We start from the raw sequence: 72089 nt of genomic DNA, 5'->3' as shown, positions 1-72089 counted from the left end.
CCAGGTTCTGGGCTTTCCATTTTGCCGGGAACGTCTCTTGAATTAGACATTCGTTGAATAATTCAGCGAACGTACTAGGGTGCAAGGCGAGGGCTAGCTTTAGCGCACGATTTGGGATCCCGTCCGGCCCTGGGCAGTGTTGGTTCTAAGACCCCTGAGAGTTACTATCATTTCTTCCTCTCTAACCCAATTTCAGTGCTCGTTGAGCCCTGATCAGCAGACTCGGATCCAGGGGCGTGAATGGAGCTTAAACTTTCTGGAAAGAGCGTTTCCACAATCGATTTAAGCTCCAGACGATCCGTAGGTTGCACCTGTCTACCTGCCTATAGTCTTTTAACTACTATCTTATATGCCCTGCCCCAAGGGTCATATTCGGCTGAGTCGCACAACTCTAGAAAGCATTCTCTTTTGCTTGCCCGAATGGCCCTCTTCAGCTGTCTTCTAGCTGCCTGGTAAGCTAATTGTTTCTCAAAAAACGTAGACCTACCGCGAGCCCGTTGGTAGCTTCTTCTCGCCTGGATGCATTAGCGACGAATGTCACCTATTTGTGCATTACACCAATACGTAGGCTCTTGTTGTCGCGTGAACTGCTTGCGGCGTAACATGCTGCTATTGCAGGAACTCTGTATTTGGGCTACCATTTGGCATGCTCTGGTCTCAGCATTACCAATTGACGCCCTGGCAGGTGGCTCACCTATTGTGAATAGAAGTGCCGTATGATCGCTGCCCGTATAGCTATCGCAATGGCTCCATGTTGCTCCCCGAAAGAGGGATGAAGTGACAAAGGTAATGTCGATAATAGATCCGTATCCCGCCCGACTGAAGGTGTACTCGTGGCCAGTGTGTATGTGTGTGTGTACGTGTCTGTGTATGTTTGTTAGTATGTGTGTGTTTTTTTTTTTTTTTTTTATTCGTTTATTTACAATCTTATTATTTTACAAGTTGCAAGTCGTGTGGTGGCTCGGATAGCGCGCGATGCTTGCGGGACGGCCGTAAAGCATTGCTTTGCAAGCACTATGCGCTACCTTAGCCTGGTACAGCTCGTCTTCTTATTCGCTCGACTCTGCGGAGCTCCATCATCACTGTGGCCGCGAAGGTGCTTGTTAGTTCCCAAGCTTCCTCCGATTCCGGCGTTGACTATGTTGTGCGCTCTGATGGAGTGGCCCAGTGCCTCTTCTAGACGACCCCTCTCCTCCAGGAACCGTCCACATACGAAAAGGATGAGGTTGGCGTCTTCCACATGCCCTCGCCCGCACCAGGGGCACTCGTCAGATTCCTCGTGACTAAAATGCTTCAAATAGCTCAGAAAGCATCCATGGCCAGAGAGGATCTGCGAAAGGTAGAAGTTCACCTCGCCGTGTTTGCGGTTAACCCATGGTTCGAGCTCCGGGATGAGCTTGTGCGTCCACCGCCCTATAGCTGAGCTATTCCACCTTCTTTGCCATCGTGCAATGCTGTTCGCCCTGATAGCGTTGTGTCGCACAGGCGCGTGCGAATTATGCTCCACGGCTTCGGCGACCAGGTACTCCAGTGGCACCATGCCGGCTATGACAAGCGCCGCATCATCAGAGATAGTCCTGAAAGCGCAGCTGACTCTGATTGCGCTCAGTCTGTAGATCGCGCAAATGCCCCGGCTGTAGCTCGGCGTTGCCATCGCTCTTGACCATATTGGCGCAGCATAGAGGATGACAGACCTAATGACGCTCATTAGAAGAAGACGTCGTTGCTGTTTAGGTCCCCGCGTGTTAAGCATAATTCTTGAGAGAGCTCTACAAGAATCAGCTGCCTTTTTATGCACATATTCTAAGTGCTCGCGGAAAGTTAATCTTGTGTCTAACATGACACCAAGATACTTAATCGCCCTCTTTGACGCGATAGTGACGCTGCCTATCCTTATATTGGTATTGCGATTGCTTACTAGGACGACTTCCGTCTTGTGTGCCGCTTGCTCGAGCCCAGCTCCTGTCAACCAGCTTAGTATGCGATTGATACTTTCGCTGCACATATCCTCTGTATCTTTGAGCTCCTTGCCTATGGCGACGACAGCCACATCATCAGCAAAGCCAATGGTGTGCGCACCTGCCGGTACTTCTAAGCGCAATACGCCGTCGTACATGATATTCCATAGGAGAGGCCCCAACACTGAGACTTGGGGTACTCCAGCTGACACTGTATGAGTTTGGGGACCCTCTCTCGTGTTGTATACCAGTGTTCTTCCTTTGAAGTAGGTCTTTAGATATTTATTTTATATATATATATGTCGGGGCGTTGCGCATCTCATTCTGGTTTTCCATCATAGATGCGCGTAACAACGAATTCCCGGTGTGTCGCTAAACTCATTTTAATGATTGCTCTTTCTCGTTCAATAGTCATTGACCAAGTGTGACTTCTCTTCTACTCTCGAAAGTTCTAATCATGGTCGCATATTCTTGTTCATCGAAAGCACAGCGACCCTGCTGCGAACGACATGACTAGCCGTCTCGCTCTCACCCAGCGACACCCGGGACTACGTTCAGCAACAGCTATTGTTGTTTCTCTCTTAGTGACAGTGCATCCTTTAATTGCACCACAATACTAAATCAATCGATTAACATGATATCAAGATATCTAATTGCAATTTCAACAGGGTAATATCGCACTGACACGACACGGCCATACTGACAGTTACACGTCCCTGTGTAATTCATTTCTCATAATATCATTCCGACACGGCCATACTGACCCTTACACGTCCCTGTGTTATATAGGGCATCATTCTAAATTACCTTCTATGCTTTATTATTTATTCTATTTTATTTATTCATAGCTACTTTTATTTTATTTATTCATTCAGTATTTTTATTTATTTTATTTTATTTATTTATTTTATTTTATTTATTCATTTATTTTTTTTTTTTATTTATTTCTTTATTGTATTTATTATTTATTTTATTGAGTTATTATTATTATTTTTTATTTATTTTTTTTATTTTAGTTAAAGATATTTTTATTATTTTAATTTAATTTAATTTTTATTTATTTATTTTTATTTTTATTCTTTACTATTAATAGTTATTACAGTTCGATTTTACATTCGCACTTTCTTAGATTTCGGTATCTATCAATATTATCATTAACATTACTCTTCTGTTATTCTCGATTCTGCAAACTTTGTCCTGCCAAGACGGATACCACAATTCTTTCTATCATTCCTTATTCATACCAACCATTGGTCTTCACCATTATATCATTTTCGTTGTTATTTCAAGCTCATGGTCTTAACTGACGGATACCACATCGCCTCTCTTAGGTGGATAACACATCATCACACCTGACGGATAGCACATCGTCTCTCTTAGACGGCTACCACATCGTCTCTCTTAGACGCATAACTCATCGTCACACCTGTCGGATACCACATGGTCTCTCTTAGACGCATAACTCATCGTCACACCTGACGGATACCACATGGTCTCTCTTAGACGCATAACTCATCGTCTCTCTTAGACGGATAGCTCATCGTCACACCTGACGGATAACTCATCGTCACACCTGACTGATAACTCATCGTCACACTTGACGGATAACTCATCGCGTCTCATAGACGGATAACTCATTGTCTAACCGTTATTCCTCTTTTGTTATTTGCTTTGCATCTTGCATTGTCTATGTAGCGACACAGTCTCGTCACTATGAAGTTTTACAACATCGCAAAGAAGCATCGCAACATTGTGTCAGACTGACTGACGCAACAGTGCACCAATACATTGCTACATCATCAACATTTCACTTTCATGTTGTTATCATAACACACTCCTGTTATGTCAAATTCTCATGTTAATTACATAAATCTCTAACACGGCCTTCCTGACGATTACACGTCCTCGTGTATACAGTTAAAAACTCATCTCATTTTTAATCGAAATAAGTTAACTTGATTACATACTTTCATCATCCAATATAACATATTCGCACCACTTAAACATTTACATTTGCTCTCATCATTTACATTTGCCTACATAATCATTACTTTATCTCATTACACGTTTCCTAACGTCTTCAAATGTTGGTTACTGTAAATAAACTCAACCATTTGGATTTCACTTTTATTTCACGTCCATTTTACACCATCAAATAGCAGTGTTACGGGATATCTCATCTACATTCTCAAAGTACAACGTACTTTTCCGCAACCACTCGCCCATTTGGCTCTCCATCGAACGTCAGTTTGGCAAGATATCGCTCAAATTCAGTAGCTCTTCTACTCTTCTGCACAAACCCGATCATTTGGCTTTCCATTTACCACAGTTAAACAGGCTCTTGCCGCCACTCTGCGACGATATATACCACATATACCAAGACCTTTCACTAGATTAACTGTCCGCCATGAACAATGTCAACCTTCACCAGCGTGACCATTGACAACTGAACCTAGCCCCTGTGTATGATGTTCTCCACACCTTCTAGGTGGCAGAGGTAACCTCTTAACCAGCGTCTTTTTCACCGTGGTCAATGTCGTCAAATATTTCTGTTTCGATTTGCTTATCTGGTAATGCTCGTAAAAACTCATGCGAATACTTATATTTTCTCTTGTTTGTTAATGATTTCAACATGTAACGGTCACCTTTTAGCAATTCAGTAACTACAAATGGTCCCTTAAATTTGAGATCCAGTTTTGTCTGATGCCGCTCTTCACTTTTTATCAAAACATGAAACCAATTTTGTATTTCTTAATTTTTGCCTTATTTTTATCTACTCTATTTTTGTCATACTCGGCATTCCTGACCATATTTTCTTTAGCTAGAACTCTCCCTTCACTACGATCAATTTTCGTTTCTCCACCGATAGGTAGCATGCCCAGAGTCCTTGCTGCCCTACCAATTAATAACTCTAATGGATTAAAGTTAGTTACACTATTGGTTGTGCAATTCATGGCTAACTGTACTTCTTTTAAAGCTTCTTGCCATAATCGTGAACTTATTTCTACTGCTGTCAACATACTTTTCATAGTATTCATCACGCGCTCAAATCAAATGCAAATCTATTTTATTACTTGAGCAAAAATCTTTAAAGCCACTACTTGCAAAGCTTCTGCCCTGATCTGCAATAATACGATAAGGTGCTCCAAAAAGTGTTACAGTCGACTTTACGGCTTCAATGCAATTATTTGTGTCTAGGTTTAATGTGTGATGTAAATGGATAAACTTAGTAAATGTATCTACCTGAACAATGACATATTCTTTTACATCATTTTTGCCACTCAACTTGCCGCTATTATCTATGTGTATAGTATGCCAAGGTATTTAAACTTTAGGAATGGGATGCATTTCTATTTGTATTTTTCCGGACGAAGGTTTAGCCAATTTGCACGTTATACAATTTTCTACGAATTTCCTTACATATTTCGTCTTATTTATAAACCAGTATTGCTCAAAAACCTTGTCTAGAGTTTTCTGCCAACCCAAGTGCATTATTGCTTCATGCACATGATTAATTACGGACCATCTAAAGGCATTGGGAATCACATGAAGACAACGTGTTTTGCCATTTCGTTGAATAATGCGATACAACAACCCGGCTCTAATTTCATATGTTTTTAAAACATCATTTTGAGTTTCCCCAGCATTTAATTGGTTCATTATTTCCATTATATCCGAATCGCGTTGCTGCTCCGCCATTAGCCAATTATCTTTAATTTCTGCTAAATCAACACGAACTTCTACTTTTTTTTTATCGATAAAAAAAGAACGGGATGAGTTATCGATATCTCGATATCTGCGCTGTTAATACGGACATTTAAAAAAAATTTGAAATCTCTAACTCTTATATCTTCTGAAATCGACGCGTTCAAACATACGGACAGACGGACGGACGGACAGGGCTAAATCGACTCAGCTCGTCGCCCTGATCAAGAATATATATACATTGTGGGGTCTGCCACGCCTCCTTCTGTATGTTACATACATTTCAACAAAACCATTATACCCTGATTTCCCATTAAAAATGGGTTCAGTAAGAACCCATGGGTTCAGTAAGAAAACTCTAGTCGAGAGTGCTCGACTAGATACTACCCTGAACCCAACTAATAAAAATGCCCATTTAGTATGGCTAAAATTTCAATTTCGATGTATTTAAAAATATAAATTAAATAGAAAACTCATTTATGAAAATATAAAAATATTTTGAAACAATTAAAAAAATTAACATTAGTTGCACCGATCGGGATTCGAACCGCGACTTCTCAATCGAGCGTCATGCAGCTAACACACTACGCCACCTCACTTCGAAAAGCTTCGCTGGGAAAACTCAAATAGATTCACTGCTGCAGCGCATTCTAGCAAAGCTAATCCTAACTGCTGATGTGATTCTATGAATCTGCTAGAATAAACGTACATATAGTATGGTTAAAATTTCAATTTCGGTGTATTTAAAAATATAAATTAAATAAAAACTCATTTATGAAAATATAAAAATATTTTGAAACAATTAAAAAAATTAACATCAGTTGCACCGATCGGGATTCGAACCGGGACTTCTCGATCGAGCGTCATGCCGCTAGCACACTACGCCACCTCACTCCTGAAAGCTCCGCTCGCAAAACTCAAATAGATTCACTGCTGCAGCGCCATCTACCAAAACTAAACCAAACTAACACCTGATGTGATTCAAAGAATGTTCCAGAAGTTTGAATGTATGTGTGCACACGTATACGTTGCGTTTGTTAATTAACAGGGCCAAATCGACTCAGCTCGTCGCCCTGATCAAAAATATATATACTCTGTGGGGTCTGCCACGCCTCCTTCTGCCTGTTACATACATTTCAACAAAACCATTATACCCTGATTTCCCATTGAAAATGGGTTCAGGGTATAAAAATTTGTAAAGAAAATAACCAAAAAACCCAAACCTTTCGATTTACATGCAATTGCAGGGATATTTTACCTTTTTTATTAAATTTTGTGCGTTTTTATGCCGATTTCGAGTTAGTTTTTATACCCTGAACCCATTTTCAATGGTAAATCTGGGTATAATGGTTTTGTTGAAATGTATGTAACAGGCAGAAGGAGGCGTGGCAGACCCCACAAAGTATATATAGTGACATAATCATACTGATTACGTCTACAATATTCAGAAGCTGTATGGTCGCGTCATTAAGCTGATTCGTCTTTGCAAGGCGCGCAGCTTCGTTGACCTAGGTCTAGTATTCGGATGATGTGTTGGAATTGTGTGGTGAAATGCCCAACACTGAATACTCATACACTCACACAGCCTCACACAGTGCATAATAGACAATTAGAAGTTGACGCAACATTGTTAATGTGTTGGAATTGTGTGGTGAAATGCCCAACACTGAATACTCATAAATAAATACTGCATAAATACGTGTCAATAGACCTACAATTGTTAGTCTTAAGTTGATATTCAATAAAGCAAGTTGTCATAATCCAACCTTGACTTCGTCTTTTAAATCATATTAGCGTTGCTGTTAGTATATGTCGCAGCATTTATTCGACTCGTAACAGTTTTATCTTAGTGGCGCAGCCGGTAGGATAGTAATAAATTGTGGATCCTGATGCAATAACTAAGTTATTAATTCTTGTGTCCCGTTTACTGCTATCCGCTAAACAACAAACGCGAAGGCAACCCACGCGATGGTCAATATCGCGTCAAGTTTTAAAATAAAACCTCGACAGTGACGTGTATACCGAAATTCGCATATTGCCAAAGCCGCGGATTGTGCAAAAAACTTGAAAATAATTCAAGAAGACGCTATAGAATTCGAAGAGAATATAATTCCAGAAACATTTGGTTTTCTCGCAAACCTTCGAAAGTGCTATCAGTGCATACAAACCCCAACATACGTACTAAATAATCAATAAAAATAAAATAAACCGACAACAAATAATAAATAAAATATAATTATAATAAATTAAATAAATAAACAAAATGGAAGGCGACGCAACAACACCCCTTTCTGATACCAACATGACCCAAGTGATTAATCAACTTAAAAATGTTGAAAAGTTCACCGGAAATAAAAACGCTTTATACACGTTCATCAACCGGATCGATTATATACTGGCCCTGTACACCACCAACGATGCGAGGCAGAGATCAATACTCTTTGGACTTGTTGAAAGCTGCATCAGCAGTGAAGTCATGTTATCTCTTGGCATGACCAACCTAACTACATGGACGGATCTCCGAAAACAGCTAATCCTAAACTTCAAGACGCAGACCAAGAACCATATTCTACTGGAGGAATTCAGGAACACTCCGTTCAAAGGCAACGTACGAGCTTTTCTGGAAGAAGCAGAACACCGTAGGCAGACATTGATGAGTAAGCTAGAATTAGAAAATAATCAAGATGAAAAAATACTATATGATCGATTAATTAAAACAAGTATTGACGACCTAATTCAAAAACTTCCTACCAATATTTGTATTCGAATCATAAATTGCGAAATTCCAGATTTAAGATCACTAATTAACATATTACAAGAAAAAAATCTTTTTGATGAACCCTGTCAAAATTTAAATCAAAACAAAGTAAAGCAAGATAAAAATTTTAAGCCAACTTATCCAAATCCAAATATTCAAAAGTTTCCCACATTTCTTCAACCAAACCATCCTTATGTCCCATATCAACCTTATTTTCAACAACCATATCTTCCACCTAATCATTATTCACCTCGACCGATGCAACCAACGCCTAACCCAGTTAGACCATTTAACCCTACACTTAGACCAATTTTCAGACAAAATCAATTTGACAATAATCGTTTTGGACAACATACACAAACAACTCCACAACAAACTCCTTTCAATAGTTTTGGCGTAGCCAACCAACCAACAAAGCGTGTTAGACAAGCAGAAAGTGAACAAAGTAAAATGAGTATAGATGAAGAAACTAGAAATCAAGAAGAGATAAATTATCACGACTATATGCAGAAAGAATATTATAATCAATTAGCTTCTTATTCCCAATACTATCCTCAATATTACCAAGAACAAAGTTATCCACAAACCTCAGACTATACATACACACAACCAGCCACAACCGAACAGGAAACAGAACAACCAAATGAAATAGAAATCGAGAAAGCCGAAAATTTTCAGCTGCCAGCCTCGGAAACAAACAATACATAATTATCACCTATAAAGGAAAAAATATAAAATGTTTAATAGATACAGGATCTACTGTTAATATGATGACATACAATGTTTTTAATTTACCAATTTACGATACCGATTGTCTTATTCAAACCAGCAATGGACCTTTGACTATCACAAAAAAGGTGAATGTTCTTTCAAACAACTTGTTCAAAAGTAATAATGAATTTCTTTTACATCAATTTTCACCAGATTACGATCTACTAATTGGTAGAAAACTGCTTTCAGACGCACAAGCCGTTATAGATTATAAATCCCAAACTGTTAATTTATACAATAAAAAGTATAAATTAATCAATGATATTCCGATCACAAACCAAAATCATTTCGTAGCTCAACCAATTCTTGAAACTTATCAACACCTCAACAACCCAATCAGAGATAATTCTAAAAATCAAGAATCTATCAACTCAAGTCCTTACCGACTAGACCATTTAAATGAAGAAGAAAAATTTAATTTAATAAGTTTATTGAAACAATATCAACACATTCAGTTCAAAGAAGGCGATCAACTTAGTTTCAGTAATCAAGAAAAACATGTTATTAACACTACTCACAATTCACCTTTGTATACAAAACCATACAGTTATCCACAAGCATACGAACAAGAAGTTGAACACCAAATTCAAGACATGTTAGATCAAGGTATAATACGCCCCAGTAATTCCCCTTATTGTAGTCCTTTATGGATCGTACCGAAAAAACAAGACGCTTCAGGTAAACAAAAATTTAGAATCGTAATTGACTATAGAAAATTAAACGACGTAACTATAAATGACAGACACCCAATACCAAACATGGATGAGATTTTAGGAAAACTAGGCAAATGCAATTATTTCACAACAATCGACCTTGCAAAAGGTTTCCATCAACTTGAAATGCATACAGATTCCATCAAAAAAAACAGCCTTTTCCACAAAAAATGGCCATTATGAATATCTTCGTATGCCATTTGGATTAAAGAATGCACCTGCAACCTTTCAACGTTGCATGAATAATGTTTTGCGACCGTTAATAAATAAACACTGTTTAGTATATCTTGACGATATAATTGTATATTCAACATCTTTAAAAGAACACCTACATTCACTGCAATTAGTTTTCGAGAAGCTTTCTGAAGCAAATCTCAAATTACAACTTGACAAATGTGAGTTTCTAAAACAAGAAACTTCCTTCCTAGGACACGTCATAACTAAGGATGGAATAAAACCCAATCCTGATAAAATCAAGGCAATTCTAAAATATCCTATTCCCACAAAAACTAAAGAAATAAAAGGTTTTCTCGGACTAACCGGTTATTATAGAAAGTTTATTCCAAATTTTGCAGACATAGCCAAACCAATGACAACAGTACTTCGAAAAGACGCAAAAATAGACACTAAAAATCCAGAATACATTAGAGCTTTTGAAAAGCTAAAACAACTTATTTCCAATGACCCAATTTTAAAAATTCCAGATTTCAAAAATAAATTCATTTTAACAACTGACGCAAGTAACGTAGCCCTTGGAGCTGTACTTTCTCAAGACGGACATCCTATCAGTTTTATTAGCAGAACCCTCAATGATCACGAAACCAATTATAGCGCTATAGAAAAAGAACTTTTAGCTATTGTATGGGCAACAAAAACCTTTCGACACTACCTTCTAGGTCGACATTTTGAAATCAATAGTGACCATCAACCATTATGTTGGTTGTATAAAATGAAAGAGCCAAATTCAAAATTAACCCGATGGAGAGTAAAATTATCAGAATACGATTTTGACATAAAATACATAAAAGGAAAAGAAAACCACATAGCTGACGCTCTATCGCGAGTAAAAATAGAACAGACTTATTTCGGAGAAGAAACACAACATAGCGCTGACGAAGATAACAGTAATTTAATTTGCATTACAGAGAAACCAATAAACACATTTAAAAGACAAATTATATTTTCCAAAGGCATTCCAAATATTACAAAACAGAATTACTTCAAAAAAACTTATAATTCACATCACATACGACAACATGACTAAAGACAAAGCCGAAAAATATTTAATTGACTATTTTTGTACAAAAACTAGTGCAATGTTTATAGACAGTGATGCAGATTTCGAAATCATTCAAAACGCACATAAAGAAATTATCAACACTAGCCACACTAAAATTCTACGAAGCCTCATTCAATTAAAAAATATAAACTCATATGCCGAATTTAAAGAACTTATTTTGAAAACCCATGAAAAACTCTTACACCCCGGAATTCAAAAAACAAATAAACTCTTCAGTGAAACTTACTATTTCCCCAACAGCCAATTACTGACACAAAACATAGTAAACGAATGTAACATTTGCAATTTAGCAAAAACCGAACACAGAAACACAAACATGCCAATGAAAATTACTCCCAGACCCGAACATTGTCGCGATAAATTTGTAATAGACATTTATTCCTCTGAAGGCAAACATTATCTTAGTTGCATAGACATTTACTCAAAATTCGCTACTCTTGAAAATATTAAAGCAAAAGACTGGATAGAATGCAAGAATGCATTAATGCGTATATTCAATCAGTTAGGAAAGCCAAAATTATTAAAAGCTGACCGAGACGGCGCATTTACCAGCTTAGCACTCAAAAAATGGCTTGAAAATGAAGGAGTAGAATTACAATTAAATACTACAAAAACAGGAATAGCAGACATAGAACGACTACACAAAACAATAAACGAAAAAATTAGAATAATCAACACTTTAAATGACGAAGAAAATAAACTCAGCAAAATAGAAACCATACTTTACATTTACAATCACAAGACTAAGCATGACACAACTGGACAAACTCCTGCACACATATTTTTATATGCGGGACAACCAAAGTTAAACACTCAAGAAAATAAAGAAAAAGTAATAAATAAAATCAACAGTGACCGACAAGAATACGAAGTCGATACCAGATATCGAAAAGGACCATTACAAAAAGGAAAACTAGAAAACCCCTTTAAAGCCAATAAAAATGTTGAAAAAATAGATCCAGATCATTACCAAATTACTAACAGAAATAGAATTACACGTTACTATAAAACTCAGTTTAAAAAATTAAAGAAAATTAACCAAATTCAAATTCCACAGGTTTCTACTTCATAATCATACTATCATTTCCCATATCCCAATTGACTTTCAATCCATTAATACAATCAAAATTATCCCATATCCTGATCATAATGGCTATCAACTCGATTACATTAGCACAACTTCTTATTATGAGAAAGATAATAAAATCTTTAATTAAGCCAAATACCATTGTAACTTGGAACATAACTTCTACAATTGTAAAACAAAATTGCCAAAAAAAAAAAAAAAAAAAAAAAAAAAAAATAATAATAATAATGTTAGTCTTAATATTCAGGGTAACAAAATTATAAATATCAATCAATGTAAACTGCAAATAAACGACATAATTGTAAGCGATAACTATTTTCAACTAGAAGTTGACCTTACACCATTGTATCCCCCAATAGAAATTATTAAAGTAAAACCTATAAAACATGATGACATTGTAAAAATTGTATCACAAAATAATACTTTAACATATACAATCATTGTAATCACAATAACCATATTCATAATTGTAATCCTATATTTTAAATATGTATCTTGTAACCCCATAAAATTATTTCGAACAAAATTTAAAAAAACAAATTCACGAGCCCAACAAACAAACAACGCCATCAGTCGAAACAGAAGAGCAAAAACAGGAAAACACGATCATCGAGATGACACAATCAACTTTACCAAAACTTTACCCGTCTGTGTCACCTTGACTCGCAGGCTCGCCTCTTAAGGAGAGGGAAGTGACATAATCATACTGATTACGTCTACAATATTCAGAAGCTGTATGGTCGCGTCATTAAGCTGATTCGTCTTTGCAAGGCGCGCAGCTTCGTTGACCTAGGTCTAGTATTCGGATGATGTGTTGGAATTGTGTGGTGAAATGCCCAACACTGAATACTCATAAATAAATACTGCATAAATACGTGTCAATAGACCTACAATTGTTAGTCTTAAGTTGATATTCAATAAAGCAAGTTGTCATAATCCAACCTTGACTTCGTCTTTTAAATCATATTAGCGTTGCTGTTAGTATATGTCGCAGCATTTATTCGACTCGTAACAGTTTTATCTTAGTATATATTCTTGATCAGGGCGACGAGCTGAGTCGATTTGGCCCTGTCCGTCTGTCTGTCTGTCCGTCTGTCCGTATGTTTGAACGCGTCGATTTCCGAAGATTTAAGAGCTGGAGATTTCAATTTTTTTTTTTAAATGACCGTATATACAGCGCGGACGTCGAGTTTGCTTTTCAAATTCGATAAATCATCCCGTTATGTTTTTATCGAGTAAAAACATTCAAGTTCAAGTCAGATGCCACTATAGCTAATTGTGAACGATTTTTCATTTTTTTAAATTTCTCAAATATTCAATATAATATATAGATCATATGCTGAAAGTTTCATTAAATTCCGTTCAGTCAAAAATTAATAAAAAATAATCAAGTATTTGGCCAATTAACAAACGCACGTGCAGCAGCTACAACAGCATCGTATGCGTGTGCACACATACACTCAAACTTCTTCTACAAACATTCGTTGAATCACATCAGCTGTTAGTTTCGTTTAGTTTTGGTAGATGGCGCTGCAGCAGTGAATCTATTTGAGTTTTGCCAACGCAACTTGGTGAAGTGAGGTGGCGTAGTGTGTTAGCTGCATGACGCTTGATCGAGAAGTCGCGGTTTGAATCCCGACCGGTGCAGCTGATGTTAATTTTGTTTAATTGTTTCAAAATATTTTTATATTTTCATAAATGAATTTTCTATTTAATTTATATTTTTAAATACACCGAAATTGAAATTTTAACCATACTTAATGTGCGTTTTTAATAGTTTGGGTATTCTAGCAGATTCTTAGAATCACATCAGCTGTTAGTTTCGTTTAGTTTTGGTAGATGGCGCAGCAGCAGTGAATCTATTTGAGTTTTGCCAGCGAAGCTTTTAGAAGTGAGGTGGCGTAGTGTGTTAGCTGCATGACGCTTGATCGAGAAGTCGCGGTTCGAACCCCGATCGGTGCAACTGATGTTAACTTTTTTAATTGTTTCAAAATATTTTTATATTTTCATAAATGATTTTTCTATTTAATTTATATTTTTAAATACATCGAAATTGAAATTTCAGACATACTAAATGGGCATTTTTATTTGTTGGGTTTAGGGTAGTATCTAGTCGAGCACTCTCGACTAGAGTTTTCTTACTTGTTTATTAATCTTGTAGACTATACATTTCTTAACACATGTGTATAAACAAAAGTGGTGAAATAGCCCGAAATCAGAAGATGCAATCGACTTTACGTAAAAACAAGTAACAAAGCTCCAGTCGAGACTGCTCGACTACGAGATCCCCTGAACCCTTGGAGTAATAGCTATTTCAAAAATTTTTCGCGTCTTTCAGCTTACACAAGAAACACGCACACACACGCACGCACGCGCACACAGGCATACATACACACACACGCATACACACACACATACACAAATACATACACACATAAGCACCCACGCATAAACACGCATGGGCTGCAATGTGCGCTTACTATAAGAACTTAAGTGTTTAATAACTTTTTTTGTGGACATACGATCTTCATGAAACTTTCAGATTATGACTATAACATAGACATGCATGTATGTATGCCAAAGCACAAAAGTGAAGGTGAGGGGGTGGATATGGGGGTGGGGGGTAAATTTTAATAAAAACCGAAATTGCATAAATTGCATATAAGCATACATAAACAAGTAAGAACGTTGCAGTCGGGCGTTACCGACTGCGGAATACTCATTCACATCCCATCAACAATTTAGTAGCTAAGTTTCGCTCTAATACTGTAGAATATACAGGTTTTTCCGATTTGCCACGCCCCAACTGGGCGTAGACACCTCATTTTTGGTCAGTTTTTAGAAAGAGATAACGGTACCCTAACTGCAAATTTTGAATGCTTACCCTCAAAAAATGTGAAAATTACAGGGTATTTTTCGATATGCCACGTCCCTAAAGAGGCGTAAAAATTATTTTTGGGGAATCGATAGAGGAGGCTACCAGTAACTCAACTATCCAAATTTAAAGCTTCTAGCTATTATACTTTAGGAGATATAAACTTTTGCGGTTTGCCACGCCCCCTGTGGGCGGACATATATCCGACAAAACTTTTTGGTCTTGGGTGATCAGTCCGAGTATATATACAAAATTTGAGGTCTCTGCCATCAATAGTGTCCAAAATATAGGAGAATTTAAAAAATCCCTATATCTTCAGGTCCGATTTGCCACGCCCCCAATGGGCGTAGACTTATAATTTTGTCTTTAGTTAGAATCATAACATTAGCTAACGTGCAAAATTTCAGCATTCTAGGCTTACAACTTTAGGAGATACAGTTTTATCCGATTTGCCACGCCCCCAATGGGCGGAGATATATCCGCCATAGCTCGTGATCTTGGGTGGTCAACGCGGACCTACATACCAAATTTCAGCTTTCTAGCTCTTCAACAAACATGATTTCTGGTATATCGGAAAATGCATTTTCCGATTTGCCACGCCCCTAGTGGGCGGATCGGGAAAATTTTAACACTTTATAAATCGGAGATATACACGAGTATGTGTTCCAAATTTCAAATCTCTAGCTTCAATAGCGCCGAAATAGATTGCGTTCATACGGACAGACGGACAGACGGACGGACGGACAGACGGACAGACGGACGGACAGCAAGACGGACATTGCACAAAACCAATATACTGATTCACTTTCGTGAATGAGTATAAAAATTTGGAGACTAGCAATAAAGGTGTAGAAGATATAATTTTATAACTGGTTTTCGATTAGGTTTTTTATCGATAAAAAAAGATCGGGATGAGTTATCGATTTTTAATGATAAGCTTGATATCCGCGCTGTAATTACGGACATTTTAAAAAATATTTGAAGTCTCTAGCTCTTATATCTTCTGAAATCGACGCGTTCATGCATACGGACAGACGGACGGACAGACAGACGGACAGGGCCAAATCAACTCAGCTCGTCGCCCTGATCAAGAATATATATACTTTGTGGGGTCTGCCACGCCTCCTTCTGCCTGTTACATACATTTCAACAAAACCATTATACCCTGATTTCCCATTGAAAATGGGTTCAAGGTATAAAAAAAAAGGGCAAAATTTTGAGGTTACCTAGAATGAATCTTTCTCCTAAACTAATAAACAGAATGGCATCATTTTTTGGTTGGGAATAAACAATTCGTCGCACATTATATTTGCTTCAGTTCGGTCGCAAAGTGCAATATTTTTTACAAAATTACGATGTTTCGGTTCAGTTTGCAAATTTACCCAACTTTGAGGGATCATAACTACCCTTAAAATTCGGTTAGTTTCAAAAATCTTTTAGAATCTGTTCCTATGGTTAATTTCCAATCGAATTGCATAAAAAAATCCGAGATCGGTGTCGTGACTATACTTATTTTTGCCACGCTTTGCCGGCAGAGGCCCTACTGTGTGACGTTTACCAGGTGATAATGCATCCTCAAAAAGTTACTGTTTGGTGTGGATTTTGGGCCGGCGCCTTCATTGGTCCGTAATTTTTTTAAAACGACGTTGGTGGTAAAAAGCCGAAGTGGGCATTTGAAATGAAAAAAAAATTAGTTTGTCAATACCTCACTCACAGCTTGTTTTATTCCATTTCAACATCTACCCGCCCTTATTGAAAAGCCCTATATAATAATTTGGCTAATTTGTATATCACCCCATTTATAGAGGATTCATAAAATTAAGTTAATGCACACTGACTTAATTTTGTTTTGAAACACTATAAACTATAGTTTTTCTATTGCAATATACAAAAAGAAATCGTATAGTTAAGTGATACGATATATTTATTATTAATAAATGTTTTACTTATAAAAGAATTTATGATCCGCAAGATAAACAGGCATCTTTGTTTTCAAGGGAACAAATCATATCTGCCATTCTACGTTCTCTTTCTATATCAGACTCGCTTGGATTATCTACTTCTAAAGAAGTATTTTTTTCAAATGAGCTATGACCATTAGATTCCAGGACAGATATATTTTTATTTACAGTGAATTGTATAGCATTAGCCGCTGGTTTTGTGCGAAGATAATACATGCCGGTCTTAAGACCCGCTTTCCATGAATAAAAATGGATTGATGTTAATTTTCCATAATTGGGTTCAGCTACATGAATATTGAAAGACTGACTTTGATCAATAAACGCTCCTCTATCAGCCGCCATTTTTATAGTTGATTTAACTGAAATTTCCCACACAGTTTTATACAAATCACGAATTTCTTTAGGAATAGATTCAATATTTTGTATTGAACCACGACTTGATATTATTTGATTTTTCATCTCGTCATCCCACAAATCAAGTTCAGTTAAATCACGGAGTAAGTGGTGGTTCACTACTTGAAACTCGCCAGACAATACTCGTCTTGTGTAAATGTTTGAAGTATAAGGCTCGAACGACTCATTATTGCCCAATATTTGCGCTGTAGATGCTGTAGGCATGGGAGCGATGAGTAAAGAATTTCTGACACCGTGTTGCGCTATAGATTTTTTAAGAGCATTCCAGTCCCAAAGATCTGTTGGTGATTTGTTCCACATATCATACTGCAAAATTCCTTTGCTTACTGGACTGCCAACGTAAGTCTCATATGGTCCATCTCTCTGAGCCAATTCACAACTGGCTTCCAAAGCTCCATAGTATATAGTTTCGAAAATCTGCTGATTTAATAGAAATGCTTCACGACTTTCGTAGGAATACCGCATTAATATTAATGCGTCCGCAAACCCTTGGACTCCAATACCAATAGGACGGTGACGTAAATTAGATTTTTTAGCTTCTGGCAAAGGGTAGTAATTTATATCAATTATTTTATTTAAGTTTTTCGTAACGATTTTAGTTACATCTTTAAGCTTTTTAAAGTCATAAGATTTCTCCTGCGTCACAAACATATTAAGTGCGATTGACGCCAAATTACACACAGCTATTTCATCTGGTGCCGAATATTCAACTATTTCTGTGCACAGATTACTGCATTTTATAGTTCCAACATTTTGTTGGTTGCTTTTTCTGTTACAAGAGTCCTTAAATAACATGTAAGGAGTACCAGTCTCTACTTGAGATTCGATGATGGCAAACCAAAGAGATTGAGCTTTAATAACTCGATTCGCTCGTCCCTCTCGTTCATATTTGATATAGAGGTTTTCAAAATCTTCACCCCAAACATCTGGGAGGCCAGGGCATTTATGTGGACACATCAATGACCAGTCTTCATTAGCTTCAACACGTTTCATAAAAAGATCAGGTATCCACAATGCAAAAAAGAGATCGCGTGCACGATGTTCCTCCTTTCCAGTATTTTTTTTAAGGTCCAAAAATTCGAAGACATCTGAGTGCCAAGGCTCCAGATATATAGCAAATGCTCCAGGTCTTTTACCACCGCCCTGATCAACATAGCGCGCGACATTATTAAATACTCTTAACATTGGTACTAATCCATTTGAAGTGCCGTTCGTTCCACAAATTGAGGTGCCTTTAGCTCGAATACAGTGAACATTAAGTCCAATTCCACCTGCCGACTTTGATATCATTGCGCATTGTTCAACTGATTTAAAAATCCCTTCAATTGAATCAGACACTATAGTTAAAAGAAAACATGAAGACAATTGTGGACGATTTGTGGCTGCAGCAAAAAGAGTTGGTGATGCATGAGTAAAAAAACGCTCAGATAGCAAATTGTAGGTTTCAACTGCAGAATCAATATCTTCGCCATGTATACCTATGGCGACACGCATTAGCAAATGCTGTGGTCTTTCTGCTATTTTTCCATTTATTTTTAGCAAATACGACCGCTCAAGTGTCTTGAATCCAAAGTAGTTATATCCGAAATCGCGATCATATATAATAGCAGAGTTCAAGCGATCTGAATTATTTTTAACAATATTGTAGTGATATTCAGAAACCAAAGGGGAAGGCAAATTTGTTTCTTTATTCACGTGCTTAAAAAGATCTTCAAAAACATCTGAAATAAAGTTAAAAATGTGGAATATTTGTATGAGTTTTAATCAAATTTTTTTGGATTCCTTAAAATTACATTAAAGGTTCTGTCATCACTTTCAATTGAATAATATCTAACATCGCCCAAACATACAAGAGCAAATTCTTACAAATGAATCTATATATATAAAAGAGAGTTGTGTAAAAGTGTATTAGCACTTAAAACTCGAGATCTGCTGGACCAATTTTCATGGTTTTTGATTTGTTGGATTTGTCTCCGCCACGAGGCGGATCAGTAGATCTTTAAAATACTGAAAAAATTTGACGAATACTTGAAAAACGCGGTTTTTTCCCTAAAGATTCAAATTTCCATTTATACTCAGTAGCCTTGACAACAGTGACAGTTTCGGTCCTGTATAGAAGTAAATAAACAAATGTCAGTCAGTCTACGGCACAGCCTCAAGCAGACCTGACTATTCAAAAAAAAAAAAAAAAAAAAAAAAGACTATTCAACAAAAAAAAAAAAAAAAGACTATTCAACAAAAAAAAAATAAACAAAAAAAAATTTTTTTTCCAAATCAAAAAGAAAAATATTTCAAATCAAAAATCTGCAAAAATTCAAAAAAATCAAAAGATTAAAACCTGACTGTTCAAAAAATAAATAAAAAATTCAAAATTCGAAATTAAAAAAAAAAGTTAATTATTAAAAAGTGTATTTTTGGCTTTTTATATTTTTGGACTTTTAAACTTTATAAATATTTCAAATCAAAAATCTGCAAAAATTAAAAAAAAATCAAAAGATTAAAACCTGACTAATCAAAAATAAATAAAAAATTCAAAATTCGTAATTCAAAAAAAAAAAAAGTTAATTATTAAAAAGTGTATTTTTGGCTTTTTATATTTTTGGACTTTTACAAAAGCTAAATATCTCGAAAGTTCAGGTATTTGTTTGTCTCAAACATAAATTTGTGTAAATTATTTATATTTATATTTCTCGATTGTTTTATATGGTTTTGTGCGAGGGCAGTGTTACTATTAATTAAAATGCCGCGTCCTAAAAGATCTAATCTTTCCCGGCGGACCCATAATGCAATTAGGCAACGGAATATCGCGAGTCAATTATCTGACGAAGAGCGAGAAATCGCCCGAGAAAGGCTCCGCGTTAGTACCCAGCAAAGAAGGGCCTTAATTCGTGCTTCTCAAAGAGAGGCAGCCCGTGAAATGGCAATAAGAAATGGTTCAAGGATTGATTTGAATCGAGAAGCGTTTCGATATGATTGCACCATTGACTATAGCTTGAATCGTTTAGTTTGCATTGGTCCAATGGACGTTGTTTGCCAGCATTGTGGCGCATTGAAGTTTGCTGGTGAAACGCCCGGTTTGTGCTGCCTTAGTGGTAAAGTGACATTGCCATTAGTGGTCCCGCCACCAGAGCCATTGCGTTCCCTACTTTTCTAGCGAACACTCAAAAATACAATGCCTGTTTCCAATTCGGGGCAGAGACAAATCCAACAAATCAAAAACCATGAAAATTGGTGCAGCAGATCTCGAATTATAAGTTTTGTAACAAAATCTACTTTGTTTTATATATATAGAGACTGTTAGGCGGTACGAAGTTCGCCGGGACAACTAGTATAAAATAAATTATCTTTGATTTCATTACATGAATCTTTTGTGTACATTCAAATTACACTTAAACAAAGTCACAATATCGATTGTCACGTTATCGAGATATTTATGGTATTCTGGACGAACATGGTTATAACGACCTGATCAAGAATATATACTTTATGGGGTCTGCCACGACTATTTCTGTCTATTACATACTTTTAACAAAAAACTATTTTCAGTTATGCTCGTGATTATGCTCATTCGCGAATTGAAATGGGCAGCGGAATCTGAATCCGGATGCGTCCATAATGTTACTTCCGCTATCTAAGATACCATTAAGCCTTCACGGATACCCGATTTGGAGAACCCATGAGGCCCGAATTGAATTGGCTTGGTATATTCACTTATAGGTTTTAAATCTGGAGACAGGAGACAGCCCAAAAACTTTATCGTCTAGAGATTTATAGTTAGAAACATTAAAACTACTTTACTGTTAACCTCTTGTATTTATTTGCCAAAATATTATATAAAATACTAATGTCGTCTAAAATGGTATATATATATATATATATATATATATGTATATATGCATATGTAATTACCTGAAAATACTTTTTTAGTTTCTTTATGAAGATTGGAAACTGCGATTCTTGCCGCCAGAAGAGCATAGTCCGCATGAAGGGTTGTTAAACTGGCTGCAATTTCTGCGGCTAAGTTATCCAATTCTTGTGTAGACACACCGCAGTAGAGTCCATTAATAACTTTCAGGGTTATTGAAACCTTAAAAATTTACATTTTTTAATTACACTTAATACAACCTGGCCTAAATTATATAGATTATTACAATAATACTTATTACTTAATTAATGTAATATTCATAGATTTTTATTTTTTTTTTTTTATGTGTATTCATTTTATTACATATATAATACAAAACAAATGGCAAAATTATTAGCAAGGGACCATTGTGTGTACTCTTCGGAAGAAATCATTTTTAATATGATAATGGAAACTATGATTATCCTCTTCCCTTCTTTCAGACAGAAAGATATAGGAATTAATAAGAATACATGTATTTTAACATTTCCATTGTTATTGAGGGTGCATGAAGATAAATAAAACTTGTATAAAGTAACGTTAATCTTTTATATGGGCTTTATGCATATCTTCAGCATACCGTTTAAATGGAGTTATTTCGCAATGGGCATCAGAAATGGGAATATTTTTTGAAAAGCAAAAATATGAGTTTTTTTTCGATTTTTGGTTGGTGACAATACTCCATTGGTCTTGCAATATATTAAAGTTTCCGCTAAAAAATGTATCTAATAGAGTTTCTCACAGGGACCGTAACAATTATAGATTTTATAGCAAAAAATTAAAATATAAGAATTATTTTTTGATTAATTTAAAAAAATTATTTTTATTATTATAAATAATTTATATGACAAAAATCAAAAATAATTATTACAGATCAATTTTTATATAAAAATCTAATTATAAATTTTATTATAGAAATTTAAAATAACAAGTAAGAAAGCCCGACTACGAGATCGCCTGAACTGATATTTCAATGATTATTCGCACATGCACACACACACAGCCATACGTACGCACGCATAGACACGCGTTGGCTGCAGTGCACAGTGGGCGATTTAGCTGATCTAGCGTAACGAAATTAATTACTCAAAAAATAAGAACAATTTTGCAAAAGTGGTAATTTTTATATTATTTGGACCCTTTAATGCACAATATTTAATATTTTTATTTTTTTTTTTTTAATAATTTTTTGCACCTTAAAAATTTTTGTTATACTTTATTTTTTGTTTACTTTTTTTTTTTTTTTTTTTTTTTTTTTTTTTTTTTTGTTTACATGTTTTTAACATTTTTATTGTCTGCATTTTAAATTATTATTATTATTAATAATATCAGTTATCCGAATCCGAATCGGAATTTTCTGAATCCGAAGGGATTCAATAGCAGGCTTCGAACTTCCTTATCAAACACTATTTCTTTACTAGATTTATTTCCTTTGCTTTTGCACAAACTTGTTATAAGTGGGTCTGAAGCAACTAATAATGAATTCATGAAATCCTCCATTGTATTTACACGCGAGTTTTTATACTCATTCACGAAAGTGAATCAGTATATTGGTTTTGTGCAATGTCCGTCTTGCTGTCCGTCCGTCTGTCCGTCTGTCCGTCCGTCCGTCTGTCCGTCTGTTCGTATGAACGCAATCTATTTCGGCGCTATTGAAGCTAGAGACTTGAAATTTGGAACACATACTCGTGTATATCTCCGATTTATAAAGTGTTAAAATTTTCCCGATCCGCCCATTAGGGGCGTGGCAAATCGGAAAATGCATTTTCCGATATACCAGAAATCATGTTAGTTAAAGAGCTAGAAAGCTGAAATTTGGTATGTAGGTCCGCGTTGACCACCCAAGATCACGAGCTATGGCGGATATATCTACGCCCATTGGGGGCGTGGCAAATCGGATAAAACTGTATCTCCTAAAGTTGTAAACCTAGAATGCTGGAATTTTGCACGTCAGCTAATGGTATGACTCTATAAAGTCTAAAGATAAAATTATAAGTCTATGCCCATTGGGGGCGTGGCAAATCGGACCTGAAGATATAGTGATTTTAAAAATTCTCCTATATTTTGGACACTATTGATGGCAGAGACCTCAAATTTTGTATATATACTCGGACTGATCACCCAAGATCAAAAAGTTTTGTCGGATATATGTCCGCCCACAGGGGGCGTGGCAAACCACAAAAGTTTATATCTCCTAAAGTATAATAGCTAGAAGCTTTAAATTTGGATAGTTGAGTTACTGGTAGCCTCCTCTATCGATTCCCCAAAAATAATTTGTACGCCTCTTTAGGGGCGTGGCATATCGAAAAATACCCTGTAATTTTCACATTTTTTGAGGTTAAGCATTCAAACTTTGCAGTTAGGGTACCGTTATCTCTTTCTAAAAACTGACCAAAAATGAGGTGTCTACGCCCAGTTGGGGCGTGGCAAATCGGAAAAACCTGTATATTCTACAGTATTAGAGCGAAACTTAGCTACTAAATTGTTGATGGGATGTGAATGAGTATTCCGCAGTCGGTAACGCCCGACTGCAACGTTCTTACTTGTTTCGTGTATGATTGAGACGAAAATTTCGCAAATTTTTGTTATTTGCTTTCAAAGCTTCTTCCGACATCATGCCAATCGGAAGTGGTACACATTATATAATTTCGGCTCCGTGAATTAATGTTTTGAGCTGGGCATGTAAAACCAAGAATATTCTTGCACAAATATATTCTTCGTGTAATCGCCATCAATATAAAGCGCCAATGCTTCTTCTGGAGAATATTTAATGGGGAGTTGTTGGTCTGCATCCAAACTTTTTTTAATTTTTTTAGATGCGTCGGGATCTACTTCTACCATTGAAACAATGTTTGATGCACTCAGTTTACCACTTTTATAAAGGCTTATACGTGTTGCTCTCATAAGGTCATTGCAAGAGTTGTTTTCCACAAGATGTGATAATTTTGTGCACTGACGGTTAGGGTGGCAATTTTCAATTTATTTTGGTTTTTGCCCTGGAGCCAATTTTTCTGTAGGGCTCAGAAGAACCAAATCGTCGATGAGCCAGGCTGCGTTGTTGTTCTCCAATCGATTCTTATCTCTGTTGCTTTTCTTCCACTTTTCAGACAATTTTTTGTGGAAAATTTTAAGTTTCTCCATAATTGAATGGTATTCCTGCTCACTACAGTCCGATTTGTGTATAGCATTAGAAAAAATGTAGTCGAAAAGTGCGGAATACTTATTTGAAACGCATTTTGCATTATGCCATACAACAAAAAGTTGCCGCTTGCATACCGACATGGTTCCTATAAAAAGCTACATTTTTAGAAAGGGCAGCTCAGGGAAGCTAATGTTGGACAATTCACATAGTGGGCGATCTATATAATATCGCAAAAAAAAATTTGTTTGACGGGCCAATACGGGCCTCATATTTTTTTATTCTACAGAAGATGAAATTAGTTAACAATAGGGTATTAGAGAGACAGATGGTTAAAAGTACAATTAAACAACACAACATATATTCACAGGTCACAAAACATTGATTTTCTTTAAGTACATACCTTCACTTTGTGAAATGCAAAAAAAAAACGATTAAAAATGAATAAAACAACGTTTTTTTCAACAATCTAAAATCGGTGTAAACACGTGGGTAAAGTGCAAGGAAAAGCTGTGTTTCGATATTTTGTGTTTGTGAGCTCAAGGCTGATTAACGATATACATATTATCAATATAGATGCTATCGATTTGCTAAATGATTATCGATTTGAAATAATATTTTGCATGACTTTAAATGTTGAAATTTTAACATAAATCGAAATTCCATCAAGTACATATAAACACTGACCAAACAACACATAGACTAGACATGTAGAGCAACGTTTTTCCACGCCGCAACATCTGTCTAGCAAGTCGCGGCCAACTTCGTATTCGCTCGGCTTGGTATTGGATGGTTCGGGTAATGAAAGATAGCACGACGAAATCAGTGCGCTCTAAGCACGCAAACGAAATGGTCATATATGCGCTTTGCGTTTTTTGTCTTACTCTCCCTCTCTCTCTGTCTCTCTCTCTCTCTCTCTCTCTCTGTGGGGTCTCAAATCATGAAGCTCAGCAGCGCACAAAAATTGAAATTTCTTCGCGACGGTCCCAGCTCTTTTCTTTTGAGTGAAGGGTATACCGAAATCTTAAAATCGTTTGCGACATTCATGCAAACAAAATGTTAGCGTTTCGATATATATTTATGGGAAGGGTATGAATGCGTTGAGGCGCATAAAGAATATGATCTCGCGACGGGCATGCACGCACACACTTGTAGTCCCTTGCTACATCTATGAGCATTTGTGACTTGCGTGCGTTACTCTTGATACTTGTAGCAATCTTAAAGCCCAGCATTTGCATTTGGTCGGTCTTACAGACTGTCATAACCACTGCGAGCGATTTCGAATACAATCTGCATAAGGGAGTGTTAAACGACCTTTTTTATTACTTTGTGTGTTTTTATACCCTGAACCCATTTTCAATGGGAAATCAGGGTATAATGCTTTTGTTAAATGTATGTAACAGGCAGAAGGAGGCGTGGCAGACCCCATAAAGTATATATATTCTTGATCAGGGCGACGAGCTGTCCGTCTGTCCGTATGTTTGAACGCGTCGATCTCAGGAGATATAAGAGCTAGAGACTTCAAACTTTTTTTCCTAGGTCCGTGTGTAGCACGCGCATATCGAGCTTTGCTTTAAATATCGATAAATTGCCCCGTTCTTTTGTTATCGATTAAACGTTACCGAAAACCAGTAATAAATTTATATCTCCTACATCTTTTAAGCTAGAGTCTCCAAATTTTTTATGTATACTTATATGCATTTTATACAATTTCGACTTTTGTCAAAATTTACTCCCCACCCCAAATTCACCCCGTCAAATACTAGAGACTTGTGCTTTGGCAAATACATAAATATCTATGATATAATCATAATCTAAAAGTTTCATGAAGAAACTACATCCACAAGAAAAGTTATTGAACAATTAAGTTCCCTTAGTAAGCCACCACTGCAGCCAATGCGTGTTTATGCGTGCGTCCGTATCTCTGTGTGTGTGTGTGCGTATGATGTGTGTGTATATGAGTGTGTGTAAGCGTGTGTGTGTGTGTGCGTGTGTGTGTCTTCTGTAAGCAGAAAGACGCGAAAAATGATTGAAACAGCTATTGCTCGAAGGCTTCAGTGTTATAAAAAAATCAACTGATGGTGTCGAAAAACGAAGAAATGGCGGGAAATGCATAATTGAAACGAGTGGTGCGAGTTATAGGCAAAGTTCCCTTAATTTCCCGGTTAGATTATTTGCGTTTCCGTCTAAAGAATTTCAGTTAAATAAGTGGATTAAAGCATGTAATTTACCAAATAATTTCGATCCAAAAAGGTCTAGAATATGTAACAGACATTTTGAACGGAAATATATTGGTAAACGTTTTTTAAGAGTTAATGCAGTTCCAACTTTACAGTTGGGCAATTCAAATTTGCTCTCAAATAATAATGCTGCCGTAAGTGATGACATTTATTCAATAGACTTTCAGGAAGAAGATATTCTTCCTTATAGGTATACAAAGAAAAGTTTAGACAAAGTAGTAGTAGATGGCTTTGTGAAGCCATCTCACACAGAACAGCAGCATCCGATCAGCAACATTCCAAATCCAAGTGACGAGGAAGAAAATTTGGAGAATTTTTTAAGCTTTGACAATAGCTTAAAAAATCAATTGTGGCAAGATTTAAGTGCCGGTAGGTCTTCTTTTTGCTCAAATTGTTTAAAAACAGAGCAAAATGAGCTATATTATAGGAACAAATACTATGATATGGGAGTAGACCTCAAAAAATCTCAGCAAGAATTCCTTAAATTAAAGAAGAAATATTTAGCTTTAAAAAATGCCTCGACACAGAAACATTTATTATAGAATTAGAAAGGTAAAAAAGCATGTTAATGTCTTCACGACAATTAACAATTTACCTCATGTTTCTGAAAATTCAAAAGTATTATGTAGAATGCTTTTGAAAAATAATCATGTCTATAATAGTGCTGAAAGGGTAATGGCCCAATATATTAATTTTTATTCAGCTAGGACATATGATTATCTTAGGGATGTTCTTAATTTAAGACTCCCATGTAAGAAATCATTAAATCGATGGGCGATTTTGAAAAATTTAGTTCCTGGATTTAATCCAGTTATTAGAAAATCTGCAGGGCATTGTTGCAAAAATGAGCGCCAAGGAAAAATATTCCGTATTAGTTTGCGTTGAGCTCAAAATAAAAAAAGGTCTTCAATACAATTCATCCTTGACGAGATACAGGGATTTGAAGACGATGGTGTTAAAAGGAGTAAGTTTTTAGGACAGCAAGTCTGTATTTTTCTTATTAGGGGGCTTTTTGAGAGCTTGAAGTATGTTTTAAGCTATACGGTTTCAGCCCGTGGCATAAATCATACTGACCTAAAAAAAAATTTGAAGAAAAAATTGGACTATCGCAAGCATTAGGGCTCAATGTCAGAGCCGTTGTTTGCGATCAGGGATCCAATAATAGAGCAGTGTTTAATAGATGGGGTATTGATTAAAACAATCATAGCTTTGAGGTTAATGGTGAAAAAATTTTTGCCATATTTGATGCACCGCATCTAGTTAAATCCCTTCGAAATATTCTTTTAAAGAAGAATAATTCAACACCAGAAGGTACAGTTTCATGGGGAATAATTAGAAAATTATATGAAACTGAGACCAAGAATTTAACACGTTTATGTCCGAAATTAACCTTAAAGCATGTCAGTCCGAATTGCTTTGAAAAAATGAAAATGAAATTTGCCACACAAATCTTTAGCCACAGTGTAGCTGCTGCGATACGCACAGTTGTCGAAACAGGTGGGTTTGCCGATTGCAAAGACAGTGCATTTGCAACGGCAATATTTATTGAAACAATTAATAACCTCTTTGATTGCTTAAATAGTCATGTTTAGTCATTGATAGCAATCCTTATAGATATGCTCTTAGGGAGAAAAATAATATTCACGAATACCTTCTGGAAATGCGTGAATGTTTCCAAAATCTGCATGATCCACACAACCTATTGAAGATGCACAGCACTAATTCTTGCTAATATAGTTCATGGGCAATATGGAAGAACAACTTGACCGGCGTCAAGAAATCAACACAGCTATGAAAAGAGCAATTCTCCAAGATTTGCAGCAAATGCTTCACGAACATCATGCATTGGTCAATCTGTTCAAGACTGCTTTAGAGTGCATGCCAAGAGATATAAAGTAGTAATCAGAGCAGATAAAAGACCAGCTGGAACACATGAACGCACATTTAATGCTCCAACAATCGATGAAGTGGCAATCCTGATTGTTGGTGAAAGCTTGGAAGCACGCGATATTGTGCTTACACGACTCAGTACTGGGCAACTACATAGAATATCTGAAACGCACCGTTCATATGACGCTTTACAATACCCGCTGATGTTTTGGCAAGGAGACGATGGATATCACTTTAATATCAAAATGATTAATCCATTGAATGGTAAAATCAATCATTGTTTTCATTTTAACTTTATATACATTTCATTCTGTTTGCTTTTGGTACACAAAAAAAGCTGTAAGAGTCGTAAACCTATTAGGAGTTCTAAAATACAATTTTTACGATCAACAAATCACAGGGCCAATCTTTGACTATTTGTGGCCTCAATCTAGAAATGCGTGTTTTTCTCATGGTCAATTGTACGTGGCATGCTCACGTGTTGGCAAACCATCCGCATTATTTGTTCTGGCACCTGATCAAAAAACGAAGAATGTCGTTTACCACAAGGTGCTTGAATGAAAATCCGATTAATAAATTAATCAGAGTGTATCCCAACCTGAACAACATAGCTTTCAACAATTTTTTACCTAGTTTGCCGGGCCAGCTAGTACTCAATAAAAATTATCATTATATAAATAAATATCTTAAGTTGAAAGCCCCTTCTGACCTTTTTTATAATATGATAAAACTGCATTTCGAAACGTTTAAGATCATTTTTGAAAAGAAACCATATATGCCACGTATCAAAGAGAAAATTGTTCTGTACTGCATGCACGCTACAGCAAAATCCTCTTTAGATACTGAATGGTTTTCTCCCACCCTTGTCTTGAGCATAGGAAATTTGTTCTTAATCAGTTTGTCTTAATTCTAATTAGGAAGAATTGTAAATGGCAAACTGAGAAAATTGTTGGTAAAACCAGCATAAGTAAAAGGAAATTAAAAATAATACATCAATAGGGAACTTTAATTTATATTAATTTTGGCACAATTCTTAACAGTAGAAAACAGTGAGGTTTTAATGAAAGGTCGTAAACACTCCCTCTGCAGATTTAATCCAAAATCGTTTGCACAATTAAAAGCCCTTGGCAGGCACAAACCTTATTTAAGTATTATAAACATACATACATACATATATACGTACTTACTTATTTCATAGGAATATTTCAAGCAGCATAGCGATTCTCACATATGTACATACATATGTAATTAGATATGTATACATGTAAGTAAACACATATTCATGAAGCAATAATCTTAAAATCTTACATTATCTTTGTAAACTCTTTTAATAGTCTGGTATATGTACTCTTCAAGAAGAAGTGCAATGAAGGGAAATGGATTCGTCGCCAAGACACTTTTAATTTTGTACGCAACTGGCATGAGCGGACAAACATATGTACATATAAATTTACAAATTATATTATTCAAATGTTATTGAATTATCTTTGCTTTTATTATTGATTTGTTTATTGTTTATTTATTGTTAATACATATAAATATATTGAATTTTATGTTTTATTTTACATAAATAAAATAAATAAATAAATAAAAAACATTCCTATTTAAAACAATTGTTTTTATGAATTATGAAATTAAAAGGTACTTAAATAGAAACGCGATTCTGCAATGCGAACCCTAAATTGGTCAACCAATTCCAAGTTAAGGTAGGCACACGCCAATGTTCATGTCCCCTGCATACACATACGCACATACACACACGTACATGTAAAAGCCCTGAGGCATACAAATGCTTCTACAAGTGCTATTCCATAACTGTGAGTATCGCATCCCATGTGAACACACCAGAGCTTGCAAATGAGAGTTGAGCGTTTTTTCGTTTATTCTCTTTCTCGCATCATACCCAAAAAAAAATTGTGTAGACACGTCTCTCTCTGAGCGTCACTCTCTTTTTTCTTTAGCATCTGTTTCGCTCAGACGCAATGCGATCACTCATTCGTGTGACGCTCTCACATGAGTGTCGCGTAAAACTAACACGATTTTCCCTCACACAAAGCTTCTCAGCAAAAAACACTTTGACTAACAAACTCAGCAGAAAATGTTTTTGCCTTCGTGTGCATGTAAATACACGCATACATACATACAAAAAGAACGCAGCAATCGCGCGTGATTACCCATACAAACGCAACTTACCGTTACTTCTTTAACTCAAGCAAACGATCAGTGTTTGACTTGAGGAAACGAAAACAGAAACAACTATCTCCCTCAGAGCGCGAGAGAGCTAAGCCAGACGCGACAAAAACACTTTCTGTCTGAGTTTTTTTGACTGTGTCACTGAAAGACACTTTTTTGCAGACAACGAAAAAGTGTTAACAGTTTTTTGCAAGCTATGGAACACACACAATCAAATGATACATGTACAAGACCAACCAAATGCAAATGATGGGCTTTAAAATTGCTACAAGCAGCAAGAGTAACGCACGCAGGTCACAAATGCTCATACATGTAGCAAGGGACTACAAGTGTGTGTGTGCATGCCCGTCGCGAGATCATATTCTTTATGCGCCTCAACGCTTTCATACCCTTTCCATAAATATACATCGAAACGCTAACATTTTGTTTGCATGAATGTCGCAAACGATTTTAAGATTTCGGTATACCCTTCACTCAAAAGGAAAGAGCTGGGGCTGTCGCGAAGAAATTTCAATTTTTGTGCGCTGCTGAGCTGGATGATTTGAGAGCCCACAGAGAGAGGGAGAGAGAGAGAGAGAGAGAGAGAGGGAGAGAGAGAGAGCCATCCAATACCAAGTACTTGAATATTATTGGCACAAACAATTCGTACACTGCCGAGGAGAAAATTGATTTTATTGGGCTCGATAATCGTGTGTAAATTTTCGAAAAAAAACTATAATTCATAACAAGTAAGAAATCTCTAGTCGAGACTACTCGAGTACGACAACCACTGAAGCCTTCGACCAACTGATATTTCAATAATTCTTCGCGTCTTTCTCTTTACACAAGAAACAACACATTCACACATATGCACGCACGGATAAAGACGCATTTGCTGCAGTGTGTGCCTACTATGGGAACTTAACTGTTTAATAACTTTTCTTGGATTTTTTTTTATGGACATTCCAAAAAAATCAAGTCTAGCTCTTATATCTTCATACATACGGACAGACAGACGGACCGTCCTAATTCGACTCAACTCGTCGCCCTGATCAAGAATATATGCATTTCAGATTTGCCACGCGGATCAGGAGAATTTTAACACTTTATAAATCGGAGATATACACGAGTATGTGTTCCAAATTTTAAGTCTCTAGCTTCAATAGCCCCGAAATAAACTGCGTTCATACGAACAGACGGACGGACAGCAAGACGGACATTGCACAAAACCAATATACTAATTCACTTTCGTGAGTGAGTATAAAAACTTGATGACAATCGCATTATTAGTATACATATATAGTTACCTTTGTTAACAAGAAGTTGTTGGCAAATGAAAAATCAGGGACCGAAAATAAGAGTTATGAATTTAAAAAAAATTAAATCAAAAGAATCTCCAAGGAGAGGAAATTACACATAAACTTTTACGGCAAATTAAAAAAAAAGGATAAACTTTTATTTGCAATTTGTTGTATGTATGATTAACTGTACATGTTAAGGCATTTCACTAAATTATAACAGATTGGAGTGTTTGCCCACCTGTTGATCCAATGAAATGAATGTACATACAAACATACATACGTTAGTTAATTTACTACGTTGAAGTGTTTTTAAACGTCATAGTAATTACTACAATGTTCATATTAGACATTATACTTACAGGATCAACGAAGTCCATATTCAAATTATAACATAACTTTTGGATTCTTGAGGTAATTTTGTCAAAATGGATTTCTTCCTTTCGGCCATCTACAAAAAGTTTGAGAACATCCTACTCTTGTATTTTTATAATTATACATATATGCAACAAATGTACCTCTCTTTATAACATATAATTTCGCCGATTTTAAAGAGTTTGTCTTGATCATCGTAACTGTGAACACTGCAAAAATATAAAAAAAAAAAGGCGCCAAAATGCTTATAGATGAACACTTTTCGATAAATACGAGTCTAATAAAAAAGGAAATGTACCTCCGCAACTATTTTAGAATTCTAGAAATCGACGTCAAGATAGCGCTTGAAAATACACGATTTCAGACGTAATGAATATAAGCACTAACCACAGAACACATTGCAATGCATTGACCGGACAAATAGTAGTGTAAAGCATTTTGCAAACATTTTTCGAGCATTAGCGCTCCATACAATCAATTTCGTATTTGCTCGGCTCCTCACTTTAAGGCCTGAGCAACGAAAATATACGAAAGCACAATCATTTCGCTTCATGCGCTCGACCGAAATGGTCGACTGTCGACAAAAGATGCTTCTATGCTCAATTTTTTGTTTTTTGTTTCTTGCTCTCTCTATCTGCTCTCTACTCAATAAAATATGTATATGTATGTATGCATGAGCACATAGCATTCGTATCTTTTGCAAATTTCCTTCCTGCCTTTTAAAATACCAAATAAGATTGCCCGACTACGAGATCCCCTGAACCCTTCGAGCAACTGATAGTTTAAAACCTTTTCTTGTGGATGTACTTCCTTTATGGAACTTTTAAATTATGAATATAATACATAAATGCATGCATTTGCCAAAGCCCAAGTCTCTAGTTTTTGAAATACGCCATTTACAAATTTTGGGTGTGGGGTTGAATATAGGGGTGTGGATAAATTTTGACAAAAATCGAAATTCCATAAAGTACCCAACACAGTTGTCCCACACTGCTTGTCAAAGGCAGACGTGGAAAATTTCATTGTACAAACTTAATAAAAATCAAAAGTACATACAGACATATGAACGCTAACCAAATAACACATTGACTAGACATCTAGTACAAATTTATTCCGCGCCGAAAAATGTGTCTCGCAGGTCCCAACCAACTTAGTATTCTCTCGGCTCGCTATTTTTTGGCTCGGGTAATGAAAGATAGCACGACCAACTCTTTCCTGTTGAGTGAAGAGTATACCGAAATCTTAAAAGCGTTTTCGCGTTCATGCAAACAAACTGTAAGCGTTTTGATGATTATTTGTGGGAAGGGTATGAAAGTGTTGATGCGCATAAAGAATATGATTTCGTGACGGGCATACATACACACACTTGCATTTGCAAATCTACCGTTGGTCGGCCTTGTGAATTGAGCACATGGGATGATAATTATCTCGCGATTTATGTGGGAGCGACCCTCGCTACTGGAAAGAGGTCAAGGTCCTACACATTCAGCAATGGGTTCGCGTCGCACGCACGACGATCATCGATGACCGTTAGCTGAGGTGCCGTTGGGATCCAGGTCATAGTAGTGGACACTTCCACTCGAAGGGCACCAATAGTACTTTTGCCAATGAGAGGTTGCCACACAATTTGGCACGAACTCACAGTCGGCTGAAAGTAAGCTCAGCTTAGACTCAGGCACATTTAATTAATTCGTAACGAAGAGAAGGGCACATTTTTGTAGTCAATAGACGTAGACGCACGCACACACACGCATACACACACACACACACATACACACACAAGCACCCACGCATAAATACGCATGGGCTGCAGTGTTGACTTACTATGAGAACTTAATTGTTTAATAACTTTTTTTGTGGACAAACGATCTTCATGCAACTTTCAGATTAAGATTACAACATGGATATGCATGTATTTGCCAAAGCACAGTCTCTAGTATTTGAAATACGCTTTTTACAAAAGTGATGGTGGGGGGGTGGATATGGGGGTGGGGGGTAAATTTTAACAAAAACCGAAATTGCATAAATTGCATATTAGCATAGATAAAAAATTTGGAGACTCTAGCAATAAAGGTGTAGGAGATATAATTTTATAACTGGTTTTCGATAAGGTTTTTTATCGATAAAAAAAAGATCGGGATGAGTTATCAATTTTTAATGATAAACTTGATATGCGCGCTGTAATTACGGACATTTTAAAAAAAATTTGAAGTCTCTAGCTCTTATATCTTCTGAAATCGACGCGTTTATACAAAATAAGTTATTTTCTCCGTTATCTCTCGCTTAGGCTGAGAGAATAAAAGACTTTTAAATAAGTTATTTTCCCCGTTATCTCTCGCTTAGGCTGAGAGAATAAAAGACTTTTAATTTACGGCTGGTGCCGGAGTAATGGATTTCTTCGTGACGTTTTCTCGAGAATACAAAGCAGAACTAAAAACTAAAAGTGTGGGACAGCGAATCGGCGCGCCGATTTGCTCGAAAGTGATGCTGACACACCCACACTAATGTAAGGTGTCAGATTACTGTTGCTGTCCGCTGTGGTCAGGGCGCTGAATTCAATGCTGTTTCGTCGGCACCATGTAACAAGCGTCGGCAAGTGAGAGGGAAATATGCTTATGCTATGTTAATGTTAACTACTCTCCCCTTAAGATTTTGACCGACCTCGTTCAAACTAAAATTTTCAACCCCCCTGGATCTCGTGCGAGGCTCGTCTTCTCCTCCAGACTTGCAGGTTGTGGTGATTCATCCTCTGACGGTGTGGCATGCTGAGGACTGGGTCGTGGCTGATCACGTTGAGAAGAGGTGACACGGCGATGCCTGGTTTCTCGCTAAGGGCTTCGCTCTGGTTCACGTACTTGGTCCCGTTGATTATGGCCGACGTTTCGAAAGTGACGGGGAAGGTGCCGTTTACCAATATTGTTGGGCCGTCGTCCGTGGTCACTTGGGCCGGGCTTTCGTTTATGGTCAGAACGCCGTCGTCTACTTGGGTGACAGTCTCCAAGTGGCTGGGTTGTGTGCGGCAGAGTGCCACAGATCCCGAATGTAGTCCACGGGCGCAAGTGTCATGTACCGCCAGCTTGCAGAAGGGCGCACATGTTGTTGCTGCGCAGCTAGTGACCGCCAGTGCCTCGTTGTCACACTCCGCTACGGTGTCGGCATCCAGCTGTAGCACGATGTGTTCGTACGAGACCGGGAAAATGCTGACCTTCATACATATAGACTTAATCATGGGATAATCTATGATTATGTGATCGGACTGTAGTACCCTTATGTTGGAAGTTTCCATCAGACAGACAATGGGGACAGATGTGGGGTGCTCAGTTAATATTGACTCCAAATCTTGATTATCAAATATTGTGGGATTTATTATGTTTGACCTCGCCAGCGTTACTGTGAGCATTAAATTTTGAATCTCTGTTATAAGCATCCTGTTCCTAGCTAGAAGAGCTTTATACAAGCGGGGCGTGCCAATTTCGTGTTTCGTGAGTGGGGGTAGTCGGTGATCCGAGCTTTAGCAACCGTAATAAAAAGTAGGGGCACGACGAGGGGCCTGTCCGGCGAGAAGTGACTAATTCTAGATGTTTTTTTTGTTTCCTTTTCATTTATTTCTTTTTCATTTTTCATTTTTTTTTATATTTATTTTTCCCTTTTCATTCATTTCTTTTTCATTTTTTTTTTTCTATTTATTATTTTTTTTTTTTTTTCTCTTTTCATTTATTTTCCTTTTCATTTTTTTTTTAATTTATTTTCCTTTTCATTTTTTTTTTTTTTTTTTTTTTTTTTTTTTTTTTTTTCCTACTTCAAGTTGTCCTTGTGGACCACCCTCCCCTTAATAAGAACAGACGTTCCTAGGTCTGCCTGCACTTTTTCCTCTGAGCATAAGGGGGTAAGTTTGTTTCCCAACCTTTTGTTGCTCTTCACTAAAACCGTCTCTCCGACTTCAAACACCCTGTTCTGTCTGGTCGGGTTGCACCTGTTCATGTTGTTCTTTTGTGCGTGCTCGAGTTTTCGCTTTATATTTTCCGCGACTGAGTACATGACCTCGATTGTGCTCATGTCAGTTGTTGAATGTATTGTCCGGTTGTATTCTGTTGTCGCTCTTAGGATGAGCTCAACGGTATCGTCAATTTTTTTGTCTAGCTTCATGCATCTGGCTATTTCCGCCAAGGTGCTGTGGAAGCGTTCGACTTGTCCGTTAGAAACGCTGTGCAGAGGGGGCATGTTTACGACGTCTATGTTGTAGCCGTTTTTTAGAAGAGACGTGATCGTCTCGGAATTGAATGCCGCCTCGTTGTCGCAGCAGATTGTTTTGATTCTGGGGAACAAGTTTACTAGCAGCAAAATGGGCGTCTTGACGTCTACTATCGTTCGGGACGTTACTGGATATACCACGGCCATTTTTGAGAATTTGTCTATGCAAGTTAAAAACATTTTCTTGTCGGTGGAGAAGATGTCGATGTGCAACATTTCGCCGACATATGAGGGGATCGGGGTTAAACCTAACTCCTGTTTTTTCGGGTGTCGGTCATACTTTGCCTTGGCGCAAATTCTACAATTCGCTACCACCTCATTAGCTATTTTTGTCATTTTAGGGAAGAAGTAATCCCTAAGAATGTGTTTGATGTTTTCCTGTACTGCCCTGTGAGCTCGATTGTGCTCGGCCTCAACTATTTCTCTTTGTTCAGACTTGTCCGTAATGTCTGAGACAAAATTCTTGCAGTATAAGAATTTTGTGTTTGGGAATGACCTGACCAACTCATGTTGGACTGCCGCCAACGTTGGCAAATCGCAGTGAAGGGCGTTAACTACGCTCGGGTTCACGACGTCTTTGATGTCATTTATGACTCCGTCCTTTTCTGTGAAGTGGATGATGTGGCGGTTTTTCTCGCCGAAAAGTATGAACTTACGATATCTTGGGAACTGGGCCTGTTCTAGCACTATCTGGTTTCTAAAGCAATTTAAGGGTTTTTCCGTCGTTTCGACCGTGTAGGTCAGGGACAGCTCACTGTGTATTGTGGCTGCATCGGACATGGCCTCTTCCTGAAGAGCATTGATGTTCTGTCTTGAAAGGGCGTCTGCAACGAAGTTTTCCTTGCCCGGCTAGCTCAGTCGGTAGAGCATGACACTCTTAATCTCAGGGTCGTGGGTTCGGGCCCCACGTTGGGCGCCAAATAAGTTATTTTCTCCGTTATCTCTCGCTTAGGCTGAGAGAATAAAAGACTTTTAAATAAGTTATTTTCCCCGTCATCTCTCGCTTAGGCTGAGAGAATAAAAGACTTTTAATTTACGGCTGGTGCCGGAGTAATGGATTTCTTCGTGACGTTTTCTCGAGAATACAAAGCAGAACTAAAAACTAAAATTGTGGGACAGCGAATCGGCGCGCCGATTTGCTCGAAAGTGATGCTGACACACCCACACTAATGTAAGGTGTCAGATTACTGTTGCTGTCCGCTGTGGTCAGGGCGCTGAATTCAATGCTGTTTCGTCGGCACCATGTAACAAGCGTCGGCAAGTGAGAGGGAAATATGCTTATGCTATGTTAATGTTAACTTACATACTGATAGCTTTTTTATCCGAAAAATTGATTTTGTTTTTTCAGTTTTATTGGGACACTTTTAGAGTTGCAGACTTCAGATTTACTGCGTATATACAGTTGATCATTTCGCTTCATGCGGTCGACCGTGATGGTCAAATGTTAAACGAAAGATGCCTCCATGATCAATATTTTTCTTGCTCTCTCTCTCTCTCTCTCTCTCTCTCTGCTCTTTGCTCTCTCAAATATGTATGTATATGTGTGTATGCATGTGAGCACAATCATCAGATCATGAAATTTCTCCGCTTTAGACTGCCGTTTCTTCCCTTCTGTGTGAAGAGCACACCTAACTCTTCAAATCGTTTGTTCATGCAAATTGTTTGCTTTTTTGTTATTATTTATGGGAAGGGTATAAAAACGTTGGTGCGCATAATGAAAATGTTTTCGTGTTGAGCACGCACACACACACACTGTCCCTTGCTACATGTACTATGAGCAATTTTATGCCTGTGTGCGAAGCTCTGGCTGCTTGTAGCAATTTTAAAGCCCAGCATTTGCATTTGGTCGATCTTGTGAAGTCCTCACATACATATGTATGTATGTAGATGTGATTGTGTGTACGCATGGGATGTGATGCTCACAATTATGGGATATCACTTGTAGAAGCATTTGTATGCCTGTGTGTGTGCATGTGTGTATGCATGGGACATGAACATGGCGTAGGCTTACATTTTAGAATGGTGTGAACGATTTTGGGCTTGAATTGCAGAATCGCGTTTATATTTAAGTACCTTATTTTGTATCAATGATCGTGTGCTTGCCTATCGAAGTCATGAATTCATAAAAACAATTGTTTTAAATAGGAATCTGTTTAATATTATTTAATAAATTTAATGAATATAAAAATAGAAAACAAAATGCAATATGTAAAAAACAAATCAAGAAAAAGATGCTGATGATGTAAAACTTTGCCTTCCATACTCCAGGGCAAATGGACATATTCACCTTCAAGATGACCTAAATACATTTCAACTTTGGTGTGCGGCAAACCAGCTTGACCTAAATTGCTCAAAGTGTATGACAATGACCTTCAGTCGTACCGTTCCTCTAATTGTTGATTATAAAATTAGCAATATTTCCTTAGAACGCATCTTTACAGTCAAAGATCTTGGTGTGTTCTTTGACTGTAAACTTAACTTTAATCTTCATATTTCTACCATCATTAATGAAGCCAAAAGTGTGCTTGGCTTTATTAAACGTTGGTCTAAGGAATTTAAAGATCCGTTTATTACCAAGCGCTTATTTACTTTGCTTGTGCGTCCTATCCTAGAGTATTGCTCTGTCGTATGGTCTCCGCAACATAAACTGTATCAGGATCGTATCGAATCGGTCCAAAAACAGTTTCTTCTCTTTGCCTTAAGAGACCTTAGATGGGACAGTAATTTACGATTACCGTCTTATCATAGTAGGCTCCAGCTAATTGATCTTCCATCGCTAACCAATCGCAGAACAATTTTAGGAATTGTTTTTCCGCATAAATTGATTAGTGGTGATATTGATTCGTCCTCTTTGTTGGGTCGTCTAAATTTTTTGGTTCCGTCCCGAGCAACTAGACACTATCGTTCGCTTCATTTACCTGTGTGCACTAGGGATTATTCTTTGCACAGTGCGTTTCATGTTCTTTGTGTTAATTTTAATAAATATTATCACGTTTTTTCCTTAGAGCTCTCTCCTCCTAAAATAAAAAGTTTACTATCAGCTTATCTTAGGGAAATCACTCACAATGCCCAGGCATAAGCATTGGCATACGTTTTTGCTGCTAATGTTGTGTTAGTGATTTCTCAATTCTATTCTTATACTCTATTTTTGGCTCTTCCCTTACCCTTTTCTTTTTATTATTTCTTATTCTTTTTATTAACTTTTCTTGCAACTTCTTTTATTACCGTCCTTTTTCTTTTTCTATACTTTATCTCTTCTTATTTTATTCTTTTTTTCTTTTTTTTTTTATTATTGTTTTTTTAACTCCTTTCATTTTATTTATTTATTTATTTTTTTTATTATTATTATTATTATTTTATTTTTTATTATTATTTTAAGAATTATTTTAATTATGCTAGATATTGTTTATAACCTACATTTTAATATTTTATTTTTTTAAGCTTTTTTACTAACACTTTCTTTTCATAGCTTCAATAGTATCACTGACCATATTTGGCTGTGAGACGTGGGCATAGCCGGCCGGACTGGCAAATAAAATACCCCCATCGGGTTGGTGTTACTATTGAAATTATATCGTGTACTTTGTATAGGCTTTTTTAAATTAAAATTGACTCTCGTTCTTGTCAATAGCATTAAGAAATAAATAAATAAATAAATAAATAAATAAATAAAATTAAAAATAATAAACATTTAAGTGATAATATAAGATCGTTTAGCACACCCTTTGCAGATTTAGTTCGAAATCGCTCGCACAATTAAAAACCGTGGCAGGCACACGCCACTGTTCACGTATTATGAACATACTCACTTACAATATGCCACAGGCAACAAGAATAGTTTCCCACACTAACACATAATGGCAATTACCTTGAACACATACATATATACATTTGCATATGTGTGTGTATGTATGGGATGGGAAGATAATTGCCTCTCGATTTCATAGTTTGTTAATTTTGTATGGTTCGAATTGTAGAGTGACTTTCAAATGAGCCTTTATGACTTAATCAGTAATTTTAGCAATAATTAGTACATGAAGTTTCTATAGTCGCAACCCGATATATTGCAAAGCATTTAATAAACTTTTTAGTGTATCACGATAATTTTTTCGGTTGAAAATGTGCAATTATTGTTGGCGAGTATTTGTGCGCGAGTGGATGAGAAGAACCGCAACGTTTGGTTGTTCTAGTGAGACTGATTTTATTATGCTTCTTAATAGCACTAACCAGAGAACACATAAACTAGACATCAAGAACAAATTTTTTCAACGACGAAAAAATGCGCTGAGGAGACTAGACAACTTCGTATTTGCTCGGCTCAGTCTCTTGAGGCTCGAGCAGTGAAAATATTGCACGACAAAATCAGCGTGCTGCAAGCGCTCAAACGAAATGGTGCCATTCTTATATGAAGCCCGGCTATGTGCTATTTGTCCTACTCTCTCTCTCTCACTCTATATCTCTCTATGGTCTCTCAAAAAGCAGCAGCGCACAGAAATTGAAATTCGCTACGATCCCAGCTCATTCCTTTTGAGTGAAGGGTATACAATAAAAGCGCATACAACGGGACCATTTCGTTTGCGTGCTTGTAGCGTACTGATTTCGTCATGCTATCTTTCATTACCCGAGCCAGCAAATACCGAACCCAGCGAATACGAAGTTATTTGGTACCTACTAGACAGATTTTTCGGTGTCAAAAAAGTTTGATCTACATATCTAGTCTATGTGTTGTCTGGTTAGTGTCGATACGATGAATTTGAATATCATGCCCCTTCGCCCACAATTTGTAAAAAACGCATTTCAAGTACTAGAAACTTGTGGTTTGGAATGTACACACATTTTAACCATATGATCATCTACAAGAAAAAGTATTCAACTAATAAATTCTCATAATATTGTCGCTGCTAACTGCGCAGTTAGCAGGGCGCATTCTTATAGGTACGTGTGGATGCATGTGTATGTATGTGTACATAATAGAAGTGCTGAATGATTAGAATATCAGCTGGTAGAGTGCAGGGTATCTCCTAGCCGAGCAGTCTCTAAAAGAGCATCCTTCCTTGTTTTGTTTTGATTGAGAAATTAAACCGGCAAAAAAATAAGAAATGTATTTTTTCGCTCCTTCTGGCTTAAGCCTCCTACGAGGAACGACGTAAAAACGTCGGTCTCTTGAACGCCGTTATAAACGGATTCCACTGTAATTAGAAATTTTTGTGTACAAATACGGTGCTTCTAATACCAAGAAATATGATTACAAATGAAATACATACATGTACATATGTTTATATATGCAAAATGTTATATTTATATAAGTAATATGTTCACCTCTGACACTCACATATACAGTTTTATAGTCGAGCAGAGTCGACTAAGAGATACCCTGAACCGTGCTAAGGACTGATACTAAAGCTCGCAAATGAGTGTTGATCGATTTTTCTTATATGCTCTGCTTCGTAACGTAAAATTACAGGCTATTTTTTGATATGCCACGCCCCTAAAGAGGCGTAAAAATTATTATTGGGTTATAGATAGATGAGGTTACTAGAAACTTAACTATCCCCATATGGGCGGACATATATCCGACGAAGCTTTTGGTCTTGGATGGTCAGCCCGAGTATATATACAAAATTTAAGGTCTCCAGCATCAATAATTGGGTTAACGACGGTATGTAGATATATAGATCCGACATTCCACATTGCAGCTCTTACACTAATATGATTTCTGGCATATCGGAAAATTCATTTTCCAATTTGCCACGCCCCTAGTGGGCGGATCGGGAAAAGTTTAACACTTTATAAATCGGAGATATACACGAGTATGTGTTCCAAATTTCAAGTCTCTAGCTTCAATAGCGGACAGACGGACAGCAAGACGGATTGCACACAACCAATGTACTAATTCACTTTCGTGAATGTGTATAATAATTTACTTTCCCGAATGAGTATAAAAATGATAACTATCTCGCTCAGAGGGCGAGCGAGCTAAGCCATACGCGACAAAAATGTTTATTTCTTGTCATGGTCTCAGCGCGGCAGCCTAATCTGCGCAGCTCTTTACATAAAAATATTTATTTTGACTCGCAAAAAACATTTTCAAGTTTGCAATTTGGTGAAAAGTTCGTACACACAAAATTCAGTTCATACCGTATTTCGTTCGTCCCCCTATAAAAATTAAAGTGTAAATGGTGTATAATCATTACCAATAAGAACAGAGAAACCATGTGCTTTGAAGCAGTAACCAACAAGTGTTTGTCGCGTGCAGAGAAATTATTAATAATGAGTTTTAAAGTTCAGCCAAAGGGCTTTGCCACTAAGTCTATTCACGCTGGTCAGGATCCGGAGCAATGGAAGAGTGCTTGTGTCATACCACCTATATCATTGAGCACAACTTTTAAACAAGATGCCCCGGGAGAGCATCGTGTAAGTTACATTTACGAAACTGTAAGGGCTAATCGGCAGCCTTCGGCACAATCTAAATATTTACGCAATTAAAGTACTAGGTACGTATATACATATACACATATGTTCATTTTTGTGTATATATATGTATATATGTATATACATCTATGAATATTTAGATTATGTCGCTAGCTGCTGATTAGCTTTTATATATGTATATTTACATACATATGTATGTATGTACATACATATGTATATATGTATGTATATGTAAAAGTATAGGCACACTAAAATATCAAACTTCTAAAGCTAGCTACACACGATGCAAACAATTTGCCGCAAGTTGATTGCTGCAATCAAATTTGCACGTTTGAACACGAGTGCAAACATTTTGCTGCAAACAAAAAATTTGCAATAACTGTTTGCGGCAACATTTTTTGCTTGTCTGAACACCGAATTTTGCCGTTAGCTTGGTTGCGTCAGTTGTTTGCTTGCTTGCATGTGCTGTTTGCTTTCAGCCGCAATATTGCAGCAAGCAAAGCAAAATGTGGGATCGCGAGAAAACGATTGAATTAATTGAATTTTTATGGGATGTTTGGTCAGCAGACTTTAAAAATAATTATAAAAAGCAAAATGCTTATCGCGAAATTGCTAAAAGAATTGTACTTTTTCTAATAAAAAATTGAAATCACTGACTGACATGCGAAAATTGTAATTGTTTTTTTCATCACCATATTGTAGCTCTTTTAAAAGGTTCTGATGCACTCATTTTTCATCTCTTTTAGTAATCCACTCTTTCACCCAACACTTTTTTTTTTTTGGCAGACTTTGATCTTCTCATTTTTTTGTTTTATCAAAATTGCTAATATAGCAACAGCAGCAACTCTCGATTGTTGTGCCGACATAATATAAACACGTCGTTATTCCTTGAATTTTTCAATTCCACTGAACTTTCAAATGAGTGTCACTTGCAAGCAGTGCAAACAAAAACAAAAAATGAAAATACGTGTAGACATTAATGCAATATATTGCACGAAATAGCCATGCAAAAGTTTGAGTGCAAAACAAAAATTGATTGAAGCAAGTAATTTGCATGCAATATTTGCATTGGTGTGAACATTTGTGCAAACTTTTGCTGCAAATTATTTTCAACTTGCTGCAAATTGTTTACATCATGTGTACCTAGCTTAAGTGCTGTAACTTTTTTTTAACCCAACTATAAATAAATGAACAACTGTATTTATTAAAACATATATTCTACTAATATTTAACGAAAAAAAAAAAAAATTAAAATTGTGCTTTGGTTCACTTGCATAGAACTAAAGTATAAATATGGGCCAAATTTTCGTCAAGTATTGGCACAAAAGGCGTAATCAGTCAATTCCATCGGTAGTCATTCACCCCAATACTTTGGCGGGAACCTAAGAAGGAGCTTCAGGAAAATAACTTGCTCAAAACGGTTAAGCACGGTGGAGTTAATGTGAAGGTTTGGGAGTGTTTTGCTGCTTCTTCAAGCATGTTTAGAGATAGAGGATTGAAGTCCAGATATTCACCTATTAGAAAGAAAGATCCGATATCATCGAAAAACCTCAAAGGATTCTTTAAAAGATGCCCAACGCGCTGGATGGGCCAAAATCATACTTATGAAAATTCAATGCAGGCGGTTATTCAGTCTAAAGGAGGACCCACAAAATATTGGGGTTTTATATGGTTTTAATAAAAATAGTTTTTCATTTATTTATAGCTGTGTTAAAAAAGTTACAGCTCTTAGAAGTTTGATTCTTCAAGTATACCAATACTTTTTTGGTTCACTGTATACTAGAGGCCTGCACGAATGCATTTGAAACTCTAAACGAGACACTCGTGTTTTGTTAGTGCTTGCTGTCTCACAGTCCTGTTAGAGCGTTAAATGAAACAACTCCACATTTGCCGAATTTAAGATTGAAACTGAACTGTTTATTGCTTAAAATCCTAGTTCTTATATACCTAACAGAGACTTTTAAAACTACTTCCAGTCACTGGAAGGGTGCATTTTCTCATACAAACAAGTGCACAGTATCCCTTTTTTAGATCGCTGGGTCCAGGCTCACGTTACATTTACATATTGGTCGCTGCATTGGTCGCTGCAACTAAGGGGTGACATATTTATTACTTTGTGTCGGATAACGCGCAGGTTATCGAGTATTGTCCCTATTTTTATTATTATGTATGTTCATGTTTGAACATTTTGCCAGGGGCCCAAAAATGTTGTGGCTGTAAAAATGTTTATTTTTTGTTCGATGACTCGCAGATCATCCAGTATTGACATGTTTTCAACATTCTGCCAGAGGGGCCAAAAAAAAAAAAAAAAAAATATATATATATATATATATATATATATATATTTTTATTTTTTTTTTTTAAATTTTAATATTAGTTTGATAACGCGCAGGTTATCGAATATACATATATATTTTTTTTATGTTTCAAATTATATGGGACCAGGAAATGTTACAGCTTTTAATCGCCTCTTTACATTACATTTTCTTATTGTATATATGATTAATATTAATGCAATAAAAATACTTATTACATTGAAGCATGACCTGATATGTGATGAAAATGAAGCCCTTTTAATTCTATATGGCTCTCCTTTATTTGCTGTATTGCTATTTGTAAATGCTCAATTTCTTTAGTATGGTTTATTCTTGATAGTTCTAATGGGTTCCTTTTGTTGTAAGTAATTGATATATTTCTTTTACCTGTACCTGTCCTTTTCCCTGGTAGGACTAAATTCTCGGACAAACTTTCTTTTATCTTGGCTATTTCTTCCCCAAATTGGTAAGGCTTCAATATCACCGGGCTCAATCTGCTATGATTTATATCAATTAGCATATTTATTACCCCTGTTTGAATCTTGTCACATTCTTCGATTAAGGAATTTAATTGATTTGTTATCATAAAGAAATTAATTGCTTCCTTATACACATAATACGATTCTTTTAGCAATTCTGTCATATTGTCTATACGTATATTCATGTCAAATAAATGAATATTTATTTCCTCCGTGGTTCTTTTGAGTATATTTGCTGTGGAATCTATTATTGATGTCTATTTCTCACTCCATTTTTTTATGTTTTGTTGGTTGTCTAATAAACTGACCATGTTTTCTTCCATTTGTTCTCGATCGTCTGTATCCATTATCCCAAATAGCAGGTGGTATAATGAGCCCATGAATTCGAAAGGTGCACGTTTGGTTCTTGATTTATTTTGTAGTATAAATAGTTTGTTATTATCATCTAATTCTGCTATTCGTCTTTTTGTGTTATTTAGTATTATATTACATTGGTCCTCGAAACTCTGTAGTTTCGTACACACTGCTCTCATTTTCCCTTCTAATTCACTCCCTTTCTTTAACATGTCAAAATATCATAGCTTGCAAAAAAACTGTTAACACTTTTTCGTTGTCTGCAAAAAAGTGTCTTTCAGTGACACAGTCAAAAAAACTCAGACAGAAAGTGTTTTTGTCGCGTCTGGCTTAGCTCTCTCGCGCTCTGAGGGAGATAGTTGTTTCTGTTTTCGTTTCCTCAAGTCAAACACTGATCGTTTGCTTGAGTTAAAGAAGTAACGGTAAGTTGCGTTTGTATGGGTAATCACGCGCGATTGCTGCGTTCTTTTTGTATGTATGTATGCGTGTATTTACATGCACACGAAGGCAAAAACATTTTCTGCTGAGTTTGTTAGTCAAAGTGTTTTTTGCTGAGAAGCTTTGTGTGAGGGAAAATCGTGTTAGTTTTACGCGACACTCATGTGAGAGCGTCACACGAATGAGTGATCGCATTGCGTCTGAGCGAAACAGATGCTAAAGAAAAAAGAGAGTGACGCTCAGAGAGAGACGTGTCTACACAATTTTTTTTTGGGTATGATGCGAGAAAGAGAATAAACGAAAAAACGCTCAACTCTCATTTGCAAGCTCTGCAAAATATGAATCTAGGTTATAGTAAATAATTAGATCCCATTGGATCTAAAAAGATTGCCGAGTTGTTACCTAATTTGTTAAAATTGTTATCTTGTCGCTTTTCGTTACTTCTGCACTTGATACCTGAAAGAAAAGAGCTAAAATTAGCATTGCCATTAGTACTTTTAGTCTTGATCCTCTTAGGTCTGAGTCTTCATTTTTTAATTCACCCAGCTGACATACTTTATTGATTGGTCGTGTAACTAACCCTTCTTGAGATTTAAATTTTACGACTCTAACTTTATTGTCTTGGCCTTTGTGAACTTCTTTTATTATCCCTAGTGGCCATCTAGCAGGGTGACAATTTTCATCCTTTATTAATACTATTTGCCCTTCTTCTAAATTGGGCATCTCTTTTTTCCATTTATTTCTTTTCTGAAGGGTATATAAATAGTCATTTTTCCACTTATTCCAAAAATCTCTCCTCATTTTTGGATCAGTTTCCATCTATCTAGGTTTCCTATTTTTTCTTCTCCTGTTGACTCCACTTCACTTACTGTGGGTCTACCTATTAAAAAATGGCCTGGAGTTAGTACTTCGATATTATCGATATCATCCCCTGTAGTATATAGAGGTCTGGAGTTTAAGACTGCTTCAATCTGACATAATAGTGTTGTCATTTCTTCAAAGGTTAAATTGCTATCTCCTATTACTCTGTCTTTCACTGACACAGTCAAAAAAACTCAGACAGAAACTGTTTTTGTCGCGTCTGGCTTAGCTCTCTCGCGCTCTGAGGGAGACAGTTGTTTGTGTTTTCGTTTCCTCAAGTCAAACACTGATCGTTTGCTTGAGTTAAATGAAGTAACGGTAAGTTGCGTTTGTATGGGTAATCACGCGCGATTGCTGCGTTCTTTTTGTATGTATGTATGCGTGTATTTACATGCACACGAAGGCTGAGTTTTTTAGTCAAAGTGTTTTTTGCTGAGAGTCTTTGTGTGAGGGAAAATCGTGTTAGTTTTACGCGACACTCATGTGAGAGCGTCACACGAATGAGTCATTGCATTGCGTCTAAGCGAAACAGATGCTAAAGAAAACAGAGAGTGACGCTGAGAGCGAGACGTGTCTGCCCAATTTTTATACCCTGAACCCATTTTCAAATCAGGGTATAATGGTTTTGTTGAAATGTATGTAACAGGGAGGAGGCGTGGCAGACCCCACAAAGTATATATATTCTTGATCAGGGTGACGAGCTGAGTTGATTTGGCCCTGTCCGTCTGTCTGTCCGTCTGTCCGTATGTATGAACGCGTCGATTTCAGAAGATATAAGAGCTAGAGACTTCAAATTTTTTTTTTAAATGTCCGTAATTACAGCGCGCATATCAAGTTTATCATTAAAAATCGATAACTCATCTCGATCTTTTTTTATCGATAAAAAACCTTATCGAAACCCAGTTATAAAATTATATCTTCTATACGTTTATTGCTAGAGTCTCCAAATTTTAAATGTAGACTTATATGTATTTTATATAATTTCGATTTTTATTGTTATTTACCCCCCACCCTTATATCCACCCCCTCACCCTCACCTTTGTACAAGGCGTATTTCAAGTACTAGAGACTTGTGCTTTGGAATGTACATTTTCATACATACATTTTCCCCATATGATTACGCCCTGAAAGTTTCATTAAGATTGTACGTCTAAAAATTAAATTATTCAACAAATAAATTCTTATAATGTTGCCCACACTACAGCGCAGCCCAAGCGCAGTCGCTGCTTACTGCGCAGTTAGCAGAGCGCGTTCTAATACGTGCGTGTGTATGTATGTGTGTCGAAAATAAGTGCAGACTGATTAGAATATCAGATTAGAGGGTTCAGGGTATATCCTAGTCGAGCAGTCTCGACTAGAGTCTTCTTACTTGTTATACCCTGAACCCATTTTCAATGGGAAATCAGGGTATAATGGTTTTGTTGAAATGTATGTAACAGGCAGAAGGAGGCGTGGCAGACCCCACAAGGTATATATATTCTTGATCAGGGCGACGAGCTGAGTCGATTTGGCCCTGTCCGTCTGTCCGTCTGTCCTAATGTTTGAACGCGTCGATTTCCGAAGATATAAGAGCTAGAGACTTGAATTTTTTTTTAAAATGACCGTATATACAGCGCGGACGTCGAGTTTGCTTTTAAAATTCGATAAATCATCCCGTTATGTTTTTATCGATTAAAAACATTCAAGTTCAAATCAGATGCCACTATAGGTAATTGTGAATGATTTTTCTTTTTTTTAAATTTCTCAAATATTCAATATAATATGTAGATCATATGATGAAAGTTTCATTAAATTCCGTTCAGTCAAAAATTAATAAAAAATAATCAAGTATTTGGCCAATTAACAAACGCACGTGCAGCAGCTACAACAGCATCGTATGCGTGTGTACACATACATTCAAACTTCTTCTAGAAACATTCGTTGAATCACATCAGCTGTTAGTTTCGTTTAGTTTTGGTAGATGGCGCTGCAGCAGTGAATCTATTTGAGTTTTGCCAGCGCCACTACCAGGAGTGAGGTGGCCTAGTGTGTTAGCTGCATGACGCTCGATCGAGAAGTTGCGGTTCGAATCCCGATCGATGCAACTGATGTTAACTTTTTTAATTGTTTCAAAATATTTTTATATTTTATGAAATGAGTTTGGTATTTTATTTATATTTTTAAATACATCGAAATTGAAATTTCAGCCATACTAAATGGGCATTTTTATTTGTTGGGTTCAGGGTAGTATCTAGTCGAGAACTCTCGACTAGAGTTTTCTTACTTGTTAAATGATATTTTACTGACTTTACTCCCGCTTCCCAAATTCCTCCAAAGTGAGGGCTTGCCGCCCGGATAAAATGTCACTTTATTTGTTCTTTTTCTAACATTGAAGAAATTTTTGTATTTTCTTGAATTGTTTTCTTAAATTCTTTCTCTAGTTTTTTAGCTGCTCCTACAAAGTTTGTACCGTTATCAGAATATATGTTTAAGTATTTTCCTCTCCTTGCAATAAATCTTCTCATTGCAGCTAAAAATGCGTCTGACTTTTAGTCAATAACTGCTTCTAAGTGTATAGCTTTTGTTGCCATGCACACAAATAATGCTATGTACCCTTTATACATATTTTGCCCACGATACTTAGAACATTTCATATAATAAGGCCCTGCATAGTTTATTCCCGTATTCAGGAATGGGTATGACATTGTAATTCTATTCATAGGGAGATTTGCCATTATTTGCTGTGTGGGTGTATGATTATATCTAGTGCATGTAATACAATTACGTAAGTATTTCTTTAGACACTTTCAGATTATGATTATAACATGAATATGCATGTAATTGCCAAAGCACAAGTCTCTAGTATTTGAAATACGCTTTTTACAAAAGTGAGGGTGAGGGGTGAATTTAGAGGTGGGGGGTTAATTTTTAACAAAAACCGAAATTGTATAAATTGCATGTAAGCATACATTAAAAATTTGGAGACTCTAGCAATAAAGGTGTAGAAGATATAATTTTATAACTGGTTTTCGATAAGGTTTTTTATCGATAAAAAAAGATCGGGATGAGTTATCGATTTTTAATGATAAACTTGATATGCGCGCTGTAATTACGGACATTTTACAAAAAATTTGAAGTCTCTAGCTCTTATATCTTCTGAAATCGACGCGTTCATACATACGGACAGACGGACAGACAGACGGACAGGGCCAAATCAACTCAGCTCCTCACCCTGATCAAGAATATATATATATATATACCTCCTTCTCCCTGTTACATACATTTCAACAAAACCATTATACCCTGATTTCCCATTGAAAATGGGTTCAGGGTATAATAAATAATAACAAGATTTTATTCATATAAATTAATTTTATAAACTCAGCCATTATTTTATTTAATTTTTTATACCCTGAACCCATTGAAAATGGGAAATCAGGGTATAATGGTTTTGTTAAAAGTATGTAACAGGCAGAAGAAGGCGTGGCAGACCCCACAAAGTATATATATTCTTGATCAGGGCGACGAGCTGAGTCGATTTGGCCCTGTCCGTCTGTCTGTCCGTCCGTCCGTCCGTCCGTCCGTCCGTCCGTATGTATGAACGCGTCGATCTCAGAAGATATAAGAGCTAGAGACTTGAAATTTTTTTTCCTAGGTCCGTGTATATCACGCGCATGTCAAGTTTTTCTCTATATATCGATAACTACTTCCGATATTTTATTATCGATTAAAAACCTTATGGAAAGCTAGTTATTTAATTATATCTCCTACACCTTTAAAGCTAGAGCTTCCAAATTTTATATGTAGACTTATATGTATTTTATATAATTTCGATTTTTATTGTAATTTACCCCCACCTTTATATCCACCCCCTCACCCTCACCTTTGTAAAAGGCGTATTTCAAGTACTAGAGACTTGTGCTTTAAAATGTACACACATTTGAATATTATAATTATGTTCTGAAAGTTTCATTAAGATTATATGTCTAGAAATTAAATTATTCAACAAATAAATTCTTATAATGTTGCCCACATTGCAGCGCAGCCCAAGCGCAGTCGCTGCTTACTGCGCAGTTAGCAGAACGCGTTCTAATACGTGCGTGTGTATGTATGTGTGCCGAAAAGAAGTGCAGAGTGATTAGAATATCAGATTAGAGGGTTCAGGGTATCTCCTAGTCGAGCAGTCTCGACTAGAGTGTTCTTACTTGTTTCAAATTGAAATTTAAAAGCATAAAATTAAAGTACCGTACCATTTTTTTTGTTTGTTTTACTCTGCTCAAAGCGTAAGAAGTAAAGTAAAACAGAATACTTGGTGACTTTGAGTACCATTCGTTTCATTCGGCAGCAATGCTTTCGATGCTCAAACACATGCAAATATCACTATATTTATATATATATACATACGTATATACATTCGGCAAAAAAAGTTTAGGTACATTCCTTAAATAAACATTCATTGTTAAAAAACCCTTTAACTTATATGACAATTAATGAATTGTAATTTATTTATGAAATAGGCAAAACAAAATTTGTTTGCTTCATGTGTGACCTTTTTATGCACCAAAAAAAGGGTAAAACTTCCTTAATGCAGTCCAAACAAAATTAGATACACTTCGTCTGACCCTTTCACAGTTAGGTCAATTTTAACATTTCAAACGGTAAATTTTCTTCTTTTCTTTTATTCGAGTCATATACTTGAGTTATTATGAATCGCAATTTCATTTTTGTCATTTTTGCGATAGTAATTGGTCTATATGGGTCGAGGAAAGCAAATCCCACTAGAAACGCGACAAATAATAATAAATCTTTACTGAGAAGGAAAAGGAGTACGCCAAACGATTGGGCGATCCCCTTCCTCAGGAGCTAGCGTGCATCCCCAAACTGTGCGAAATGTGCTCCACGAGGAGGAGTACAATGCCCGAACTTAGCGCAAGAAACCTTTGATTTCCAACGCCAATAAAAAAAACGCCTAGAATTTGCTCAGAAGCACCTAGACAAGCCGTTACATAACCCGGCACAATCTCCTGACCTGGAATTTACTAGATAAAAGGATCCAGAAATATAAATATCCTCAAAAGATTCCTTAGTCAGTTTTGAGCTCCGAGTGGGTTAAAATCACCAAAAATCCCACCAAACCCTTAGTGCGAAGTATGCGTCTTCGACTGCTTGCAGTAATTGCTGCAAAAGGCGGTCCTACTAAATATTAATACATATTTATAGATAGTTTTTTGAAGTTTACCTAAACTGTTTTGGCATGTTTCTCTTGTTTTTTATACCCTGAACCCATTTTCAATGGGAAATCAGGGTATAATGGTTTTGTTGAAATGTATGTAACAGGCAGAAGGAGGCGTGCCACACCCCACAAACTATATATATTCTTGATCAGGGCGACGAGCTAAGATTTGGCCCTGTCCGTCTGTCTGTCCGTCCGTCCGTCCGTATGTATGAACGCGTCGATTTCAGAAGATATAAGAGCTAGAGACTTTTTTTCCTAGGTCCGTGTATATCACGCGCATATCAAGTTTTTCTTTATATATCAATAACTACTCCCGATATTTTATTATCGATCAAAAACCTTATCGAAAGCTAGTTATTTAATTATATCTCCTACACCTTTAGAGCTAGAGCTTCCAAATTTTAAATGTAGACTTATATGTATTTTATATAATTTCGATTTTTGTTGTAATTTACCCCCCACCCCTATATCCACCCCCTCACCATCACCTTTGTAAAAGGCGTATTTCAAGTACTAGAGACATGTGCTTTAGAATGTACATACATTTTCACCATATAATTACGCCCTGAAACTTTCATTAAGATTGTACGTATAGAAATTAAATTATTCAACAAATAAATTCTTATAATGTTACTACACTACAGCGCAACCCAAGCGCAGTTAGCAGAGCGCATTCTAATACGTGTGTGTGTATGTATGTGTGTCGAAAAGAAGTGCAGACTGATTAGAATATCAGATTAGAGGGTTCAGGGTATCTCCTAGTCGAGCAGTCTCGACTAGAGTCTTCTTACTTGTTTTTATTTAAATAAGTTAATGATAAGGTTTTTATGTGGCCAAATATAAAATTTTATAGATCGCATTAACACTTTTGTTTATTTCGTTTCATTTAACCACTTTTTAATACAGTTAAGTTGAAATATCGTTGTGTACCTAAACTTTTTTTTGCCGACTGTATAAGCAGGCCTATAGTACATACATATACCATCGATAGTAACACGATAGCCCCCAATATCAAACAACTGTAATTAAGTATTGTGAGGAGCAATATAGGTATGCCTCCAATGGGAGGCTGCCACGCAGGAAAGTGGCGTCACCCAGATCACGCCACTTTACCGTTTTTATGGGCACGAGCAACAGAAAGGCCCCGCTCCAGAGCCGAACAGGCCCCGTTACCACACGAAGCAGGGCCTGGGGCTGGGGTATAAAAGGTCACCAGCAGCTCCATACGGGGCGGTCGAAATTATAGTGAAGAGAAGATATCAAGTGAAAGTCGAAATGCGTGAAGGAAATGCCAAAGTCAAGTGAAAGTCAACGCGAGTGGTAAATCAGGACTCCCAGGCCATCGTGGGAACAGCAAGGACATCCAGAGGGAATCCTTGCGGATCATCAGCGGCACCGATCAGGACATCGGTGCATATCAGCGGCTTAAGCGACGCCTGCACATCTGAGTAAGTTCACGTAGCCGTGCGCAAGAGAAGTGTTTGTGAGTGAAACGTAGCTAGTGTTGTGCTGCGAACGAGTGGGATAGTAGGAGAGGCCTGTATATCTGAGCGAACCGCCAGAGTTTACAGATCGAAATCCTGGCGTTTCCCGAATCGTCCCGGTGAACTAGCGTGTTTTAGCACGACACTCTCCCAGCCGGAGTGCGTTGAACCAGCGCTCAGTAGGTGTGCTTCGCTAAAGCCAACCAGCGCACCAGCATAAATTTAAGTGACGTGTACATTTAAAACTTATTAAGAGAATATACATTTACGCTATAAAACCTAAATTCACAAGTGACTAACTAATATCGCAGGGGTTTCAACAAATAAATTTGTTGGCACGAATCCACAGTCAGCTGAAACTAGCCCAGCTTAGACTCTGGATAAACCGAAGGTTCGTTACAGTATTTAAAAACTTTTCCTACTCCATGTCCTAAATGATTAAAATTCTTTAAAATTCGGTTAATATAAAATAACATAAAAAAACAGTTTTACTAAATTCAATTAAGTAAAAATTGTATAATAGAAAATTATAAAAATGGGTATTGTGGTTATTGGGCTTTTGATCATACTCCTTTCCACACGCCAAACATTTTGCAAAATTTTTGTCGCTTGATTTTTTAAAATATTTCCATACATCCTACATTTCAATTTTAATATTCTCCTTGCTTTTTTAGACGTAGAACTCTTGTCCGAATCTGATTTTTCTGATTTTTTATAATCATAGCTCGCAAATACAGTGGGTCAAAAAAGTATTGGCACACTTGAAAAATCAAACTTCTAAGAGGTGTAGCTTTTTTTGGAACACAGCTATAAATAAATTAAAAACGGCATTTATTAAATCCATGTTTTCTAATAATATTTAACAAAAAAAAATTAAATTTCTTGTTTGGTTCACTTGCAGAGAACTAAAATATAAATATAGGCACAAATTTTCGTCAAAAAAGTATTGGCACAAAAGGCGTAATCAGTCATTTTCATCGGTAGTTAATCACCCCAATACTTTGTGGGTCCTCCTTTAGACCGAATACCCGCCTACAAACGTCTCTTCATGATAATTATTGGCCTTGACGTTTCATAAGTAGTGATTTTGGCCCATTGAGCACGTAGGGCCTCTTTGAGAGAATCCTTTGAGGTTATTTGATGATATCGGATCTTTCCTTCTAATAGGTGCCACACATGCTCGATGGGATTCCCATCCGGTGATTGGGGCGGTGTTTTGAACTGCTTGCAATGGTATATGAGCCACTCCTGCACAGTATAAGACAAATGTTTTGGGTTATTGTCTTGATGAATCTGGCAATCAGTGCCACTGAGACGCAGTTTTTGAATATCTGGACTTCGATTCTCGTTGAGAATGTCTCTATAAACATGCTTGTCCATAGTGTCATCAATAAACACAAGGTTTCCAACTCCAGAAGCAGCAAAACACCCACAAACCATTACATTACTTCCACCGTGCTTAACCGTTTTGAGCAAGTTATTTTCCTGAAGCTCCTTCTTAGGTTTCCGACAGATTTTTTGCGCTCCATCTGAGCCGAGTCCAAATTTAATCTATTAGGGTCTGATGGAGCGCAAAAATCCAGATATTCAATAATAATAACTAGTATTATTTATTAAAATTATAGACCGTTTAACTCCAGTATTCGATACTCAAAGATTAAAGAAAAACGATATGAGTATCCATCATACGACTTCGTGGGTCGCAGACATCACATATTATTGCCGATGCGAGTCGCCCCGAAGGCACTAAGCTACCAGGGGTGATTAGGCATCGTAATGCGATCTTCGATACTCCAGACATAGCCGCCTTATGAGAAATCCAAAAAAATTATTGGATTACTTTCCCTAAAAGTTTGAGGCAATGCGGTACATCTCAAGGTCCCTCCCCCAAGTTCCGCCCACTGCACACTGGTCCAAATTCCCGATTTGGTGGCATAAATTCCAAAAATGTAGTTACAGAGTTGATAATTGCCATATTCAATAATTGTACCATAAATAATATTTAGACAAAAAATTGGACCAATTTAACCCCGCCCATGTAACCCTACGTTGCGCATGCGTAATTGAAGTTAGCACATTTAATATGTGTATATATAAGTATTTATTATAATTGGGAGCCAATATTTTTGTTTGAAATATTTATTTTAAAATAATAATTGTGTTTTAATTATCTTCTATTTCTAATTCAAATGAATATGGGTTTACTTTCAGAATCGGTATCTTTATCCGTGTTAGAAGCATTATTGTTATTGAATGCAAAGCAAGCTACTTTTAATAAAGAGATAAAATCTTTAGGCAATACTTGTTTCTTGTTTTGAGCTGATCTTTTTTTGAGACATATACTCGAAATAAGTGGATCGGAGAAGTCAATCGATCTTAAAAACACATCCAACATATTATTACTCCGAAAATTTTGGTGTGCATGCATTTTTCTGTCCCGTTTATAAAATTTATTTTTCGCTTCTGAAGCATTTGCTATATTCCGTTTAAGACGAGCTCCTGCTGATTCATAAGATAAAGGCGGTCGTCCCACTTTAATTGCCGATGATGTTTCTAGAACATCTCTGCTTTATGGGATATCCAAGCTTGTTGAAAGCCACTTTGACTGTTTTGCTTTCAAAGTTTTTAAATTATTAAAGCATTGTGGCAAATTAAAAAAAAAATATATATGTAGGTCAAAACTTTTGAGCCTTATTTTGATCGCTTATATAGATTTTATAAATTTGCTCACATATCCAGCTGGATACCGCAGATGCTTTTCGATTGCTTTTTGCCCAAATGTCAAAAAGTGCCGCGCGGCAGTACGCTAACTTTGCTGTAATTTGTCAAATACAAAGTTAATGTGCTAAAAGCCGTGAAAATCAATGGTAACACAATTTAATACATACTTTCAATTTAACATAATTACAAATTGGTAGAAATTGGCAGGAAGTTAGTTTCCACTCTACAGTAGACACACACGATAGTTAAGTTTTTTTTTTTTTTAGGACAAAACAAGCTATTAACATAAACAAATGAACACATTTTGTTGCATTTACATTTTACATACCTTGTTCAATATTATCCTTTACTAAAAATGATTAAAATATTGTTTTGTTTAAAGTTTCACAAGCACAAAGTCTGCTAAAATTTTCCCTTTTTTCGCAAAGTAAACAGCTGATTAAAAAATGCGCAAAAATTCCAGGGATGCAGAAATTAAAAAAAAAAATTTTTAATTTAAAATATTTCAAGTGTGCTTTTTATACCCCTGAGTTATAGATTTTTAAAGCAAAACTCAATATCCGCGTGGTATACACGGACATTTCACAAAAAAATTGAGGTCTCTTGCTCTTGTATCTTCTGAAATCGACGCGTTCAAACATACTGACAGACGGACAGAGGCAAATCGACTCAGCTCGTCGCCCTGATCAAGAATATAATAATATGCCACGCCTCCTTCTGCCTGTTACATACATATCAACAAAACCATTATACCCTGATTTCCCATTTATAGGGTATAATTAAAACGAAACATGTATGAACAAGTAAGAAAGCTCTAGTCGAGACTACTCGACTACGAGATCCCCTGAACCCTTGGAGCAATAGCTATTTCAATAATTTTTCGCGTCTTACAGCTTACACAAGAAACACGCACACACACACACACACGCGCACGCACGCACGCACACACAGGCATACATACACATACACACACATACATACACACATACACACACATACATACACACATACACACACACACACACACACACACACACACATACATACACAAACAATTACATACATATACACACACACAAGCATAAACACGCATGGGCGGCAGTGAGCGCTACTATGAGAACTTAATTGCTTAATAACTTTTTTGTGGACGTACGATCATCATGAAACTTTCAGATTATGATTATGACATGGATATGCATGTAATTGCCAAAGCACAAGTCTCTAGTATTTGAAATACGCTTTTTACAAAAGTGAGGGTGAGGGGGTGAATTTAGAGGTGGGGGGTAAATTTTAACAAAAACCGAAATTGTATAAATTGCATATAAGCATACATTAAAAATTTGGAGACTCTAGCAATAAAGGTGTAGAAGATATAATTTTATAACTGGTTTTCGATAAGGTTTTTTATCGATAAAAAAGATCGGGATGAGTTATCGATTTTTAATGATAAACTTGATATGCGCGCTGTAATTACGAACATTTTAAAAAAAATTTGAAGTCTCTAGCTCTTATATCTTCTGAAATCGACGCGTTCATACATACGGACAGACGGACAGACGGACGGACGGACAGACGGACAGACGGACAGACGGACAGACAGACGGACAGGGCCAAATCAACTCAGCTCGTCGCCCTGATCAAGAATATATATACTTTATGGGGTCTGCCACGCCTCCTTCTGCCTGTTATATACATTTCAACAAAACCATTATACCCTGATTTCCCATTGAAAATGGGTTCAGGGTATATAAAAAAAAAATTGAATAATAATAACATCGAAGAGGTTTTGAACCTTCCCTACTTTAACATAACTTGCGTCGCCTTTAGCACCCGCGCCACTGCTTTACTTTTAGAATAACTTAATAACAGAGCGTGATCTGAAAAACTACAATAACGGCTAGAAAATCCAGAAATCAATCGAAATTCGTAGAATATGCTAAATGACGCAATTTTGTCTGTACGCATAGAATACACGATGAGTGTGTGCATATCTATAGGAAAATCTGCTGCTAACTTGGAGGCGGTAACCAAAATATAACAAAAATCGAGATTGTATAGATAAGATATGTAATTTTAAGATCCTAGCTGCAATCATGTACTAGATATGTATAAAAGGGAAGAGCAATGATTTCTTAATTTTAATGGGATCAGACCCTGCTTTTGTTGCGCACTAGAGACTTTAAAATTGCACTATATGTACATATACTCGTGCTGACAGCGTTTGGGCTGTGAATGAGTATTCTGGAATCTGTATCGCCCGATTGCAACGTTTTTACTTGTTGTCACTAACCACAAAACACATAGACCGGACAAGTAATGTAAAGCGTTTTGCATACCTTTTTCGAGCATTAGTTCCCAGACCACTTCGTATTTGCTCGGCTCCTCACTTTTAGGTTCGGGCTACGAAAAAATGGGAACACAAAATCATTTCTCTTTATGCGCTCGGCCGAGATGGTCGGCTGTTGAACAAAAGATTGAAATTTCTTCGCAGCAAGAACCCATGTCTTCCCTTCTGAGTGAAGAGTACTCCGAACTTTTCAAGCCGTTTGCCACGCTTTGTTTCATTAACGTTTCAAAATATTTGAAAAATTGCTATAAAATTTAATCATTAATAAAAAGTTTCAAAATATTTGAAAAATTGCTATAAAATTTAAAAACCTTGCTGTACCAATAATTTAGTTCGTCACTGTATATGTATTAGTGCTAGGACACTTGAAGCAGTTAATCGTTACCACTGTGGTATTTTATAATTTCATTGATGTTCTCTTTGACTGTAAACTTAATTTTAATCTTCATATTTCTACCATCATTAATGAAGCTAAAAGTGTGGTTGGCGCCCAGGCATAAGCACTGGTATATATTTTGTTGCTAATGTGGTGCTGTGCTTTCTCATTCCGATCCTAGAGTCTATTTTGATACCCTGAATCCATTTTCAGTGAGAAAACAGGATATAATGGTTTTCTTAAAAGCATGTAACAGGCAGAAGGAGCCGTGGCAGACTCCTCTAAGTATATACTTATGTATATTCATGATCAGGGCGACGAGCTGAGTCCGTCCGCTGAACGCGTCAATCTCAGAAGATAAATTTAGTATATGATGCGCATATCGAGTTCTTCTCCATCGATAACTTATCGCTTAATTAATTTTTGAAATTATTCCTCCACCCCTATATCTACCTCATCACCATAAATTTATAATAATTTATTTTTTTACAATAATTTATATATATATATTTATAATAATTATTATAAGTTTATAATTACGATCTGAAATTTTCATGAGGATAGTCCCTCAAGTTAGTTATTAAAAAATTAAGTTCCCGTAGAAAGCCCAAACTGGCGTGTATATGCGTGTGTGAGTATGCCTGTGTGTGCGTATGCATGTGCATATGTTGTTTCTTTTATAAGCAGAAATGAAGCGAATAAATATCAGTTGTTCGAAGGGTTCGGGGTATCTCCTAGTCGAGCAGTCTCGACTAGCGCTTTATTGATATACATCTAAAAAGCTCATAATTTATAAAAATAGTATACTTCATTTTTAATAGGGGTATGAATATTCGAGAAGTGGGAATCCCACAAGAAATGTATTAGAAAATTGCTTAGCAGCTCTGGACAATGCAAAGTATGGTTTAACTTTTTCATCTGGTCTTGGTGCTACTACTGCTGTCATTACTATGCTCAATAGTGGTGATCACATTGTAATAGGAGATGATGTGTATGGGGGAACAAATCGACTGATAAGGTGAGTTATATTTTGTATCAAAGTATTTATCTAAAAGTTTTTTCTAAAAATTTTAGACAAGTGGCATCAAGGCTAGGAATTTCGGCAAGTTTTGTCGATGCTACTAATTTAAATATACTTAAGGCTGCCCTCAAGCCTGAAACTAAGGTATGTTACACTTAAATATTATATTTTTATTAGTATAATAAATAACTATTTCTAAGTAGGCCGCTGCCAAGATTAATTACTCCATATAAAATTCCCATATCATTTTTAAACTTTCAAATACGGTTATCGAATATTTTTAAAATATCGTATCGATTATACCTATTTTAAGTTTTGAAAAAAAATATCAATAGGATATTTGATATGCAGCTTAAAAAAAAAATCGGTGTATCAATATATTTTAATTTTTTCCCCTTATGATAAATAAATCCGCCAAAAAAAAAAAAAAATAATAATAAATAAATAAAAAAAAAAGACAAGAAAGCTGTAGTCGACTCTGCCCGTCTACAAGATCCCCTGAACCCTTTCTAGAATCCACCTTGGAACCGGGAGTTATCCTGCATTAACCTTCAAGGTGGAACCCCATATTGTGCTCTAAATGAGCGTTGCCCTCTGTGTGCATGCGTCCAGGTCATACTTCTTCCGCCGCAGAACCTTTTCGGCGAAGTCATAGACTTTTTTCCAAGCATCTATGCTGCTGCACATTTACTGTACTAATGTCTCTACTTTGACTTCACCGACTGTTTCTGCCAGGTCGATTCTTTCTTCCGACCACCTTTTGCAGTTGAAGAAAGTGTGTTCTGCATCGTCCATTACATTTTCGCAGTAAATACAGCTGGATTCGGCAGTTTTCACCATTTTATTTAGATACTTTCGAAAGTATCCATGTTCGGAAAGTAGTTGTGTCAAATAGAACGACGTTTCACCGTGTTTTCTATTTATCCACTTCTCTAGATCGCGGATTATTCTAGCGGTCCATCTTCCATACCTTTCGCATGACCATCTCGCCTTCCACGAGACTATGGTTTGCTGTCGTATACTCTTTGCCGCCTTTGCCGAAGATTCCATATTTTTTTGCGCTCTTGGGCAAGCAAGTCAACCAGTATGACTGCTGCTATCACAGTCACGGCAGCCCCGGAGACTGTGCGGTACGCCGATGTTATCCTTAAGGCTGTTCTGCGTTGCACTGATAACATCGGTTTTCGCCTTACATTCGCCTTTAAGGTGTCCGCCCATACTTCACTTCCATATAGCAATATTGCATTTGTCGCTTCCATGAGGAGTCTGCCGTCGGGCCGTCAATGTTTGCCATCAGTTCACTCAAAGACCCCGTTGCTGTCGCTGTTTTCCGCGTGGCATGCTTCAGCTGTTCCCCGAAGGTAAGTTTACTGTCTAATCTAACGCCTAGATAGTTCAGTGTCCTCTGAGTCCTTATAAGGTTTCCGCTTACTTGCATCTCTATTTCGGTTGGGATCTGATTCCCCGTGAACAGAAGTAACTCTGTTTTATGGGTGGCCAATCCAATCCAAGTTCCAATCCCCGAGAGCTGAGCCATGTCTGCGTGCGGATCATGACTTAGGTTAGTCTCTTTTGGGCCTCTACGGTGTTTCTGGCAGTAATAACGGCTGCGATATCGTCGGCATAGCCAATAAGGAAGGTGTCTTCAGCCATTTCCAGTCTTAGGATGTCGTCGTAGCTGATATTCCACAGGTCTGGTCCCAGGATTGACCCCTGTGCAGCTCCTTCAGTCACTCTATACCGTTTCGTAACAGTTTGGAGTACAGGATTATTCGATCCTGCAAATAGTTCCTGATCATATTCATCAGGTACTCCTCCGGTACATGGAAGCGATTCTCCAAGGAAGCAAGCATATCGGTCCACCTATTAAAGGCGTTTCTAACGTCCAGCGTTGCTAGCAGAACCACTGGGCGCGAGCATGTATTTCCTCTTTGCGTAGCTCTGGCTGCCTGAACCACTTCATCGGTAGCTCCCATTGTGGGTTTTCCTGCTCTGAGCCCGTGTTGCCTGGCGCTAAGTCCTCCAGCGGCCTCTACCGCGGCGAGTAGTCTGGGTCTTATGAGCTTTTCTAACAGCTTCCCCGCTGTGTTTAGCATATACAATGGGCGATAAGCCGGTGTGTCGGGATCGCCTTTGCCTTTGCTAATGAGCATCAGTCTCTGTTCTTTCCACGCTTCTGGGAATATCCTTTCTTTTAGGCATGCTTTATACATCCTATGTAGAAATGTAGGCCGTCCTGATGCTATCACCTTCAGTATCTCTGCCGGTATATTACCTGGCCCGGCGCTTTCTTATTCTTCAGGGAGAGAGCCGGATGTGGATGTGCGTTGGAAATAGTGTTTCCACTATGTGATCCATCGTATCATCATCCATGTTTGGCACTGCTCCGTAGTTTCTCAGCTTCTTCATGACTAGCTTGAAGCCGAGCCCCAAGGGTCTTTATTTATATCTTTGCAGAGCTCTTTCCACTTGTCATGCTTGCTGCGTGTGATAGCAATCGACAGTTCTTTTCTCGCAATCTTAGCTGCTAACGCTTCCGTCATAAAATTTCCAGAGCATCGTGCCCTTGTTAGCCTTCTTCTACATTGTATGCATACCTTCCTTTTTTCTGCAATATCGTGGTTCCACCAGTTCGCCTGTCGTATACCTCTGTGTTTGCTATGCGTTTTTGACATCGAAACGTTATACGCTCTTTCCATAGCTGTTAGGCTTCTTTCGACCACTTGCTTCGAGGTCAATGTGCCGTCGAACTGTCGTTCTCGTCTATCTAATTTAGCTAGTAATTTGCCTGTACCCACCTTGCTTATGTCCCATCTGTGAGAAGTTTTTCTTGGGCATGATGGAGGTTTTTGCTGACTGGTATTCTGGATATCATATGATATATACTCGTGATCACTGCCCGTGAAGTCATCGAGTATCTTCCAGTCCTTTATCCGATCTACAATGTGTTCGGATCCAAAGGTTACGTCAGGTATTGGGCCTTCACATCCCGGCCTATGAAAGGTAGCTCTGCTTCCGCGGTTTGCTACCACTAACCCGGACCTAGCGGCCATATCCATGATTTTCCGTCTTCTGGAGTTAGTAGAGGACATTCCCCAGTCTACTGCTCTTGCATTCAGATCGCCAGCCACGATGAAGGGCTGGGCTCAGTTTATAACAAGTAAGAAAGCTCTTGTCGGGACTGCCCGACTAAGAGATCCCCTGAACCCGTCGTGCAACTGATATTTTAGTAATTATTCGCACACACATACACGCACACGCACACAGCCATACGCATGCACGCATAAACACGCATTGGCTGCAGTGGTGGATAACTATGGGAAGTTAATTGTTTAATAATTCTTGTGGATGGACTATCTTCAAGAAACTTTCAGATTACAAATATAACATAGATTTACATGTATTTGCCAAAGCACTAGTCCCTAGTATTTGAAATACGCCTTTTACAAATGTGAGGGTGAGGAGGTGAATTAGGGGTGGGGAGTTAATTTTGACAAAAACCGAAATTGTATCGATAACAAAATAACGGGGCAAGTTATCGATATTTAAAGCAAAACTCGATATGCGCGTGCTATACACGGACCGAGGAAAAAAATTTCAAGTCTCTAGCTCTTATATCTTCTGAGATCGACGCGTTCAAACATACGGACAGACGGACGGACGGACAGAGCTAAATCGACTCAGCTCGTCGCCCTGATCAAGATATATATACTTCTGCCTGTTACATACTTTTAACAAAACCATTATACCCTGATTTCTCATTTTCAACGGGTTCAGGGTATAAAAATCATAATAGATCGACTCCTATTTCAGTGAATTTACCTTCTGTGCAATCTTCATAAAACATTGTACCAAAAAACTAAATAATTTACAAACTTCTTCTCAGCTGTCCCTGATTTACCAAAACGTACGTGGCTCAAATTCTAAACTTAAAAGTCTATTCTTGCATAGTTTTAGTGTACAATATGATATCGCTTTCACTGAAACATGGTTAAGATATAATATTCATAATAGTGAGATCCTTTCAAGTAATTTCACTATTTATAGACTTGACCGTTCGAGGGGGTGGTGTGTTAGTTGCTGTCCTCATCCTTTTCGTTCCTTCATGATGCAGAGGTTATAGGGGTTAAATTAACACTCCCATCGTGCTCATTATTTATTACATGTTCTTATATCCCTCCTTCATCTGGTGTATAAGTTTATGCTCAAGATATTGATTGTATTAAAGAAATTTATGAAAATATAAATTATAGAAACTTGCTCCTTGTGCTGGGTGATTTTAATATTCCGAACACTTATTGGCCATCAACGTGTACAACAAATTATTTTATTCCGACAATTGATCACTATCTTTTTGATGAATTGTTTAACCTGTCTATGACTTCCATACTCCAGTGCAAATGAGTATTTGTACCTTCAAGATGACCTTAATGCATTTCATCTTTGGTGTGTGGCAAACCATTTGCACATAAATTTCTCAAACTGTATGACAATTACCCCCAGTCGTACCGTTCCTCATATTGTTGAATATAAAATTATTAGCATTTCCTTAGGACGCATCTGTACAGTCAAAGATCTTGGTGTTCTCTTTGACTGTAAACTTAATTTTAATCTTCATATTTCTATCATCATAAATTAAGTATGCTTTTTTTTATCGCTGGTGTAAGGATTTTTAACATCTTTTTATTACCAAGCAATTATTTATTTTGCTTATGCGTCCTATCTTAGAGTATTGCTCACTTGTATGGTCTCCGCAACAAAAACTGCATCAGGATCGTATAAAAACCGGTCTAAATACTGTTTCTTCTCTTTGTCTTAAGGGATCTTAACTGGGACAGTAATTTACGATGACCATCTTAGTAGGCTTCAACTCGTTGATCTTTCGTCATTAATCAATCGCAGAACAGTTTTAGGAATTGTTTTTATACCCTGGATCCATTTTCAATGGGAAGTCAGAGTATAATGTTTTTGTAAATGTATGTAACAGGCAGAAATAGGCGTGGCAGACCTTACAAAGTATATATGTATATTCTTGATCAGGGCGACGAGCTGAGTTGATTTGGCGCTGTCCATCTGTTTGTCTGTCTGTCCGCCCGTCTGTCAGTATGTTTGAACGCGTCGATTTCAGAAGATACAAAAGCTAAAGACCTCAATTTTTTTTTTTGTGAAATGTCCGTGTATACCAGGCGGATATGGAGTTTTGCTTTAAAAATCTATAACTCCTCCCGATATTTTTTATCGATAAAAAACCGTATCGAAAATCAGTTATAAAATAATATCTCTTGCAACTTTAAAGCTAGTCTGCAAATTTAAAATGTATACTTTTATGCAATTTATACAATATCGGTTTTTGTTAAAATTTACCCCCACCTCTATATCCACCCCCAAACTCTGTTTGTAAAAGGCGTATTTAAAATACTAGCGACTTGTTATAATCACGATCTGAAAGTTTCATGAAGATCGTATGCGCACAATTAAGTTCTCATGTGCACACTGCAGCCCATATGTGTTTATCCGTGGGTGCTTGTGTGTGTAAATGTGTTTGTGTGTGTGTGTTTTTTTTTATTTTTATATTCCTTTATTGACAATCTTTATAATACAAGTTGCAAGTTACGTGGTGGCTAGGATAGTGCGCGATGCTTGCGGGACGGCCGTAAAGCATTGCTTCGCAAGCACTGTGCGCTACCTTAGCCTGGGACAGCTCGTCTTCTCATTCGCTCGACTCTGCGGAGCTCCATCATCATTCGCTCGACTCTGCGGAGCTCCATCATCACTGTGGCCGCGAAGGTGCTTGTTAGTTCCCAAGCTTCCTCCGATTCCAGCATGGCGTTGACAATGTTGTCCGCTCTGATGGAGCGGCCCACTGCCTCTTCCAGACGACGCCTCTCCTCCAGGAACCGTCCACATTCGAAAAGAATGAGGTTGGCGTCTTCCACATGCCCTCGCTCGCACCAGGGGCACTCGTCAGATTCCTCGTGGCCAAAGCGCTTCAAATAGCTCCGAAAGCATCTATGTCCCGAGAGGATCTGCGTAAGGTAGAAGTTTACCTCGCCGTGTTTGCGGTTGACCCATGGTTCAAGCTCCGGGATGAGCTTGGGCGTCCACCGCCCTTTAGCTGAGCTATTCCACTTTCTTTGCCATCGTGCAATGCTGTTTGCCCTGATAGCGTTGAGTCGCGCAGGCGCGTGCGAATTCCGCTCCGCGTCATCGGAGATAGTCCTGAAAGCGCAGTAGACTCTGATTGCGCTCAGTCTGTAGATCGCGCAAATGCCCCGGCTGTAGCTCGGCGTTGCCATCGCTCTTGCCCATATTGGCGCAGCATAGAGGATGACGGACCTAATGACGCTCATTAGAAGGAGACGTCGTTGCTGTTTAGGTCCCCGCGTGTTAAGCATAATTCTCCACAGAGCTCTACAAGAATCAGCTGCCTTTTTATGCACATATTCTAAGTGCTCGCGGAAAGTTAATCTTGTGTCTATCATGACACCAAGATACTTTATCGCCCTCTTTGACGCAATGGTGACGCTGCTGATCTTTTTATTGGCAGTTTCCACTCTTTTGCGACTGCTGACTAGGACAACTTCAGTTTTGTGTGCCGCTAGCTCGAGCCCAGCTCCAGTCAACCAGTTTCGTATGCGATTGATACTTTCGCTGCACATATCCTCTGTATCTTTGAGTTCCTTTCCTATGGTTACGACAGCCACATCATCAGCAAAGCCAATGGTGTGCGCGCCTGCTGGTACTTCCAAGCGCAGTACGCCGTCGTAAATGATATTCCATAGGAGAGGCCCCAGCACTGAGCTGACACTGTATGAGTTTGGGGACCCTCACTCGTATTGTATACCAGTGTTCTTCCTCTGAAGTAACTCTTTATTGTTTCTTTAAGATATTTAGGGATATTATATTGTGACAGCGCATTCAGTATCATATCCCAACTAGCTAGCATTCTTTACGTCCAGAGTCGCAATAATGCAGTATTGCTTCGTCCCATGCTTCCATCTTGTGCCATGGATGGCGGAAGTGGCCAGACCAACAACTTTGTTTAGCGCATCCGTTGTTGACCGGGCCTTCCGGAATCCAAATTGATTTGGTGATAGGCCTCCGGCGCTAGTAATCGCAGTCTCTAGTCTAGAGCAGATCAATTTCTCAAACACCTTTCCCATGGTGTCTAAGAGACAGATCGGTCTGTATGAAGATGGCTCATCTGGTGATTTGCCAGCCTTGGGTAGCAACACCAGGTTCTGGGCTTTCCATTTTGCCGGGAACGTCTCTTGAATTAGTCATTCGTTGAATAATTCAGCGAACGTACTAGGGTGCAAGGCGAGGGCTAGCTTTAGCGCACGATTTGGGATCCCATCCGGCCCTGGAGCAGTGTTGGTTCTAAGACCCCGGAGTAACTCTCCTATGATTTCTTCCTCTGTGACTAAAACAATTTCAGTGCTCGTTGAGCCCTGATCAGCAGACTCGGACGCAGGGGCGTGAATGGAGCTTAAACTTTCTGGAAAGAGCGTATAGTCTTTTAACTACTATCTTATATGCCATGCCCCAAGGGTCATATTCGGCTGAGTCGCACAACTCTAGAAAGCATTCTCTTTTGCTTGCCCGAATGGCCCTCTTCAGCTGTCTTCCAGCTGCCTGGTAAGCTAATTGTTTCTCAAAAAACGTAGACCTACCGCGAGCCCGTTGGTAGTTTCTTCTCGCCTGGATGCATTAGCGACGAATGTCACCTATTTGTGCATTCCACCAATACGTAGGCTCTTGTTGTCGCGTTAACTGCTTGCGGCGTAACATGCTGCTATTGCAGGCACTCTGTATTTGGGCTACCATTTGGTATGCTCTGGCCTCAGAATTACCAATTGTGCCCAGAGACTGAATGGCCTCTGAAAAGACTACGGGATCAAAAGCCGATACGACTCCCTCCACAAGGTTGACGCCCTGGCAGGTGGCTCACCTATTGTGAATAGAAGTGCCGTATGATCGCTGCCCATATAGATATCGCAATGGCTCCATGTTGCTCCCCGAAAGAGGGATGAAGTGACAAAAGTAATGTCGATAACAGATCCGTATCCCGCCCGACTGAAGTTATACTCGTGGCCAGTGTTGAGCAGTGCAACATCTAGTGTCGCGAAGATCTCCAGTAGGATATCACCTCTGGCATTTGTTGTGAAGCTACCCCATTCTAACGCCCAGGAGTTGAAATCTCCAGATATAATGGCCTTCCGACCCCTAGCATCCTCGGCAAGCTCGTTGAGCACCGCAGAAAGACACGAAAATATCAGTTGCTCGAAGGGTTCACGGGATTTCGTAGTCGGGCAGTCTCGACTAGAGCTTTCTTTCTTGTTGTCTGTCAATTGGGGCATAGCTGGCCGGAATGGCAAATTAAATACCCCATCGGGTTGGTGAGACTATTGTAATAATTTTCTATACATTTTGTAGGCTTATTAATTATAGTTTTAGTTGATTCTAGTATTGTCAATATCTTTACATAAAATAAAAAACTCTTAATGTATAAAATTATATTTGTATTCAATTGCTTTTTTTAGCTGGTTTGGATAGAATCACCAACAAATCCACTTATAAAAGTTGCGGACATCGAAGCGATTGCAAAAATATGCCATCAGGTTGGAGATATAATAGTAGCGGTAGACAATACATTTCTTACCTCATACTTTCAACGACCTCTCGATTTGGGGGCAGATCTAGTCTGCTATTCATTAACAAAATATATGAATGGGCATACGGATGTTGTTATGGGAGGAATAACAATGAACTGTGATGATCTATATACGAGATTAAAATTTTTACAAAACGGTAAGACTAACACTATTATTAAAAAGTATTATTTATTTATTATTTTATATTATTTATTATTTCAGCGGTTGGTATTGTTCCATCTCCGTTTGATTGTTATCAAGTTAACCGCAGTCTGAAAACATTATCATTGCGTATGCAAAAACATCAGCAAAATGCACTCGAGATTGCAAAATTTCTTGAATCACATAATTTTGTTGAAAAAGTTCTCCATCCAGCGCTGGAATCCCATCCACATCATTCTATTGCTCTTAAACAAACATATGGCTATAGTGGAGTATTTTCCTTTTATATCAAAGGATCCCTAAAGCATTCTACAGCTTTTTTAAAAGCCCTAAAGGTGTTTACATTAGCCGAGAGTCTTGGAGGATATGAAAGTTTGGCTGAGTTACCGTAAGTATTCGTAAATGTTAGATAATGTAGCAGAACACATCATTTATTTTTTGACTCAAATTAAGAAAACGCACTTAATTTATAATATTATATACTATATTCTACATAATGCACTGAGACTTTTTTCAACTTATTTTTTAGATCAATCATGACACACGCCTCTGTTCCTTTTGAAGACCGAAAAGCGTTGGGTATTACTGATGCTCTTATTCGTTTGTCAGTCGGACTAGAGGACTCTGATGATTTAATAAACGATCTACGTTGTGCTTTGGATATTGCAGCCCAAGTTGAAACTCTAGATAAATCAAATTAAGCTAAAATTTTGTGTGTAATGGTAAAATTTGAAAAAAATTGATGATATATATAAAATGTAGTATGTGATGTAATTAAACCATTTTTTTTTTAACATTCGGGGCATTTTTCCATAATATTAAAGTAAACATTTATTTTATTACTGATTGGATGGACGGACGGACACACGGACATAGCTATATCGATTCATACTTTATGGGATCAGTCACGCTTGACTGTTACTTAAATAAACAAGTAAGAAGCTCCAGTCGAGACTGCTCGACTACGAGATCCCTGAACCCTTCGAGCAACTGATATTTCAATATTTATATTCACAACGGTACTTGGGTCAAAAACCTTCTTAACAATCTAATAGACAAACAATATGAGATCAGTATAATCGTGCCAAAACACTTTCAAAATAACTGCTTGACAGAGCATAAGTGGCGTAAGTGTCACAACCGCTTCCGCTTCAAATGCTAAATTAACAAAATAATAAAACCAAACCAGACATTTATATGCACTGGGTCAACTTTTTATGGGTAGTCTTAAGATTCAACTGTAAGAGAACTGCAGCTCTCCAAATAAAGTCGAATTAAAACAAGTAAGAACGTTGCAGTCGGGCGTTACCGACTGCGGAATACTCATTCACATCCCATCAACAATTTAGTAGCTAAGTTTCGCTCTAATACTGTAGAATATACAGGTTTTTCCGATTTGCCACGCCCCAACTGGGCGTAGACACCTCATTTTTGGTCAGTTTTTAGAAAGAGATAACGGTACCCTAACTGCAAAGTTTGAATGCTTAACCTCAAAAAATGTGAAAATTACAGGGTATTTTTCGATATGCCACGCCCCTAAAGAGGCGTACAAATTATTTTTGGGGAATCGATAGAGGAGGCTACCAGTAACTCAACTATCCAAATTTAAAGCTTCTAGCTATTATACTTTAGGAGATATAAACTTTTGTGGTTTGCCACGCCCCCTGTGGGCGGACATATATCCGACAAAACTTTTTGATCTTGGGTGATCAGTCCGAGTATATATACAAAATTTGAGGTCTCTGCCATCAATAGTGTCCAAAATATAGGAGAATTTTTAAAATCACTATATCTTCAGGTCCGATTTGCCACGCCCCCAATGGGCATAGACTTATAATTTTATCTTTAGACTTTATAGAGTCATACCATTAGCTGACGTGCAAAATTCCAGCATTCTAGGTTTACAACTTTAGGAGATACAGTTTTATCCGATTTGCCACGCCCCCAATGGGCGTAGATATATCCGCCATAGCTCGTGATCTTGGGTGGTCAACGCGGACCTACATACCAAATTTCAGCTTTCTAGCTCTTTAACTAACATGATTTCTGGTATATCGGAAAATGCATTTTCCGATTTGCCACGCCCCTAATGGGCGGATCGGGAAAATTTTAACACTTTATAAATCGGAGATATACACGAGTATGTGTTCCAAATTTCAAGTCTCTAGCTTCAATAGCGCCGAAATAGATTGCGTTCATACGGACAGACGGACAGACGGACGGACGGACAGACGGACAGACGGACAGACGGACGGACAGCAAGACGGACATTGCACAAAACCAATATACTGATTCACTTTCGTGAATGAGTATAATAAAGTGTTTAAAATATAAAAATACTAGCTGGCCCGGCAAACGTTGCATTGCCATATTCTTATTTCTAGGTAAAAAATTGTTGAAAGCTATGTTGTTCAGGTTG

General features: G+C 37.4%; 2 protein-coding genes, 1 long non-coding RNA gene and 1 other non-coding gene across 5 annotated transcripts; 3 read left to right on the top strand and 1 right to left on the bottom strand.

Moving 5' to 3' along the window:
- Positions 1–17073: 17073 nt before the first annotated feature.
- LOC6578221 (ribonucleoside-diphosphate reductase large subunit) lies at positions 17074–32815 on the bottom strand. The gene is made up of 4 exons (XM_002004100.4): positions 32704–32815; positions 32548–32636; positions 21452–21629; positions 17074–19263 (listed from the first exon to the last, which is right to left on the bottom strand). The coding sequence occupies exons 1-4, from the start codon at positions 32753–32755 to the stop codon at positions 17126–17128; spliced, it is 2457 nt and encodes an 818-aa protein (XP_002004136.2). The 5' UTR covers positions 32756–32815; the 3' UTR covers positions 17074–17125.
- Positions 20825–21346, top strand: LOC122756720. Its single transcript, XR_006356556.1, has 2 exons — positions 20825–21033; positions 21089–21346. It is a non-coding gene; the product is annotated as an uncharacterized LOC122756720 (long non-coding RNA).
- A 4839-nt stretch (positions 32816–37654) lies between the features above and the next one.
- Positions 37655–37727, top strand: Trnak-cuu. The gene has a single exon. It is a non-coding gene; the product is annotated as a tRNA-Lys (tRNA).
- A 5293-nt stretch (positions 37728–43020) lies between these two features.
- Positions 43021–70466, top strand: LOC6578217 (cystathionine gamma-lyase). 2 transcript variants are annotated; one of them, XM_002004097.4, is made up of 6 exons: positions 43023–43225; positions 60655–60851; positions 60908–60998; positions 69398–69665; positions 69731–70058; positions 70200–70466. In XM_002004097.4, exons 1-6 carry the CDS (start codon positions 43025–43027, stop codon positions 70369–70371), a joined length of 1257 nt encoding a protein of 418 aa, XP_002004133.4. In that variant the 5' UTR covers positions 43023–43024; the 3' UTR covers positions 70372–70466. The 2 variants fall into 2 exon arrangements, with proteins under 2 accessions (XP_043862937.1, XP_002004133.4); XM_044007002.1 differs by lacking the exons at positions 60655–60851; positions 60908–60998 and having other exon boundaries at positions 43021–43225.
- Positions 70467–72089: the final 1623 nt, after the last annotated feature.

The sequence above is a fragment of the Drosophila mojavensis genome, unplaced genomic scaffold, assembly GCF_018153725.1.
Source record: "Drosophila mojavensis isolate 15081-1352.22 unplaced genomic scaffold, ASM1815372v1 contig_108, whole genome shotgun sequence".
Lineage (NCBI taxonomy): Eukaryota > Metazoa > Arthropoda > Insecta > Diptera > Drosophilidae > Drosophila > Drosophila mojavensis.
This window is presented reverse-complemented; position numbering and strand designations above follow the sequence as displayed.

Bases quoted from the DNA above. Each gene is read 5' to 3' on its own strand.
- LOC6578217 (XM_002004097.4), top strand. From the start codon at position 43,025: ATGTGCTTTGAAGCAGTAACCAACAAGTGTTTGTCGCGTGCAGAGAAA. The intron at 43,226-60,654 runs GTAAGTTACATT...CATTTTTAATAG, and splicing joins ATGCCCCGGGAGAGCATCGT to GGGTATGAATATTCGAGAAG. The intron at 69,666-69,730 runs GTAAGACTAACA...TTATTATTTCAG, and splicing joins ATTAAAATTTTTACAAAACG to CGGTTGGTATTGTTCCATCT.
- LOC6578221 (XM_002004100.4), bottom strand. From the start codon at position 32,755: ATGATCAAGACAAACTCTTTAAAATCGGCGAAATTATATGTTATAAAG. The intron at 32,637-32,703 runs GTACATTTGTTG...AACTTTTTGTAG, and splicing joins ATTATATGTTATAAAGAGAG to ATGGCCGAAAGGAAGAAATC. The intron at 21,630-32,547 runs GTAAGTATAATG...TAAATTTTTAAG, and splicing joins ATATGGACTTCGTTGATCCT to GTTTCAATAACCCTGAAAGT.